The sequence below is a fragment of the Thalassophryne amazonica genome, chromosome 3 (genome assembly GCF_902500255.1).
Source record: "Thalassophryne amazonica chromosome 3, fThaAma1.1, whole genome shotgun sequence".
In the NCBI taxonomy this organism is placed as follows: domain Eukaryota; kingdom Metazoa; phylum Chordata; class Actinopteri; order Batrachoidiformes; family Batrachoididae; genus Thalassophryne; species Thalassophryne amazonica.
Window position 1 is genome coordinate 112,594,460 of NC_047105.1, and position 55,798 is coordinate 112,650,257.

General features: G+C 40.5%; 2 protein-coding genes and 1 gene segment (V, D, J or C); 1 reads left to right on the top strand and 2 right to left on the bottom strand.

Annotated features, from left to right (window-relative positions):
* The window catches only part of LOC117507818, a 34,375-nt gene extending 25,038 nt beyond the window's left edge, over positions 1-9,337 (bottom strand). Inside the window, 2 exon segments of the C gene segment in view lie at positions 8,862-9,203; positions 9,274-9,337. Of these exon segments, the coding sequence occupies positions 8,862-9,203; positions 9,274-9,337 (406 nt within the window).
* A 6,540-nt stretch (positions 9,338-15,877) lies between these two features.
* On the bottom strand, positions 15,878-23,324 carry tp53rk (TP53 regulating kinase). Its single transcript, XM_034167326.1, has 2 exons — positions 23,081-23,324; positions 15,878-16,438 (listed from the first exon to the last, which is right to left on the bottom strand). Exons 1-2 carry the CDS (start codon positions 23,283-23,285, stop codon positions 15,954-15,956), a joined length of 690 nt encoding a protein of 229 aa, XP_034023217.1. The 5' UTR covers positions 23,286-23,324; the 3' UTR covers positions 15,878-15,953.
* Positions 23,325-25,900: 2,576 nt separating this feature from the next.
* On the top strand, positions 25,901-51,976 carry slc2a10 (solute carrier family 2 member 10). Of its 2 annotated transcripts, none has more exons than XM_034167318.1 (6): positions 25,901-26,149; positions 40,429-40,504; positions 43,227-44,504; positions 50,547-50,669; positions 51,642-51,777; positions 51,864-51,976. In XM_034167318.1, exons 2-6 carry the CDS (start codon positions 40,501-40,503, stop codon positions 51,952-51,954), a joined length of 1,632 nt encoding a protein of 543 aa, XP_034023209.1. In that variant the 5' UTR covers positions 25,901-26,149; positions 40,429-40,500; the 3' UTR covers positions 51,955-51,976. The 2 variants fall into 2 exon arrangements, with proteins under 2 accessions (XP_034023209.1, XP_034023210.1); XM_034167319.1 differs by having other exon boundaries at positions 40,432-40,504.
* The last annotated feature ends 3,822 nt before the right edge of the window (positions 51,977-55,798 follow it).

Here is a 55,798-nt window from a genome sequence, read left to right on the forward strand (position 1 = left end):
GTGTATGTATATATATATATATATATGTATGTGTGTGTGTGTGTAAAATAGCCATATAATAAATAAATTATTAACCTCGGAGACAGACATTTGTTGATCGGAAAATACACAAATTTGATTTGAAAGACAATTTAAAGCCATATTAAAGCCATATTACATTTGGAGGCAACCCAGATTGACTGTGTACTGGAGTAAATCACGAACAGGTCATACACACAACTGTGTGTGAGACCTTAAGACAGCTACAACCCCTGGCAAAAATTATGGAATCACCGGCCTCGGAGGATGTTCATTCAGTTGTTTTTAATTTTGTAGAAAAAAAAGCAGATCACAGACATGACACAAAACTAAAGTCATTTCAAATGGCAACTTTCTGGCTTTAAGAAACACTATAAGAAATCAGGAAAAAAATTGTGTCAGTCAGTAACACTTACTTTTTTAGACCAAGCAGAGGGAAAAAATATGGAATCACTCAATTCTGAGAAAAAAAATTATGGAATCATGAAAAACAAAAGAACGCTCCTGTTGTGGGCTGGGGTGTTTGGCTGGTTTGGTTTTTGTTTTCTGTTTCTCCCACCAGGTGGTATGCATTCAGGACTGAGTGGCTGAGCATCAGGACCTCACCCTGAACACCTGAGGCTTGTTTTCACGTGCAGGTCATCAGGACTCACAGCTGTGGTGTATTTTGTCTTAATCAGAGATTGCTGCATTTAAACCTTGAATGCACAGTGTGTGATTGCCAGAGACTCGACCTTGTGAGCAGACGTGTGAGATCGACGTCAGGAGAACAATCTCACCATCACGGACGCAGAGACCGCTCCAGGTTTGACGCCACAGTCTGTGAAGGAGGATTGGGTGAGGTCTCACGCTCTTCAGCACACTTCCTGAGGTAATTTGGTTTTGGTGACTTTTATGAAGTAATGACAGTGGATTTGGTGTCCCTCACACCTTGTGTTAGAGAGCTGTCACGTTATGCTAATTGTCTAATCAGCTTCTGCTGCAGTGGAGATTTGAACTGAGTTGTTCCGTGCCTGCAGGGTGAGAAGCTGATGTATAGATTTAAGCCAGGAAGTGTTTGCTGATTGCGTGCACCTTTGAGTTGTGTCTCTCTGTGTGGAGTTGGACTCACCTCATGTTTTCTTTCTTCACAGACTCGGTTTGTCGCGGCCACCTGGGGGGTGTCGGCGGGGTCCCTGGGTCCGAACTGCTGTGGCTCCGGACCGTTTGCGCTGTTAAGAGCGCGCCGTGTTTCCACCTCACCAGACCGCAGACGTTTTAGTTGTTTAGCACTACTACACTGTTATGTTTATTAAATTCTGTTATCCTTTGAACCGTGCTCTGCTTATTTTATGCTGGCTCCTTTCAAACGCTGGGTCGGGGCTCCGACCGCGTCCGAAACATAACAGCTCCAACACATCACTAGTATTTTGTTGCACCACCTTTGGCTTTTATAACAGTTTGCAGTCTCTGAGGCATGGACTTAATGAGTGACAAACAGTACTCTTCATCAATCTGGCTCCAACTTTCTCTGATTGCTGTTGCCAGATCAGCTTTGCAGGTTGGAGCCTTGTCATGGACCATTTTCTTCAACTTCCACCAAAGATTTTCAATTGGATTGAGATCCGGACTATTTGCAGGCCATGACATTGACCCTATGTCTTTTTGCAAGGAATGTTTTCACAGTTTTTGCTCTATGACAAGATGCATTATCATCTTGAAAAATGATTTCATCATCCCCAAACATCCTTTCAATTGATGGGATAAGAAAAGTGTCCAAAATATCAACGTAAACTTGTGCATTTATTGATGATGTAATGACAGCCATCTCCCCAGTGCCTTTACCTGACATGCAGCCCCATATCATCAATGACTGTGGAAATTTACATGTTCTCTTCAGGCAGTCATCTTTATAAATCTCATTGGAATGGCACCAAACAAAAGTTCCAGCATCATCACCTTGCCCAATGGAGATTCGAGATTCATCACTGAATATGACTTTCATCCAGTCATCCACAGCCCATGATTGCTTTTCCTTAGCCCATTGTAATCTTGTTTTTTTCTGTTTAGGTGTTAATGATGGCTTTCGTTTAGCTTTTCTGTATGTAAATCCCATTTCCTTTAGGCGGTTTCTTACAGTTCGGTCACAGACGTTGACTCCAGTTTCCTCCCATTGGTTCCTCATTTGTTTTGTTGTGCATTTTCGATTTCTGAGACATATTGCTTTAAGTTTTCTGTCTTGACGCTTTGATGTCTTCCTTGGTCTACCAGTATGTTTGCCTTTAACAACCTTCCCATGTTGTTTGTATTTGGTCCAGAGTTTAGACACAGCTGACTGTGAACAACCAACATCTTTTGCAACACTGCGTGATGATTTACGCTTTGATGTCTTCCTAGTCAGCACCTCAGGTTACGTCAATTTTACAGCTAAAAATTGCTCTGAATCTGTATTTTTCTGACGCTGTATGGCTAATTTCATTTTTATCAGCTACATCAGGACTCACACAAGTTAAGGAGTTGAAAGTAATGATTCATAATCTGGTATATCATTTTTTAACAGATAGTGTTGACTGGAGTGAGATATGTCTTTTAAAGCCATTTCAAGAAACATCACTGCAGTTACACAAACGTATGTGATGGACAGCCAATAGTCTTCAGACTTCAGGTAACTTTAAGGCAAGTCAGGTCACCGCATCCACCACACTACAGAACTGTCTTGGATCCTGGATGGAAATCAACTTAGGGTCCCTTTATTGAGAGAGTAGCGTCAAGTGAGAACATGGCGCCATTTTGGGGACCAACTGTGCTGAACTGCTGAATGAACCTTTATGTTTTCAACATTTTATTTTTTTATTTTTTAGCATTTAAGAACATACAGCAACACATTCAGACACAGATACTATTAAAATAAATATATCAAAAAGTTAAGCTATCACATTTACATAAATTTACCATTAACAATTATTTATTTAATTAATTTAAAGCCTGATTTACGTTCCTGCAGCTCTGTAACTGTGTGACTGATTTAAAATTCTCCATTGCTGGATTATGCTTGGATTATAGGTTAGTTGACCTATCCTTGCCAACAAAAGTACCTAAGCCACTGGTTTCCCCAATATATAATATATATTCCAAAGAAACACTACCAATATTCAAACTTGCATCAAGATGTAGACTTCTCAGGTGTAAAGTCAGACGTCTCTGTTCACTGAGCAACAAATAACTGGGACTGAGTCCTGTTGAACGTAATCCTTGCAAGCACCTTTCCCAAAACAGAGAGCATTGTAATACACTGTAATTTTTGCACTCCAGGCAATCACCTTTTCCTTTCCAGTGGGACAACAATCTCTGAGACATTTCAGGCAGGTGTGAATAAAACCCTACAGACAGCCACCTTAGGTTTTCGAATTCATTATCAGTGAATTGGGGTCACACAGGTGCAAATATGGCTGACCTGTTACAGAATGTACTGGAGGTAAATTCTTTATCTAGCCATGCAAATACTTTGCTTTGAGAAATACCAAGTAATTACACAGTGGGGGGAAACAAATCCTGTATAGAAAAATGATGCATTAAGATATATCGATAATCATATATTTCAATCAAATTGTAGCCCTCTGGCTCATCATTGAATCAAACTGTCAGATTCCCATCCCTTGATAATATGCATATGTCGCGGACATGAACAAGGGAAGCTTGTCAGCATATCACCATGTCATTTTGTCCTTCAAACTTTATTTTGAGTAAATACTTCAGGGGAGCATTGGCATGGCAAAAACCTTTTGCCCCTTATTTTGCATTTCAGCTTCTGGAGGGGTCTGCCTCCCCATACCCCCCACCTTTTTAAGCATTTTTTTTTTTTTTTTTTTTTTTTTGCCTTTCAGCTGACCCCTGCCACTTTAATCTTTTTTTTTTTTTATGTAGAAGTACATCAATATTCAAAGTTTTCAGGTAGTTGACAGTAGGGCTGTACAATATGGCCAAATTATCGCATCTCAATATTGTCATATCAATATGATATATGATATGACTATGATTTGACACAAAGTGCAGCAACAGTGAAAATTAAGCATTCTTAAACAAAACAGTAATAATACCACACTCATTTTGCACTCATCATAAGGTTAGGATACTGTGCCCTCCAAAAGTATTGGAACACTTGGAATTTCACACATTTTAATTTGTTTATGCCATTTTAAATACAAGAAATACAAAAAATAAAGAATAAAATTTCTGAAATTATCTTCCTCAAACTCAACTGAAAGCAAATCTCTAAAACTTGATAAAACCTGTAAATAATTATCTGTTTTATTTCCAGTTTTCTTCAGACAAGTCAGGGGATGGAAACATGAACATTTCCAAGTCACTGAATATGTCTTGGACTTTATTTATATAAATTATGAAGAAATAGAAAAGTTTCTTTCACACCAAAACATTAAATCTAGGCTTTCATCTCAAATGTACTTTCTGGCAAATTGTAGCTGAACTTTCAGGTCTTCTTTTTAAGAAAATCCTCCTCTACACCACTTCATCAGGAAGCTGTATTTTATATTTTTAATTAATTTATATCAAGTTGTAGAGATTTGCTTTCAGATTGAGTTAAGGAAGATAATTTTGGGGAAAAAAATTTATTTGAAATGGAATAAACTAAAATGTGTGAAATATCAAGTGTTCCAATACTTTTGAGGGCAACTGAGAAACACTGAGGAGCAGCATCTTACATCTCATATAGTGCAGCAGATAAGAGAATATTTAGAGTGGAATCCTGCAAATGGAGATACAAACACCAAATTTGGCACAAATAACCCATAGACATGAACTCTTTTGAAAAAACTGATTGGCCACTTGAATTTTCAATAGGCAGCCAGGTAGGGGTCAACTGAAGAATTACACAGGGGTCAAAATTAAAATATGCTCCAAACATATAGAAAACTACACCACATTATTTGCCTGATCATAAAGATTCCAAAAAGGTCTAGTTTGGACAATCTGTGACTGAATTCTATGGAGTTATGAGGTAAAAACAGTGAGAATTGTGACAAAGGTCAGTTTCAGTTTGTACAGGGGTCAAAAGTTAAAGTTGCTCCAATTTTGGTAAAAAATGATGCAAATTATTGGTTGAGTTCATCCGGTTTTAAAAAGTAACAGTTTGCATCATGTGTTGCACTTAGTTCATGTTACAGGGTAACATATGTCACAGAATCCAGTTTACATTGACCTTGTTTGACCCTTACTTTGGAGACCAAGCATTCAGCACTGTCAAACTACCCCATTTATTAATCCTATTAACTCAATAACCAATAATTTGCATCACTTTTTACCAAAATTAGAGAAACTCTTTACCTTTTGACTGCTGTACAAACTGAAATTGACCTTTGTCACCATTCTTCTTGCCATTTTTACCCCAAAACTCCATAATATTCAGTCATAGATAGCCCAAACTATACCATTTTAGAATCTTTCTAATCAGACAAGTAATGTGATGTACTTTTCAATTTGATTGGAGCATTTTTAAATTTTGACCCCTGTGTAATTCTTCAATTGTCCCCTACCTGGCCGCCTATTGAAAATTCAAGTGGCCAGTCCGTTTTTTTTTTGTTGTTGTTTTTATGTAGTGACAAAGCTGTATTTGTGCTGAATTTGATGCTTGTATCACCAGTTGAAGGATTGTTTCAGTTATCTGCTGCACTAATAAGCCAATAGAGCATGAACCAGCTGTTGTCTGTTAGCTTAAACATGTGTATATAAGGCAACCCAAATTAAAGGAGAAATGCTGCATTTAACAGCCTGGACCTCATCTCCGGCATAAAATGCGGTCGTTTACTCACCAATATAAGTTTGGTGTGATTAGACGTCTATAGTTCAAATGTCGTGTTCAGTTCAAATCTGAGGCAAACATTTTTTATTTCTACTAAGGTGGATATGAAGTTTTGTGGTACACAGCACAAACTACTGGACAGGAGGAACCTAGCAGTCAATGTGACTCAGTAATTTCAAAATGCAGCTCTTTCAACTAGACGTGTGGTGCCATGACATGTTAATCATCTGTGTCCAGTCAGATTTCAGGGGAGTCCAGTGAAACCCTGGCCTCTGCTCTAGCTCCACCCATGCCAGGAAGTGCTCAACATTTGACATTTCCTGTTTCACTGTGACTGAAAATTTGGCACTTCCTGTTTGAGTGTGAACTTGCCACTGAGTTCCCTTGAGATTCCATGGAATCTCGTCTGGCAATCCAGGAAGTGTTTTACATTTGAACATTTTCTGTTTTACTGTGGATTCAAATCAAATAAAATCAATTTTATTTATATAGCACCAAATCACAACAAACAGTTGCCCCAAGGCGCTTTATATTGTAAGGCAAAGCCATACAGTAATTATGGAAAAACCCCAACGGTCAAAACGACCCCCTGTGAGAAAGCACTTGGCGACAGTGGGAAGGAAAAACTCCCTTTTAACAGGAAGAAACCTCCAGCAGAACCAGGCTCAGGGAGGGGCAGTCTTCTGCTGGGACTGGTTGGGGCTGAGGGGAGAGAGTCAGGAAAAAGACATGCTGTGGAGGGGAGCAGAGATCAATCACTAATGATTAAATGCAGAGTGGTGCATACAGAGCAAAAAGAGAAAGAAACACTCAGTGCATCATGGGAACCCCCCCCCCCCCCCCCCAGCAGTCTAAGTCTATAGCAGCATAACTAAGGGATGGTTCAGGGTCACCTGATCCAGCCCTAACTATAAGCTTTAGCAAAAAGGAAAGTTTTAAGCCTAATCTTAAAAGTAGAGAGGGTGTCTGTCTTCCTGATCCAAATTGGGAGCTGGTTCCAGAGGAGAGGAGCCTGAAAGCTGAAGGCTCTGCCTCCCATTCTACTCTTACAAACCCTAGGAACTACAAGTAAGCCTGCAGTCTGAGAGCGAAGCTCTCTATTGGGGTGATATGGTACTATGAGGTCCCTAAGATAAGATGGGACCTGATTATTCAAAACCTTATAAGTAAGAAGAAGAATTTTAAATTCTATTCTAGAATTAACAGGAAGCCAATGAAGAGAAGCCAATATGGGTGAGATATGCTCTCTCCTTCTAGTCCCTGTCAGTACTCTAGCTGCAGCATTTTGAATTAACTGAAGGCTTTTCAGGGAACTTTTAGGACAACCTGATAATAATGAATTACAATAGTCCAGCCTAGAGGAAATAAATGCATGAATTAGTTTTTCAGCATCACTCTGAGACAAGACCTTTCTAATTTTAGAGATATTGCGCAAATGTAAAAGCAGTCCTACATATTTGTTTAATATGCGCATTGAATGACATATCCTGATCGAAAATGACTCCAAGATTTCTCACAGTATTACTAGAGGTCAGGGTAATGCCATCCAGAGTAAGGATCTGGTTAGACACCATGTTTCTAAGATTTGTGGGGCCAAGTACAATAGCTTCAGTTTTATCTGAGTTTAAAAGCAGGAAATTAGAGGTCATCCATGTCTTTATGTCTGTAAGACAATCCTGCAGTTTAGCTAATTGGTGTGTGTCCTCTGGCTTCATGGATAAATAAAGCTGGGTATCATCTGCGTAACAATGAAAATTTATGCAATGCTGTCTAATAATACTGCCTAAGGGAAGCATGTATAAAGTGAATAAAATTGGTCCTAGCACAGAACCTTGTGGAACTCCATAATTAACCTTAGTCTGTGAAGAAGATTCCCCATTTACATGAACAAATTGTAATCTATTAGATAAATATGATTCAAACCACCGCAGCGCAGTGCCTTTAATACCTATGGCATGCTCTAATCTCTGTAATAAAATTTTATGGTCAACAGTATCAAAAGCAGCACTGAGGTCTAACAGAACAAGCACAGAGATGACTCCACTGTCTGAGGCCATAAGAAGACCATTTGTAACCTTCACTAATGCTGTTTCTGTACTATGATGAATTCTAAACCCTGACTGAAATTCTTCGAATAGACCATTCTTCTGCAGATGATCAGTTAGCTGTTTTACAACTACCCTTTCAAGAATTTCTGAGAAAAGGAAGGTTGGAGATTGGCCTATAATTAGCTAAGATAGCTGGGTCAAGTGATGGCTTTTTAAGTAATGGTTTAATTACTGCCACCTTAAAACCACTTCAAAATTTGGCACTTCCTGTTTAGGACTCCCTGTACTATGAATGAGCTTCATGCTGCTGCACGACGCTTCACTCATATTATGCATATATATATATATATAGAGAGAGAGAGAGAGAGAGAGAGAGAGGCTAACATTAATTAGTACGTCTTGTTTGTTAGCCTTTTGCTGTGTCACTTGCTATGCATATGCACTTCTTACACATTTTTCAATCCAACTTAAATAGAAAACAGATCTAAACATTCAGACATTAGATATCAAACATAAGATAAAACATAATAGTTGGGGGCTGAAGGGTGTGTTTGCTCAGGGCATCATACAAAGTACACCTGCCTCTGCTCCCGTCTGCCACCTTCGCTGCAGTGAGCCATAAAAAATATAGAAGGTGCATTTGACAAAAACCTTTCACTGCATGGAGATGTGGATCCAGCCTCCCCCCGGCATCCATTTAAGTAAATTATCTAACATGGTTTCCACTGCTGTTATATTAGATGAATAAGAAGCAAGACAAGTAGGGTTTGGGGTTTTTTGGACAATATAATTTGAATTCAATCACAAGTCATCTCAAGGTGTTTCATAAGAGCAATGCCTTGGCTTACCCACCCCTCCCATTCAAACTCAGAGGTAACACTGGTAAGGAAAAAACTCCCTTAGGTGTTTTTGGACAATTACAACTATGGTGCCAGTAAGTGTTCATCTTAATGAGTGTTTTAAATGCTGTGATATTGAAGTGGGACAGAGGGTATTACCCAGCACTTCCAGTGACGTGGTTTCGGTGTAGACCGTAGGTGTTATGATGATCCTACATGTGTACAGGCCTTCATCTGCCACAGTCACATTGCGAAGCTTCAGAGATGCGTTGCTTTGCAGAAGCCCCATTTTATCCACCTCACAACCATCTCTGTTCACATGCGCACGTCCGTCCACAAAAGTATACACGATGCGCTTGACTGAGTGTTTATCCACCATGTTCCACTCTATGGTGAGAGAGCGCCAGTCCGCCGGCGTAGACGTTCTGTCGAAGGAGCAGCTGAGAGTTGCATCTGTGGACACGAGCACGCTCAGCGTGTTTATGGCGTCGCCTGAGGAACCTAAAAACATGACCATGTCAGGTGATAAAGCACACTTAAAACATAAAAAACACATGGCAGTTGGCCTTACCTCCACAGTTCAGAGCCATCAGCAGGATTTTTATCATCACTTTGATATTCCAGCAGAGCTCCATTGGGATTCAAGTTGCGAGCAGTAAGATCATAGTGAAAGCTATTATGGAAACTAACCGAAACACCAAGAACGTAAGCTCAGCTGAAACTGTTTCCTTGGACACATGGTTCCACAGAACAAAGGAGAGGTGTTGCTGGTTGCTTTTGATCTGGCAGCTAACGACCTGCTTATCAGGCGCTTTCCAAAGATGTGCTTGGACTTTGGCTTTCAACTGAACATTCCACATTGCTCAGTTGTGGGCGGTGCTTGGTCATTCTTACAAACGCCAGCACACAAACAGTGGGCACCACTACTGAGGTTTTACCTAGATTTACAGAATTTGATAGTATCTCTCTAGACATGCTGACGAAACTCGTAACGTCAACAAAAAGCACAACCTGTTTATTTGATCCTATACCAATAAAACTGTTTAAGGACCTGTGGCCCACTCTTGGGCCGATTGTGCTGGAAATTATTAATCTTTCTTTAACTTCTGGATCTGTTCCTAAACGTTTCAAATATGCAGTGATTAAACCATTACTTAAGAAACCTAATTTTGACCCTAGTGTATTGAAAAACTATCGGCCGATATCAAATCTATCATTTTGCTCTAAAATTCTGGAAAAAGTGGGGTCACGGCAGCTCATACACTATCTTACTGAGAATAATCTCTTTGAGCCACTGCAGTCTGCTTTTAGAAAATATCATTCCACAGAGACAGCTCTCACTAAAGTGGTGAATTATCTTCCACTTACAATGGATTCGGACACCACTACAGTTCTGCTGCTGTTAGATCTCAGTGCTGCATTTGATACAGTGGATCATCATATTCTACTTGATAGGCTGGAAAATACTTGACCAGTCGTTCTGTGTTTTGTACAGTAACACTACCTCTAACCTTAGTGACATGAAATTTGGGGTTCCTCAGGGGTCTGTCTTAGGCCCCCTGCTTTTCTCCCTTTATATAGCACCCCTTGGGCACATATTGCGGCATTTTGGGATTACCTTTCACTGCTATGCAGATGATACTCAGTTATATATGCCAATAACTGCTGGTAATCTCGTTCACATAAAATTCTTAGAAGATCTCCTTGCAGCAGTGAGAAGTTGGATGTCTAGAAACTTCCAACTTTTAAACTCTGATAAGACTGAAATGATGGTTCTTGGTCCACTGAGACATCGGCATAAATTTGACCAGTTAACACAGCCTAGGTTCGTGTGTCATACATCACCCTGACAAAGTGAGGAACCTTGGGGTAATTTTTTGATCCTTCGTTGTCCTTTGGCCTCTATTAGAAATATTACTAGGACTGCTTTCTTCCACCTGCGAAATATAGTGAAGATTCGTCCCATCCTGTCTATGGCTGATGCTGTGACAATGATCCATGCGTTCATCTCTTCTAGATTGGACTACCGCAATGTTCTATTTTCTGGTTTACCGCAGTCTAGCATTAGGGCTCTCCAATTGGTTCAGAATGCTGCAGCCAGACTTTTGACACAAAGCAGAAAGTTTGACCACATTACACCCATTTTGGCATCTCTTCACTGGCTTCCTGTCCCAGTGAGATCAGATTTTAAGGTTCTGCTACTAACCTATAAAATTATTCATGGACTGGCACCTCCATGCCTAGCTGACCTAATTAAATCTTACGTACCGGCCTGGGCTTTACGTTCTCAGGGTGCAAGACTACTTTGTGTCCCTAAGGTGAATAAGAAGTCTGCAGGTCATAGAGCTTTCTCTTATCGTGCCCCTGTTCTGTGGAATGGTCTCCCTGCGTCAATAAAACAATCAGATTCTGTGGAGACTTTCAAGTCCAGACTTAAGACGCACTTATTTTGCCTTTCATATGGCTAGCATACTGGTACAGTTTTGTTTTACGCTTTTTTCTCTTTTAATTCATGTTATTAGTAATTGGAGCGTGCCGCGGCCTCAATTTCACCTAAATTCTGGGTCTTTTAGTGAAGCTTAGGGCTAGCGGCAGGCGATCACCTTAGTATTTCTTCTGTTTTTCTTGTTGTTTAATGCTGGCAAATTATACAGTATTTTTTTGTCTTTCTGATGCCTGATTCTGTTTTTTCTCTGTTTAAGGTGCAGCTCCATCCAGAGATGGGAGTTGTGTTTGTGTTGGCGACCCTCCTGTCCTGTGCACCAACAGCAGTTCTTATATATTCGTCCGTGAATTGTTCTGTGAATTATTTCTGTAATTTATGTTTGTAGCATGGCCCAAGCAGAGGGTCACCCCTTTGAGTCTGGTCTGCTTGAGGTTTCTTCCTCAGAGGGAGTTTTTCCTTACCACTGTTGCTCTGGGGGTTGGTAAGGTTAGACCTTACCTGTGTGAAGAGCCTTGAGGCAACTCTGTTGTGATTTGGCGCTATTAAAAAAAAAAGTACTTCTGTTCATCCACGTCAGTTCATCCTCCACATGCACTGCAGCAAAATAGATTTTATATCATGAGATTTCTGCAGTCAGGTGGATTTAGTGCAGCAGATAACAGAATATTTACAGAGGAATCCTTCAAATCTGGAAAGAAGCACAAATACTCCTTAGACATTACTTAGACAAACTGAGTAGCCACTTGAATTTTCAGTAGGCGGCCAGGTAGGGGTCAATTGAAGAATTACACAGGGGTCAAAATTTAAAAACGTTTCAATCATATTGAAAGCTATACCACATTATTTGTCTGATCACAACGATACCAAAAAGGTATAGTTTGGACTATCTATGACTGAATGTTATGGAGTTATGGGGTAAAAACAGCAAGAATGGTAACAAAGGTCAGCATTAGTTTGTACTGGGGTCAGATGTTAAAGTTGCTCTAAATATTGTAAAATGTGATGCAAATTATTGGTTGAGTTAATAGGGTTTTAAAAAGGAATAGTTTGCACTATGTGGCATGCTTAGTTATCATGTTACAGGGTAACATATGTCACGTCATAGAATCCAATGGATGTCGACATTGCTCTACCTTTACCTTGCAGACCAAACATTCAACACAGTCAAAACTATTTCATTTATTAATCCTATTAGTTCAACCAATAACTTGCATGTTTTACCAAAATTGGAGCAACTTTTAACTTCTAACCCCTGTACAAACTGAAATTGACCTTTGTCACCATTCTTGTTGTTTTTACCCCATAACTCCATAACATTCAGTCATAGATAGTCCAAACTATACCTTTTTGGTATCATTGTGATCAGACAAATAATGTGGTATAGCTTTCAACATGACTGGAGCATTTTTAAATTTTGACTCCTGTGTAATTCTTCAGTTGACCCCTACCTGGCTGCCTACTGAAAATTCAAGTGGCTACTCAAGTTTTTTCAAGAGTAATGTCTAAGGAGTATTTGTGCCAACTTTGGTGCTTCTTTCCAGAAATGAACAATTGTTAGTTATCTGCTCCACTAATTAGAGGGTAAGGAGGTTGACAGAGTAGCAACCTCTGGTTTGTTACTTTTATGACAATATTAATCAAAACTAATAAATAATATAAATTCTTCAGTCAAAAATTTTACTGTTTTGGGGGGACTTTTTTTTTCCTCAAGTAAAGCAGGTCTCCTTAGACCAGACAGTCTGCATTGTCTCAGTCCACCCAGCTGTAAGAATAAGTACCAGCCTTTGCTGGGGAAGTAACCTGTGTCGGACTGGTGTCTCCTCTCGGGGTAACGTGACCTCTGTCAACCCAGGCTGTGAACTTACTGGACATGCTTCAGTTTTCTCTTGCTTTAGTCACATCTGAGCATCAGTGTGACCTTCAGTCATGCAAGGTCATCAAAGGTCATGTAACAGTGACATACGGATGAGGACAAAATTATTAGCCCTCCTATGAAATTTAACATTTTCTTCAAAATTTTCTTAAGTACTTTTAACAGAGCAAAGAATTTTTTAACAAACATTTCTAAACATCTTCATTTTTGAAATTATTTTAATTTGAAACCCCAACCCTGCCCATTTCTCCATGTAATATGGAGCTGTGTCAGGAAGGTCATCCGGTGTAAAACTTGCACCAAATCAACATGCAGGTCCACCTTGGATCTGCTGTGGTGATCCAATGTGAAAAAAAGGCAGCAGCCGAAGGGACTTATGCATTATTAAAGCGCCTTGGGGCAACTGTTTGTTGTGATTTGGCGCTATATAAAAAAATTGATTGATTGATTGATTATTGTACTTTGCACACAAACAAATTTCACAAAAACTACCAGGAGCAAATTATCCCCCTGAAGAACGGTCCGTTTTGTTGAGCTACAGCACTGTTGTTAATTGATGTGCTTTAACTATGTAATGCTCAAAGCTTGTAAAATCAAGTTAAACTGACGGTTTTCTTCCAAAGTACACAAAGTACAAAAACTTCTGTAAGGGTTTGAGCTGTCACTTCAGAAAGCATCAAAAGATATCAGTTTAGACTTGAGAAAAATACAGTGGCTTGCAAAAGTATTCAGCCCCTTGGTATTTCACACATTTTATTGTTTAAAATGTAATTTGCAATTGCTAATGCTCACACAGTAGGAGAATATACAAAGTCATCACAGCGTGTGAGAAGTACCATCAAGAAATTCATAGAGCCACACAGTACAGAAGAAGCCTGGCAAAGGAAGGAAGTGAAATGAAAGATTTCAGGCTCTGAATAGAAAACTAGTGAGATGTGTTGTTGAAAGACCCCAGAACTGCCAAGACACTATGACCACATTTACCTGCTCAAGTCACACCTGATTTTTTTTTTTATCGTTTTCCAGCTCGATTGGCTGTGCACACCTGACAGAATTAACTACCTGGGAGTAGAACAGGTTGAGTTAGAAAACATGCAGGGCAGGCACTCTCCAGGAACAGGGTTGCAGACACCTGCTCTAGAATAACAGTGTGCTTCCACCACACTCACACAGCCTGTCACTCCCTATCTTAAAGTGCCGACACAGTACACACACGAGCTGTGTGCAGCAGCTTCTCTGCATTGTTTGACTTCTCCCACTCAGGATGCAAACTTAACGATCTGTGGTATGGGAGGTGAATGCTCTGACCAGGCGGCTAAAACCCGGCTCAGACCTGAGTGGCCAGAGTATCCTTTAGCTGTCGGGAGAGTGAGGCCTATTGACTGTCACATGCAACTCTTGCTGGCCTACGTCACACATCCAACTACAAAAATGTAAATCGTGAATTCTGCATAGGTGAATTGGAAACTTGAAATTGTCAGTGGGTGTGCATGCAGGTGTGAATGTGTCTGTCTGTCTACACTCACAGAAATATTTGCCCTAGCTTTTAAGATTTATGTAATTTTATTACATGACTGACTCCCATTTACTTTTTTAGATAATTTTAATACAAACCTACCGAATAAACCTTACATGATGCATATTCATTAATCCTATTTATTTGAAATGCATAATCCTCAGATTTATGTATTTAGTATTAATAAAATATAATTAATCAATAATAATGACAGTATTTATTTAAAATACAAAAAATATATTGTCTGAATTGCATAATAATTATATTACCTATGCATAGGTAACATAATTATGATACAATTCAGACAATATACCAATTCAGAATATATACATGTGGCCCTGTGACAGACCAACCATTTTCAACATTGCACAGAACTTCATACGTTCTCAAGAAATGTTGGTTTCTCGGAATGCAAAAGATTTTTGTGGGTGGGCTCCAAATTTCTCAATCACACCTCACAACGCAAGCCTCAAAATTAATACCGTAAAATACAGTCTCCTCATGTTCATGACATTTTTGATATTTGTTATCACAGTAACATCAGGGCAGAATATTTACAAGAGAGCGTATTTAACAGATGATTTGCTGTCCTTTGTTTTGCCTAACATGTGCACCTTTACAGGCTGTAAAAGAAAACAGAAAGCAGCCAAAGCTCTGATTTTATTTACACTTATTTGTTCTGATTGAAACAGCTGTCTGAGTACATGTATCTGCCTCTCTTATTTATTACTGGCTGCATAAGCAACACTTCAGCTGGGATCACTGAATAAGTTTTATTTTGTGAACTTGTACACCGATTTCACCAACAGCAGTGGGTTTGACAATACTCAACTCGATAAAACTGCACAAACATGTTGCATTTCGACAAATATTTCTTGAGTTTTTGATATGTTTAAAACAGAAAAAAGAAAGACCTATATTCCGACTCAAAAACCAATACTACCAAACTTAATGTAATTTAATCAATAAGCTTGTAAATAGGATGTATTTCAGGTTTTAAAAAAGACATTTTTAAAATATGACCCCTTTTTTTATATATATATAAAAGATGCATTTTCATGATTGTATTTATAACACAAACTAGCAACACACAATGTGGTTGCCAGCCAATGTACCAAATGTGGCATGTCGAGAAACCAATCAGATCACTTGACTGGTACAAAAAAAAAAAAAAAAGTGTAGTAAAAGTAAAGTGTGTTGTAAGAATGATTTTAATGGAGGTGATTATAAAGTAGTTGTACAGCCAGTCATTTCCTACCATCACAAACCCACTGACTACAGTGTAGAAACTGGTTTTAAATTACATTTCTCCAAATATCTGCATCATATATTGCTTTTAAAAAAGCCTATGTTGACAATCGTATTTTTTAACAACATAAACAAAGAGGACTGTCCCTGTGAAGATTCCTGTTGTTCTCATCCCACCATGGATCGTTTCCTCCCTCTCAGCCGAACCTCATCGAGCTTCTTAATGACTGCTGCGGACTTCTTGGAGGACGCCGTGTAGCTCTTCAGCAGCTTCTCAAACAACGCCTCTGTGTTGGGATGGGTACTGAGGAAAGCCTTCTCTAGCACATACAGGTCCACCCCTTTGTCTTCAGGAAGAGCAGAAATGTAACTCAGGCCAAAGTCAATCAGCACCAGATCAAACTCTCCACCCACGGCATGCCTCAGCAGCATGTTGGATGTTGTCAGATCCCCGTGGATGACGTCCTCATCGTGCATTTTAGCCAAAATCTGGCCCACCCTCTCAGCCAGTAGGTTCAGTTCCTGGTTGGGAGAGTGCTGAGACTGCTGAACAGAAGCGATATGGTCACGGACAGTTGAGGATCCCAGGATTTCTTCTAAAAAAATGCAGTGGGAGCTGTAGTCCACGAAGTAAACGACAGGGACAGAGATACCTGAGGAGGGGGGAAAAATTATAATAATAATAATATTAAGACAGGAGGAACATTTTAACAGGGTTTTAAAAGTTCAGAGCACTGAAGGCATCTGCAGACTCTTATCCTGTACTGCCCTCTAGCGGCCACAGAGCTGAAAAGATTTGATTAACAAAAATATTTTTTTTGTGCAGTGATGGAAGCAAGAGTTCATTTACTTAAGTACAGTACAAATTTAAAGTGTAGGTGACACTAAAAATGTCACTAAATAATCACTAAATAATAATAAATAATCACTAAAAATGATGAAAAATGTTGATATGTAAAAAAAATCCTGAACAATAAAAGTCGGTAAGTGTGCGGGTGAAGGATAAACAACAGCTGTCTGAAGCCTGCACTCCATTTCAACCGCGGCCATACTGTTGCTACGTCATCACGAGAATGGGACCTGCTGATTCAAGCCAAAATCAACTGTAAACACGGTGGAGGTCGAGCTGTTTACAGACTATTTTTTTCTAACGTGGAGCTTTTTTATTTTTTTTTTTTAAGTCCAGTCTGAAGGTGTTTCTGAAGAAGCTGTGGGGACGCAGCCTTATGGTTTTGAGCCTTATTTAGACCACAATGAGGGAGACGAAACCTTGGAGTAAAACCTTCAGTCTGACAACAGTGATGAGGTTGGCAGAGTTCAGAACACAGAATCATGATTATAAAATAAATAAATAAATAATGCAGATGATTTCGGCATGTGGGTGGAGATGATAAACTTTTTTTTTTTGCCAGCTCTTTGGTCATAATAAAAAGGTTTCTTTTACCATCTGCAACATCAGAAAAAAGTGATGAAGTGTGGATTTTTTTTAATGTTTTTTGTCTATCTTCTTAGAAATGGATACATACATTTCAAATCTGAAAAATGAAAAGAGGGACAGCTATTTTTTAAAATAAATCATTTTTCCTTCTTGATACAGTTAGTGTATTGTACGTTAGTAACGTAACATGTTATTATTAAATATTAAAACCATTCACACAAGGAGTTAATATAAAGTCTTGCCTGTCCGGTTCAGTGAGGTCATCTTCAGTCTGATAAAAACGTAAAGCCTGATTTTGGAAAACGACATCTGAAAATAATTTAGTTCCTTGTTCTAGCTGAAGAAAAGTCCATTTGTCACATCAGCAGTTTGGTGCTAGGTTACAGCATCAGTACATGCGTAATCCGTTAATTGTGTCTGCTGGTTCGTGTCTCTGCTGTGAACGCATTTTGTTTTGTTCTTGCTGCGGAATAAACATTTTGATTAAACAAAATTGTAGAGCCCGACCGATATATCGGCCAATATATGCCCTTTTCAAAGTACTCACTATCGGCCGAAATTCTGCCAATAGAATGCTGATCATTTCTCATAAACAGAACAGTTACTGAAATAATGTTTGTCGGCAATGTAAAATGTCCTTGCACCGTTTGTCCAGTAGCTGGAGCTCTGACTCCATTCGACTGAGAGCTGCTTACACCCCTGCTTAAATATGTTCATCACCGGCCACCGTAGTTTGCCGTCACACTGCACTGTTTGACTGACAAAGGCATACAAGTAAGTTTATAAGGATGTTGTTTGTAATAACTTTGTGATTACATTCACCCCACATTTCTCCCGTTTCAGTTCAACTCAGTTTGATTAACTCAGTTTATGTAGTAATGTCAAATGTGCTTCATTGCATCGATCACACTTTTTATTAAGCCCACGTTGTGTAGACCTTATTTCTAGCATGTAAAACTTTCGTTTACTCCTAAGAGGTTGAAACATTCAGATTCACTGGTCTTCCGGGTTCTGGGAATTACTGCTGTTCGCCATTAACCCTCTGGGGCCAATGCCGTCGGATACGACGGCTGGGACCAAGTTTTACTAAATTGTAAATAACTTTTTAATGATATGAGATAGAAACTTACTTTTTTTTTTTTTGCTGAAAAGTTAACTCCGGACTTTCGATCCACTGTCGGCCTTGGTACTCCTCATAGAAGATGTGTGATGACGTGCGCAATGTGAGTGTCCAATCGGAATTGGTTCTCAGTCACATGGTTTTCCAAAATCCAATCGTCGGGCAGATTTACCTCACGTGATATGGCAAACATCATTTTCAGGAGTGATATCTTTTTAGCTGGCCCATTTGAATAGCCCCATAGCTGCTCCAATTGCATTTTTTGAACTTGAAAATTCTTCTCTGTTCTAAAGTTAATCAATATGAGGACAAAGCTTCAGCTTTTACCTTTTTTCAGATCATACCTTTTTTGTTAAAGAACATTTTATTCATTAAAAAAAAAAAATTATCGGCTGATTTATCAGCTATCGGCAAATCCAATTTATCGATTATCGGCATTTTTTTCATCCAAATATCGTTATCGGCCTCAAAAAAAATCCATAGCGGTCAGGCTCTACAAAAGTTCTTTATTTGCATTTATCTCCGACTATACGTTAAAATGTGGTCATAAGATCACACTGAATGCCGCATGACGGTAAAGAGATGCTCAGCTGCTGCCAGGACCTTACAAGGTCCACTCGTGTCCTCTCAGAAACCGCCATGATCGCAATGGTCATGGTGAAGTATGAAGCTGCACCTGATATTCGCAGAAGAGTCGCCAAACCCAGAAAATGCACAAATACCACACAGGCCACACAAAAAACCTCACAGAGCACCCCATGACCATCCAACAGGCGCACAATGACCGTAGCGGGTTTTTTTTAAACCACAGCAACAGCAGATCATCCACAGAGTGACGCGAGTTTGGATGTGTACTCAGGAAAAAAAAAAAAACAGAGCGATATCATTTCAATATCACAGCCAACAGGCACACAATGACCGGGGCTGTGTGTCATGATTTTTATGAATAAACTTCATTTTATAAAGCGCTAAATGAGTTCTTTGTCAGTTGATGTCCGCCGAGTTCGTCAGAAACTTTTGTGCGTGTTCAAATCTGAACAGATCAGGAGGAGAGATCTGTCTTATACCCTCCTGTGGCTGATGTTTTATTCTGGGTTTATGAAAGCTCCGGTGCCAATTCAGCACAAGCAGACATGCAGCTCGAGTGTCACCGAAAGTGCCCCATCACATCAGGCAAATAATCTGTGCCCAGATTAGTTATGACAACCTGCAGCATTAACTAACTAAAAACTTGTCATCATGGAACACCAAACCAGCTAAATATTAAATGAATCCTTTTTCTACTTTTCTGCATGTGCACATTCAATTTGGATTGTGTGTGCATGTGTGTTTTTTCCACTGCCGTGCACCTGACAGCACCTGCCTGAAACACCCTGCATGGAACATTTAATAAATACGTAGGTATATTAAGTTCAATGTGGACTCGCCACAGTTTTGTCCTTTTTCCCCATCAATTGTATAATCCAGAGTTTGACTCACAGAGCGCTGTGTGGAGCTCCAGTCAAAAGAAGATGAAAAAGTGAGTTTTCTGAAGAGGACAACAGTCATGTGACTTTTTTCAGTCCCTGCAATGTTTTTTTTGTTTTGTTTTTTTTAAATCAGTGCTGATCTGTAAGCTGCCGACCAGGTCAGCCTCGCCGGCCTCCTGCAGAGCATCACAGCGGAGCTCTGAAAGTGGTGATCGGTCTTGAAGTCCTGAGCGATTTCTCTCACCAGGAGCTGGAAGGGCAGCTTGCGGATCAGCAACTCAGTGGATTTCTGGTAGCGATGGATCTCTCTCAACGGCATGGTGCCGCGCCTGTAAAGGTGAGGCTTCCTCACACCAACGGTAGCCAGAGTGCTCTTCCGGGCGGCTTTGGATTTACGGATGGTCTGCTTGGATCTGGCCATATTAAAGCTTCCTTCAGATCTTCTGAGCTAGGTCTCTCTGTATCGCTTGGAAAGCTCGTAACACTCCACTGCTTGATCCACAATAACTGTTGGTAGCCTGTAAAATGAGCGACCTACCTCATTTTTATCACCTCTGTTTGAACAACCAACGACATCACAAAAGTTGACCATTGTTGAAGCTTCTGCAATTGTTTGCCAAATGCACGTAGCGTATCACAGAGGCCACCGCGTCGTAATCCAGAATGGCCGCAAAATGACGTGACCGATACGTCACATGAAAACCCTCTATACAGCTTTCTATACTCTGTGTTAGTACGTGCCTGCAGCCGACGTGCTTGATGAATTCCTGCACAAAGCGTAGTGCCCAAACAATGCTGTATTTGTGATGACTAGGGATGGGTATCGAGAACCGGTTCCTTTCGGGTATCGTTAAGAAATGATTCAATCCACCGACATCAATAAGCTTTGTGCTTAACTATTCTGTTATCGGTCCTTCAGAGTGGCCGTTGTTTTGGGGTGTGTTTGTCAGGAAAATGATCATTTCTCTACATTGATTACAGACCCTGCAGCGGGTCCGTAATCAACTTTTCTGCAGCGCGGCTTTGCTTTGAACCTTGAACCAATCGAAGCAGTGGTTCGCAGATTGAAGCAATGCTAAACGGACCTGTTATGGTCTTCTGAAACAGTTGATAGATGTATTTTATAACTTAAAAACTGGAGTGATGCTAACGCGTTAGCATGTCTATGGCATTTTCAATGTTAAAAGTTAGCATTAAGCAGTTGCAGCTCTCATCACGTTCGGGTGCATTTGTTTTCAAATTGTAATATTTCTTAAATTTATTTTTGTTTATATATTAATAATCTAATGATTATTATATACAATTTTAGAGAAAGAGACAAAAAGAACCTGAATAGAAACACAACAGAAAATATAAAAGCAACTAACAATGAACATACATAAATAATAAATACATACATACAGAAATAAATAAGTGTTTCCTGTGAACACCTAGTGATTCTTACACCTCCATTTCATCCCTGTCTTATTTAAGTTTAATGACAGTTTGTTTCGGTCAAACCATATTTTCAGTGTGTTAATTTCTTCAGTGATTTCCTCCAGAACTATCTGCCAAACTAGAAAACTGCTGCATCCTAGTAAGAGTAGAATACTACTGGAATGAATTTGAATAAGGAAAGTTGTTTTTTTTTTCTCACCTAAATGGATGCTGCACTCACTCCACTTTATCGTCTGGAATAGTCCCAGATTGCATTTCAGGGCTTCTAGAATTCAAACATTTTCGTGTGGGTGGTGTTGGGGGGTAATTTGGGGTTTCATCTTTTTTTGTTTTTCACCACTTTCATCCCTAAATATGTCAATCATGAGTCACTTTTGTGCAGATTAAAGTTACTAACTGGGACTCCTGTCTTGTTGCGAGAAAGAAACAAGAATTGTCCTCCGTTCTGTTCACACAGCTCCAAACGTTGCGTGGCTCTCTGACGAGTCAAGTTAGAACGATAGAATCCAGTCTAAATTAATAACTTCAAAGCGAAACACCATTTTGTTTATTTTTATTTATGTCCAGAGATCAAGGATACAGTGACCAATTTCATATTTATTTACTTTAAGACTCAATGAAATACATAGAAAACCTGTAAAGCCTACTTTTAGTACAAAATTCACGACGTATCGATAAGGAATCAGATCGATAAGCAGAATCGATAATGGCATTGATAGATAAAATCTTATCAATACCCATCCCTAGTGATGACAGCACGTTTTTGTGGGTAACAAAAACATAAGGGGATGATTCTTAGACTACGGGCACTTATTATGTCCTTTGATCATATTGTATGAAAAACAGAAAAAAGGGGAAATTTCACACTTTTATAGTTATCTTTACAATGAAAGTGTGTTAAGAAATTTGTTCTAGTAGTCTATGATGACTTTTTCACCTTTTTTCAGCATCATTATATGCAAATATTGCCGTTTTGTGCTTGTCCCACACCCAGACTTTTGATCTTCAATGATAAAAATGAATGGTAAAGAAACGTTTTTTTCTAATGTTTTAAAATATCTCTGAATAAAATATCAGTAAAATAATCAAAACATAATTGGGGTATTCAATGTCATACAACTGTTGTGATTTTTTTTAAACAAAATGTAGTTGTCCCACACTATTGCCGTAATTTCCACCACAACACTGTAATGTCCCTAAACAGTTTGTATGAAAGATTGTTTGGGTAGTTTCTATGGAGATAAACAGTGACATCAGAGCACATGTATATAGCGCCAAATCACAACAAACAGTTGCCCCAAGGCGCTTTATATTGTAAGGCAATGGTGTGGTGGAAATTACATTTACAAGGCCAATAGTGCCCGTAGTTAAAGAATCACCCAAGGAGTATATTTGGCACAAGAACTTGTGTATCCCGTGTGTTTTTACACTTAAATGATCGTAATCAATATACTCGCACTCATCCAGCAGCATCTTCTCATGTCAGCAAATTCAGTGCTGGGTCAGGCCAAAGTAGTCCGGCAAGTTATCCCACAATGCCAAAATAGAAGAGATGTGCTTCAACGAGAGGAGCACTCTGAGCAGGTGTTTTCATACAATAAAGTGTTGTCAATATACAGAGAATATAAAGGAAGAATTATAAAACAAAAAGAAGAAAGAAAATGCAAGGACTACCTAGAAAGGATCATTCAAATAAGCAAGAAACGAGACCTATCTCCACAGATCTTTCTAGTTATTTTGTGCAGAAGTGTAAAAAAAAATCTCAAAGGTACTAATGCAACTTTTTCCACTTATAAAAAAAAATATATGCGCATAAACGGGTTGCACTCGCCTGCTCTCCTGCAGCGCAGCACGGATCGAACCTCCTGCACTGTCCTCCGGTGGGTCAACTTCTCGTCTAACGCCGGGTGTCTGTAGCGCTTCGGAAACCTCTCCTTCACCACTGTGGGCTTTCCTAAAAACTGTGCCCGGTACACCCGAGCCTCTGCTCCCTGTTTAAGTAACTCTGCCTCAGCCAGAAACTTCACAGCAGCCATGATCTTCTTCCTCTTCTTCTACTGGATTTATTGGCGGTTGTTAAACTCACTGCTACATTACTGCCACCAATGTGTGGGAGGGTGGAAGAGCAGGCTGACAAAAAAAAAGAAGAAAAAAAGAGCATTTTTAGGGGATGGTATGGAACCCTGAAAGGGTCAGATGCGGAAAAAAATACAAATCTGTACCCAAAATTTAGAAATCGAAGGCCAAACGTTTATAAACTGTTACCTCAGATTTCTAACCTGTGCCCTCGGATTTGTAAGCTGTGCACACTTTCTGTAAACTATACCCACAGTCTGAAGAAAAAAAAAAAAATCAGATTTGCCGTTGCAAAATAAGAGTCAAATCAATACACTTATGACACCAGTATGTAATGTATGACTGATGGACAGAAAAGCAGACAGTCATTTACCCATAGATTAGTAATATAGTGATGTGGAAAATTTGCAGTCTTGATCAGATGGCATGCAAACTATCCTTGACTGTTACGGATTATCATCCCCCTCTTCTGTAAACCCTAGGGTATCTATGAAAATGGATTAACTCCTCATTAGGGTTTGGGCTACCTGGTCCTCTGTAATTTAGGATATTACCATTTGCCCTATGGAACAAGTGGCCAAAAACCACAAAAAGCACATTAGACAAAGAACGTAATGTGGCCAACACAGAGACACATTAGACATTAGATTTGGTGGGGTTAGAATTAGAGCAAAAAAATAAATAAAAAAAAAAAATCAACATCTGAAAATGTCTTGGCGAATCCAATGCTATTGTGCAGCTATTCACAGGTGAGGATTGGTGATGTAATAGGGTCCAGACCAATATACATAAACTGTATATTCAAAGTTATTCCACATACTAGCTGATTAATACCATATTATGAAATGTCCTGGTTGGTGCTGATTTTGGTTACAGCAGATCAGTCAGTCAGCTGGATGTCAGCTGTCAACTATCAGTGCCATATGATTGCAGCTAGCATTGTGATGTTTTGGGGAATTATTTTCTTCTATGATACTTCCTCTATCTGTAATTAAGAAGTTATGGTGAACACATATGAAACACTACATAAATATTCACATATCATACTTAGTGAATGGAGATTAACCATTTTAAATTCAAGTTGCAGGGTGTCTAGTTTGGTGACTGCAGAATTACATCTCTGCTATTTGCAGATGATGTGGTTCTGTTGGCTTCATGTGACAGTGACCTCTGATGGGCATTGGGCAGGTTTGAGTAGAAGTGTGACATGAGTGGGATGAGGATCAGCACCTCCAAATCTCAGACCATGGTCCTCTGTTGGAAAAAGGTGGACTGTCTCCTTTGACTCAGGAGAAAGTTATTGCTCCAAGTAGAGGAGTTCAAGTATGTCAGAGTCTTGTTCACCAGTGGGGGTAAAATGGAGCATGAGATTGGCAGATGGATTTGAGCTGTGTCTGATGTCCTGTGGACACTGTACCAGTGCAGAAAGAGCTGAGTCAAAAGATTCCTCTGTCAGGTTGGCTGTCTGGGCTTCAACCCAGGAACAGCGTGAGATGGTCAAATATCCAGGAAGGACTCGAAGTAGAGCCACTGCTTATTTGCGCCGAAAGGAGTCAGCTAAGGAGGTTTGGACAGCTGGAGAGGATGCCCCTTGTTTGTCTTCCAGGCACGTCCAAATAGGAGGAAGCCCTGGAGAAGACCCATGACACACTAGAGGGATCATATTCCCAGCTGAATTGGGAATGCCTCAACATCCACCAGTGAAGAGTTAGAGGACGTGGTGAGGATCGGGAAAAGTGTGCACTATATCCCAGACACAGATAATCGGCAGAAAATTAATGAAGGAATGAAATACAAATTCAAATCTAAATTCATTCAAATCGAGACTAAAACATACCTCTTTCATAGTACGTATGTATGAGTAGCTGATATCTAGATGTCCTGATCTGAATTCAGTATGCGGTATGCGTTCCTGAGCCATTGTCTTTGCAATTATATTTCATATCTTATTTGTATTTTATTTAGTTTGTGTCCATTTCATAATGGACAGACATCTTGCTAATAATGTTGTTGATTTAATTTTAAATTTCTTCTTGCTGTGATGTTTCATGTACAATACCAGTCAACTGCTACTTTATTTTTCTATGCTTTTAATTTTTCTTTTTCGTTTCGTTTCTTTCTTTAATGTTTTTGAAAAACGCCATAAAATAATAATAACTATGATTATGATTATGATTATTATTATTATTATTATTATTATTATTATTATTATTATACGCAAAGCTCATTGTTATTGTCAAGCACAATTATGTAAACGCTGCTTTTTAAAGCTATGTGAATTTCTCCTCTGTGAGATCAATAAAGTTTTATTTTATCTACTTTAAAAATATTTTTATTTCCTTCCTCGACCCCAAAAATGAAAATCGGCCCACACGTTATAGAGTAATCCTGGTGACAAAAACTAACTAACTAACTAACTAACTAACTAACTAACTAACTAACTAACTAACTAACTAACTAACTAACAGCATCACCTCCTGATCCGGTGATTTTGAGTCTTATTTTGATGTTTGGCAGTAGGGGGCGCTGCGGGGCGCCCTTCCAGAGAAAGTTTCTTTTTTTTTTTTTCTTCATTGTCTGTCCTCCAGTTTGTCTTCTTGCAAAGTTTCTCCTCCTGTAACTTGACACGGCGCTGCCACGTTTCCAGAAGTGTCTCGGTTTATAATAACGGTGTGTTTTTATAATATTGTAGTGTGTTGTCTGTCGCTGTGTGGACTCTTTTTCACGCAGTCTGACCTCGAGTCTGCCAAAGAAACAAGAGCGGAACTTTTCCTCTACAAACTTGATTTTAACTGCAAAAAGGATCAGAAGATGAATCGATCAGGTAAATGAGCTTTGTTTGGTGTATTTTATATTTCTTATGTCAGTGAGATAAATCAGCTTTCTCTTTGCGTTACGGCCTTTACCTTCTATACATGAGCATTATTATGGATTATATCAGTACATTGACTGTTTTTTTAATTAATCGATTTATAAATGTCAGAAAATAAGGAAAATTGGCGTAATTGTCCAGTATGTGTTATATCTATTTATGCTTTTCTCCCCACTCAACAGGCCCCCAAAAATTCTAATATATTTTGTTACATTTCTCACGACCTGAAACACAACCCTTACCAAAAAGTAGTACATGCAAGTATGTTTCAAGTATACTTCCAGTTTACTTTTTATATACTTATCAGTACTATTTTTTGGTAAGGGAAACTGGGATTTTTATTGAATAATTAAACAGTTTATTGTCATAACTGTGGCTAAGTAATTGAGTAGTTTTCTTATCTGACAATTACCTAATGATAAATCACTGCACCTTTAGGCTAAATTATTTTAAAAGCACTTTTCAAGTCCAACAAGTTAAAAAAGGGACAAAAATCAACACTGTGTTGCACTTAAAATTTATCCAATGATAAATACAGAATAATTAATGCAAAATTTAAAACTGACTGAAAGTTTTAAAAGGAAAATAAATCATTTAAGTCTTACAATGAACCAGCACATTCTTGTTTAATTTATGTTTACCCACCTTTTAAAAAAAGGCAGTGGGTATCTGCTTGCGGCCATATTGTGAAATTCTATTCATACATAGCATCTCATTGGTCAATATAGGTCATGTGATTATGAGGCTACGTATTTGCTCTTGATACGTAGATTCTTATACATTACGGAAGCAGTTACGTATCCTTAACTACAATTCATATAACAAGGCTGCGCTACGATTGAATAGAATTTTGAATTATTAATATGGCTACTAAGTATGGACAGCCACTTTGAAAAAACAAAAGCAAGCAACATGTCTTTTTATTTTAACCCTGTCTGCATATACAGTGGATGGTATATGCCAAAACTGGCAGAACCGTTTTGTTTGTTTGTTTTTTTTGGTATATATACGCAATTTGATCTTGAAAAACAGATAACATATAGTGCGTGGGTGAACGTGGTGTGCACGTGTACCCTTCTCCTGCCCTTCTTGATCACCCTATAATGTTTTATTTAAAGCTAACAGACAATTTCTATCAAGAAGTGCTGAAAACCAAAACAACATACAGACAAGAACAAAAGACGAGTGGTGACAGTAATCACAGTGAGGTGATGTAATAGTGAAACACCAAAGAGGTGGAACCCCCCTGATACAACATACCAGGACAAACAGCCACACATAAACAAGCAGTGACAGTAACAGTCTGTTGTCTAATTAGTGAAGATCCATACACCTATTCCAGAACACTGGAGTCTTGATCCGTTTGGGAACACTCAAAACTGAACTGTGGGGACGGCCACGAACACTGGCCCATCAACATAAGGAGATCCAAATCATAGCTGAATAGGCAATGTCTACTGTGGCTGGTGTGTTGGACCAAGACCCAAGTACAGAACTTTAACATATGACACGGACCACTCCAGCATGAGGACAGCATGAGGGGCAGAGAGGGCACCCACCAAGGCCACCGAAGCAGCCCGAGAAACCACCGGGGGAGCAGCACGGATGCACAGGAAACACCCTCCCACACAAGGGGAAGTGCGCAGGGCCCCTGTAGCGGCCCACAGGGAGGCACCCCGTCTCCACACTACATGGGCCATGACCCCACAGGGGAGGAGCAAGCAGCGGGGAGGATGAGGCCGAGGAGTTGGCACACCCACTCCCCAAGCTTGGGCAGGGACCGCCAACCCAACAAGGGCGAGACCCGACCCCGCAGATGAGGGTCAGAGCCAAGAGAAATGTTGTAGAAAAACAACACTAGTTTCCAACCTCAGGAAGGTAGACAACGAGCGACAACCTTATTTTTATCCATATGAGCCGTCCTCTGAGCTGGAAAAATAATTCAGAGAAAAGATCTCATAATTACGAGATCAGTCTGCTGCATGCCAGTCTGGGTGCCCCGCACATCGCTGGAGGACTTTCATTCATTCATGAACATTTTAGGGGAAAATCCACACTTTGTGTAAGTATAGAAGTGGTGCAGTGTCGGAGGTTACAAATTGGCTGATTTTTTTATTATGACTCACGCTTGTATTTACTGAGGTACTGGAAGTACGGAAGCCCATTGTACGGAAGGGATTACAAAAAAAAAGAAAAACTTATCTCGTAATTAGAAAAAGATATTTTCTTTTAATTATGAGATCTTTTCTCGTAATTACGAGATCTGCGGTGTAATTATTATTATTATTATTTTTTTTTTTTTAATCCAGTGAATGCAATACGCTTCCGAATGTTAGAGATCTACTTGGTTGAAATAACTTTTATTTGCCCCTTTACAAATTGTTATATTTATTAGCACTTATCAAATTTCTTTGAGACTGACTAAAAGTTTGAGGAACACTGCATCAGATGCCAAAAGTTCCTCTGTTTAAGAATGTGGTCAGACGACATTCAACATGCATTTGGCTTTTCCCACATGGAGTTACTAGACCTGTTTAAAGGCTCCAGATAGTGTTTGTTGTGCTCAGTGCAGAGAGGTGAGAAGTGGCCATGAGTGGAAACTTTGTTTTGGTTCGGAATGCAGAACTTGTGTAACATCTAGTGGCAGAACAAAGTAATTTTAGGGGAAGATTCTTTAATTTCTTTTTTTAAAAATCACATCTATGTTGAATTGAGTTGGTGGTATCAGTAGGCTAAAACAGATGAGTTACATTGACCAGTACATTAGTGCAGTGCACTTACCTCTCATACAGGATATCACTGGTTCAAGGCGGGCTGTGTCCCGTTCTACTTGTACAGCTGGAGTTGATTTAATAAAATTTCAATTTTTTCAATTTATTTTCATTTATATAGTGCTAAATCACAGAGTTGCCTCAAGGCTCTTCACACAAACAAGGTCTAACCTTACTAACCCTCAGAGCAAACAGTGGTAAGGAAAAACACCCTCTGAGGAAGAAACCTCAAGCAGACCAGACTCAAAGGGGTGACCCTCTGCTTGGGCCATGCTACAGACATAAATTACAGAACAATTCACAAAACGAATATACAGGAAATGCTGTTGGTGCACAGGACAAAAGGGTCACCAGCACAAATACAACTCCCATCTCTGGATGGAGCTGCACATTAAACAGAGAGAAAAAACAGAATCAGTCATCAGAAAAACAAGAAATACAGTATAATTTGCATTAGCATTAAACAACAAGAAAAACAGAAGAAATACTAAGGTGATCGCCGGCCACGAGTCCCAAGCTTCACTTAAAGACCCAGAATTTAGGTGAAGTTTGAGGCCATGGCACACTCTGTTTCCTAATAAAATGAATTAAAGAGTAAAAAGGCAGGGACGGATCCAACCTTTTTCCAGCTCAAGCCCAGCCCCCTGCTGGTTCTCTGTGAGACACCACAAGCACCTCCTTGGAAATCAGTAAAGTACCCACTTGTGTGGCATCCTGTACCAGTTTCTTACATATCAGCCCTTAGCGGCACACACAGCCTATGTACTCTATATCACAGTGCTTGCACAAAACATTTTGAAAAACATGGTTGTTAGAGTCATGCATTATAAAAAAAAACCTGGGCCTGGTTTCATAAAACGGTCTAATCTTGTTTAGTGGACTAAACTCACTTAGTTGACTCATCTTTTGATGTTAGTTGTTGCACAAAGCTCTTAGTCGGTTAAAGTTTTGTGTTTTTAGCCTGGTACAGAGCAGGCTAATCTTATTTTAGTCGACAAAGCTTTAGTGTCTTACCTAAAAGAAGACGGATTTCATGTACCACCACTTGATGGAGGAGGAAGGAAGGAGAGACTTCTGCCGGGAGTGGGTGTTTCGGGACCGGAATAATCCATTGGAGATGTTACGGATGCCGAGGTCGGGAGCGCTTCTCCTCTGCTGCAGCGGACTCAGCCACATGTGTAGCTGGCTGTAAATACCAGAGCATGAGGTGCTTTTTTGTTGAGGAAATGTTTACTGACCTTGAATTCTAGGACAATGTTGTGATGTTTGTGGAGTCAATGGATACTCTAATTGCAACACTTGAGAAGCTGAGTAAGGAATTGGAGTGTCTGGGTTTGTGATTGTTCTGGATCAAGACGAAAATCCAGGCTTTTAATGATTTCCTGGACTGAGCCTTGAGAAACCTTAACCCTAAGCACAAAATAATATGAAAGCACAGATTCAGAACATTATAGGAACAGTGAATGTACTGTTTAAATGTAACACAATCATGTTACTGGTCATGAATCGTTTGTCACGGTAAAAAAAGAAAACGCTGCAGTTTCTAATATTTCCTTCCTGTTATAAAGAGCAGACAATACAAGTATCATCCTCACGTTCCCCTGTGTTGCACTTAAATTTATCCAATGATAAATTCAGAATAATTAATGCAAAAATTAAAACTGACTGAAAGTTTTAAAAGGAAAATAAATCATTTAAGTCTTACAATGAACCAGCACATTCTTGTTTAATTTATGTTTACCCACCTTTTAAAAAAAGGCAGTGGGTATCTGCTTGCGGCCATATTGTGAAATTCTATTCATACATAGCATCTCATTGGTCAATATAGGTCACGGGATTATGAGGCTACGTATTTGCTCTTGATACGTAGATTCTTATACATTACGGAAGCAGTTACGTATCCTTAACCACAATTCCTATAACAAGGCTGCGCTACATTGAATAGAATTTTGAATTATTAATATGGCTACTAAGTATGGACAGCCAGTTTGAAAAACAAAAACAAGCAACATGTCTTTTTATTTTAACCCTGTCTGCATATACAGTGGATGGTATATGCCAAAACTGGCAGAACCGTTTTGTTTGTTTGTTTTTTTGGTATATATACGCAATTTGATCTTGAAAAACAGATAACATATAGTGCGTGGGTGAACGTGGTGTGCACGTGTACCCTTCACCTGCCCTTCTTGATCAACCTATAATGTTTTATTTAAAGCTAACAGACCATTTCTATCAAGAAGGGCTGAAAACCAAAACAACATACAGACAGACAAGAACAAAAGACGAGTGGTGACAGTAATCACAGTGAGGTGATGTAATAGTGAAACACCAAAGAGGTGGAACCCCCCTGATACAACATACCAGGACAAACAGCCACACATAAACAAGCAGTGACAGTAACAGTCTGTTGTCTAATTAGTGAAGATCCATACACCTATTCCAGAACACTGGAGTCTTGATCCGTTTGGGAACACTCAGAACTGAATTGTGGGGACGGCCACGAACACTGGCCCATCAACATAAGGAGATCCAAATCATAGCTGAATAGGCAATGTCTACTGTGGCTGGTGTGTTGGACCAAGACCCAAGTACAGAACTTTAACATATGACATGGACCACTCCAGCATGACAGGAGCCATACGGCGGGTGCACATACCTTGACAGAAAGGGACCCAGGATGCAGAGCCCCAGGTGAAACCAGGAAAACCAGGACAGCATAAGGGGCAGGGAGGGCACCCACCAAGGCCACCGAAGCAGCCCGAGAAACCACCGGGGGAGCAGCTAATAGACTGACATGAATGAAGCCATGCATTCATATCGTGGACACATCAGCCGGCATCGTGTGTCCAAGGTGTCCAGCAAGCGGCGCACTGAAGGACACTGCATTATGTGGCCCATAACTCACATGGCGGACGTGACAGTCGGATTGCCAGCTGAGTGTTCACATGATCAGACAGATCTTTTCACATGGGGCAACCTGCCTGATGATGTGCACGCTGATGCGCTTGCCGCTGCCCACGTTGAGAAGGCAATGCATGCGCCTCACGTTGGAGTGTTGTGATATGATATCCTGCACGGTACAATATGTGTTCTCCAGCTGTGACTTGTGAGGACACAGGTCTCAAAAGCAGCTGCTCGCAGTGACACGCCCACCTCTGCTGACCAACTCACAGCTCACGGAAAAAAGTCTCACTCTGTTCCTTTGTTCTGTGATTATTTATTTTATGTATTCGTTATGAAAATATGTATGTAGTTGTTGTATTTATTTATTTGTCCTGCATCTGTCTGATCTCTGTGTTTTAATTTAACACGTCATGTGCACTGTCAGTTCCAGCTGACAGTGAGTCACGGCCCGGAGATCAGCTGAAACGCTACGTGTGTCCACAGCGCTATGAGCAAAGTGATGATACATGAATGATCTTTCCCCTTATGTTATGTTTTTACTTGTTTTCCACTCTTTCTGTGTGTCATGTGTAGTACATTTTACATGGTGGAAGTGACAGTCGGCTGGCCGGCTGACTCATAACAAAGTTCACACAGTGCCATGCGTGCTCAGACCTGGCTTGCCGGTCCCCATGTGATCTTGTCTGTACGTAATTATTAGCATGTCATAAGAGCATGAGAGCCTGCCCACACATGTGCATTGCGTGGAGTGTTGTTTATGGCAAGATATGTGTTCTCCAGCTGAGTTGTGAGTACACAGCAGTCAGCTGTTCCAGCTGGACATGACAGCTGTCCAGATGCACACTGGACAGTGATCGCACTCCGGCCACCTCAGCTGGACCTGACAATGTTGGATCATGGTATGTGTGTGTGTGGGGGGGACACTCCTCATGCCATGTGTGTGTCATGCACACTTGTATGACATGCATTGCTTGGTAATGGTACACGCGTGGGGCACTTAGAAAATATGGGGCTATTCGCACATCCAGCTCAAATGTGGTCGCCTGCACTTTACTCTCCTGCCAGCTGCGCAAATAGCCCCACCTTTTCTAAGTGCCCTGCGAGTGGTGTTGGATGTCTGTAGGTGGCACCTGGACTTTGGCCAACTCTGGCCGAGAGTGGGTTGAATGCCTCTGATGTAAAGGCTGCCTCGATCGCACCATTCGGCCATGTCATGATTTTGTTCAGCTCCTTGGCCGCGGCAAGATATATCCGACCTGTGTACGACATGCCGTGCGAATGCTGTGAACATGATCAGATGGCAGTGCGACCTCAACTTGCCCACTGTTTGAATGGGTTTCTGCCGCAAGCGGCATGCGAATATAGAGTGTATGTGCTGTGCCCGAATGGTTGTTGTGACTGCTGTACGAGGCGTTCGGAGTGGCTCAGATTTTTCACGTGTGGCATACGATTCCTCCTTCGTGCGCCAGCTTCAGTCTTGTTACAGTAGTGTTCAGAATAATAGTAGTGCTATGTGACTAAAAAGATTCATCCAGGTTTTGAGTATATTTCTTATTGTTACATGGGAAACAAGGTACCGGTAGATTCTCACAAATCCAACAAGACCAAGCATTCATAATATGCACACTCTTAAGGCTATGAAATTGGGCTATTAGTAAAAAAAAAAAGTAGAAAAGGGGGTGTTCACAATAGTAGTGTAGCATTCAGTCAGTGAGTTCGTCAATTTTGTGGAACAAACAGGTGTGAATCAGGTGTCCCCTATTTAAGGATGAAGCCAGCAACTGTTGAACATGCTTTTCTCTTTGAAAGCCTGAGGAAAATGGGACGTTCAAGACATTGTTCAGAATAACAGCGTAGCTTGATTAAAAAGTTGATTGGAGAGGGGAAAACATATACACAGGTGCAAAAAATTATAGGCTGTTCATCTACAATGATCTCCAATGCTTTAAAATGGACAAAAAAAAACAGAGACCCGTGGAAGAAAACAGAAAACAACCATCAAAATGGATAGAAGAATAACCAGAATGGCAAAGGCTCACCCATTGATCAGCTCCAGGATGATCAAAGACAGTCTGGAGTTACCTGTAAGTGCTGTGACAGTTAGAAGACGCCTGTGTGAAGCTAATTTATTTGCAAGAATCCCCCGCAAAGTCCCTCTGTTAAATAAAAGATGTGCAGATAGGGCTGTCACAATTATTACAGTATTCATGAATCGCGATTATTTTTCATATTCGCGATTACCGTGAATTATTTATTTTATCCACAAAGCATAAAACGACTCAGAATCTGACGTCATTGTGCTGCAGCCTCGCTCTCGTCTTAAGGCGGGACAATAACAAGGATGCTGACGACCGATTAAAACAGTGCCGTCTTCTTCAAAAGCCGTCTAAAATGCGGAGCTGTCGGTGTGTGTGTCTGTGCCTGTGTGTGTGTGTGCGTGCGCGCGGAGTTAACAGGCTGCAGACTGCGAGGGAGGGGGTGGGTGAGGGAGATTCCTGAATGCAGGCTCGACACGTTCAGTGCGCAGTGAGCGCGGAGCAGAGAGGATTTTAACCTGAGTGAACATGTTAACAAAACGAAAACGTGAAGCTGCCTTTACTTCTCTCTGAACTTTCTCTAAAGGTGTGATTCTGCCGTTACTGTCCTGTTCACACCATGTGCGCATCGTATGCTGAATTTATGAGATCATGAGATGAAATAAACGGTCAAATAGCTTTAAAAACATATTTAAAAAATGAGAATATATGAATGAACTGAGCCACACAAAAAAAAACCCTGACATGGAGAAGCTGTGGTGATGTTCAGATGCACAGATCACAAAAAGCAGGTGAGAACTCTGAACTTTACAGCTGTTACTTTCCAAAGGTATTTATTTGTTCAATATGGGCTTAATGCAGTGTTTAAGCACAAAACGTGACTGATGAGGAGAAACAATTTCAGAAATGCAACAGAAACAACCACAATTCAGAAAAAGTTGGGACTGTATGTAAAATGAAGATAAAAATAAAAATGTTGCACCATTCCCAGTTTCTCCACTCACAGAAGCCAAACGTTCTTCCAGAGTTGTGTAATTATACTACAATAGTAGAATATAAAGAAGGGAAAAAAAATAGAGAATATATTCGTCAATCGCAATTATTTGTCTGACAATTAATCGTCTCCAGAAATTCCTAATCGTGACAGCCCTATGTGCAGAAGAGGTTACAATTTGCCAAAGAACACATCAACTGGCCTAAAGAGAAATGGAGGAATATTTTGTGGACTGCTGAGAGTAAAATTGTTCTTTTTGGGTCCAAGGGCTGCAGACAGTTTCTGAGATGACCCCCAAACTCTGAATTCAAGCTACAGTTCACAGTGAAGACAGTGAAGCATGGTGGTGCAAATATCATGATATGGGCATGTTTCTCCTACTATGGTGTTGGGCCTATATATCGCATACCAGGTATCATGGATCAGTTTGGATATGTCAGAATACTTGAAGAGGTCATGTTGCCTTATGCTGAAGAGGACATGCCCTTGAAATGGGTGTTTCAACAAGACAATGACCCCAAGCACACTAGTAAACGAGCAAAATCTTGGTTCCAAACCAACAAAATTAATGTCTCGCAGATGTGAAGAAATCATGAAAAACTGTGGTTATACAACTAAATACTAGTTTAGTGATTCACAGGATTGCTAAAAAAGCAGTTTGAACATAACAGTTTTGAGTTTGTAGCGTCAACAGCAGATGCTGCTATTATTGTGAACGCCCCCTTTTCTACTTTTTTTTTTACTAATAGCCCAATTTCATAGCCTTAAGAGTGTGCATATCATGAATGCTTGGTCTTGTTGGATTTGTGAGAATCTACTGAATCTACTGGTGCCTTGTTTCCCATGTAACAATAAGAAATTTACTCAAAACCTGGATTCATCTTTTTAGTCACATACCACTACTATTATTCTGAATACTACTGTATGTGTGAAGGGGCCCTAACCCAGGCCAAATGAGAAGAGGTTTCAAAATGGATCATCATGATTTTATACAATGCAAGATGTTGCCCCACACCCATCTATATATGAAATCCCCAAATTATCTGTTGAATTATCTGTTTATCTTACTTAGGCCATGTGTTTGCTCCATTCTAGTTTATCTGAGCCTTTATTTCGGTTGTTGATTTCTTTTCAGTACTTGCATTTGTTCTCTGGTTAATTTGTTGTTTTTTCATGTTAGGTCTTTATTTTATTTGTACTTGGGTTTTGTTCATTAGTGGTTTTGACATTTTGTTTAGATCATGGTGGTTTTAGGTTCACCTTTGAGGTGGGCCCAATTCACTTTGCTTTTGTCTTACTGCACTCTCTTATCTGGTGTTCAAGGTTTGGTGTGGGTGTGTCCCATCCCTTCTGTTTGCCACACTCCCCTTCCAAGTTGTTCTCCAGCACCTGTGTCTTGTTCCCTAATTACCACTGGTTCTATTTAAGTCCTTTGTGTTTGCCACATCACTGCCAGTTTGTTGAATTTCCACATTCACTTACCAGCCTTCCAGGAAGCAGGGGTGGTGCCAAAGTGGTTAGTATGCTTGGTTTCAGTGCGGAAGGTTCCCGGTTCAAATCCCACCCCTGCCACATTTCTCCATGTAATGTGGAGTTGCGTCAGGAAGGGCATCCGGCGTAAAACTTGTGCCAATTCAACATGCAGATCCACCTTGGATTTGCTGTGGTGACCCCGAGTGCAAACAAGGGAGCATCCGAAGGGTCTTAATTTACTTACCAGCCTTCCAGGAGTCTTGTTCTTTTGTCTACCCATGTATCGACCTTGCCTTGTTTTTTACCTCGCACTCGTCTCAGCCTCTGTATCCTGCCTTGCCGTGTTAGTGAAACCTGCTTGTTTTTGACGACGACCTTGCCTACTCCTTCCAGTTTTGTTTGCTTGGCTGTTTGACCACCAGCGTACCGAACCTTTGCTTGTTTTCTCCGATAAAGTCTTTTTACTCCTAAGTCACAGTATGAGTCTTGTATTTGTGTCCAATCCTGTTTGTGCCCCGCCTCAGCCTTTGCCTGACACATCTTTAGAATATAGCAACACTGATATTTACATTTTAAACTAGTAAATCCAATATCTTTTATTTTTAATTAAAAATATTCTCTTTTACAACTAATTGTTTCTGGAGAATTTAAATGCAGTTTTCCTTTTTGTACATTGAATCCCATTCAATGACATTTTGTTGCATTGCTCTGATTTTGACCAGGGCTACCAAAGCTCTTTGGAATGGGATCTATATGTTGATTTGGCTTTTCTAACACAACTCCAGCTGTTTAAGGGGAATGGGGCCTGGGCAGCCGTGAGTGCCCATTCGATCCCTATTGTGGCAGGTGTCGGCGAAATTCTGGTTGACACAGACAAACATCCAACACTGCTCACTGGACACTTAGAAAATGTGTGACCATTTGCACTGTTACCACAAAAATAGTGAGCAGATGACCACTGTCGATCTGGATGTCAAATTTGTCTAAGTGCCCCCACAACTGTGGCATTGCAAAGCAACACACATGTGGTGTGTGTGTTTCGCGCCCTCCCACCCTCCACAACACATGTGGAGTGCTGGGGGTGATGCTAATATGTATGTACAGATGGGGACTGGCCAGCCACGTCAGAGCGCACACAGCACGGCGAGCTGCCCCCAGCTGATTGCCAGCCAGAAACTCACTGACAACTGCAAATGATGGCTCAGTGCACACGACGTGTCACATTAAAAACACAGAGACCACCTGCATGGCAGATATATAGATAAGTACTACATTAACTACATATACAATTTCATAACAAAATAACTAAAAAAAAAAAGATCACATAACACAGAAACAGAGAGTGATACATTGGTCTTGGCTCTGAACGGACAGTGGGGCATGGCCGCAGGCAGCAGCTGTTGAGATCTCTGGTTCTGGACGTCATGGTTGAGCAACACATACCATGCACACCAGTTGTGTCCAGACTATTCCAGAAAGGGCCGAGAGGGTGCAGGTTTTCTTTGCAGCCACTGACTTCAGCAGGTGATTTCACTAATTAACATCTCTTTGAGCAAAAGGGATGAGTTCATCAGTGAAATCACCTGCTGGAGTCAGTGGCTGCAAAGAAAACCTGCACCCTCTCGGCCCTTTCTGGAATAGTTTGGACACCACTGGTGTACACTGTCCACTGTGACATGCGTGTGTCTGCTTGCTGTTCTCACATGGAATACATAAAAACATATTTCAACTTTCAGCTTGGGACTCCGGCAAGGACGGTCGCATTCCTCCCCTCTCCTCCTATCTCTGCTCTGACCTTCAAAGTTCCAGCTTCACCAGACTGTGAATTCTTCAAATTAAGATTTAGATTAACCAGGGAATTGATCAACTGGTCTCTCAGCGCTATTGACACCATTTTTTTTCAACAAGGAAAACAGGGCTGGGGGACCCTGCATGCCCTGATGGAACCTACCCAGTGGGCTGTGTTCTCGATGCCTGAGAGAAATGGAGTGTGGCATGCTTGGCTCCACTCTCTGTGGAAGACGTTGAGGATTCATTTCTATTTGCTTTTATGGTTGGAGGTTTGGCCCTGATTGGTTTGTGCGCTGCCCTGACTCACAGGAATATTAGCAAGATGGCTGCTACTAGAATCTCATCCCCTCATCTGTCCATCATGATTAATGAGTTTGGCAATGCCATGGAGTCTCAGACTGCATGAACTCTTGAACTCAAACACAAAATAGATACCATCTTAGAGCATATCGCTGCGTTGCCAAGGAATGTGCTGCTGAGGACCGGAGAATATTCTTCATAAATTTGGACTCTAGATGGTCAGAGGTGCAGTAAATGGAATTCTGTATCTCTCCATCTAACATGAACATGGCAGCCTTATCGGCTCCTGAAGGTCAAATGCCCTGCTCATCCCCCAGAAGGCTCTATGGCCTTGGTGAAGGAATTTGGCTCCCCCTTCTCATCTATCTACCCCCCTCCCAGCCTGCTGTTGCCTAGCAACGTCAGAATTTACGCACACACGGACAGAAACTGACAGAAAGTTAACTCATCTGCACATGACGTATGTCTCCCTCCCTCCATCCCTATTACCCTCCCCTTGTGTCTCTCCACTCCCCTTACCCTGGCTTCCTCCGTGCCACCTCGAAGGCAGCGCGGTTTTTACTGCTGCAGCCTTCGACTTCCCAAGCTGGTCGGCACGGGCCCCTCCTGCTGCAGCCTTCACCCACTTTGCCTCAATTCGGATGACAGACTGCTTCAAGTTTAGGGCACATAAACAATGTCAAATGTATATGTGTTGTCTTTGATTCTGATGTGTGCCATTATTACGGTAAACTAGTAATAACTGTGGATTAATTGCTGTATTTTGTCTGAGGTAATTGGAGTGTAAACATAATTTTGTTGTTATTGCACTCGTGTAATGTCAATGACAATAAATCTCATCTCTCATATTTCATTTTCGACGGCCTGCAGTGAGTGACTGCACGGTACACACATTGACAGGCTGTCCCAGGTGAAACAGACCGTCAGATCATGTGGTCACGCAGCAAGCCGTCTGAATGTCAGGTCTGTCTTACAGGACATGCGTGTCAGGCTGGACACGCGTGTCCTGTGAGCGGCTCGCCGCAGCACTACAAGTCAAGAGTGCGACAACTACACTACTTTCAGTCACGTATTACCAAAAATATGCCGTAACAAATGCCATTTTGTCAGTTATTACGGGGGGGTTTTCGATGTAACTGAAGATGACAAAAACTTCCTCTTCGTGTACATCGTCTAATTTTTCTTTTTTAAAAATACATTTATCTCCTTGTTGATTTTAGGCGTTTTACACTCTTGTTATAAGAGAGTGATGGTAGCGCAGTAGTAAAGTTTCCGTCTGATAATCAGAGTTTTTATAAAGTGCAGATTTAAATCCCACGAGTGGCATGCATTTTTTATTTTTTGCTTCTCCACAGCAGTGCGTGATGTGGTTCCACACATTCAAGCTGTTTTTTATTTTTATTTTTTTCTCAACATCAGCGGCGTGATATGGTTGCACATGTTCCAGCTGGTTTTTATTTTTATTTTTTTTCCACAGCAGCCACCCAGTGTGCTCCTGCTGCTCACACTATGTTCCTGCTGCGACAGTTTCGTGTACGCTCGCATTTGCGCTGTGTGTGAAGGAGTCCTTAGTCAGTAGTCATCTGTCTGATGTTGTATTTTGGGGAAGCAGTTCTTTGAATTTGTAAGACAGTCATCAGGCTTTAAAGTGACCAGGAATGGGAAATTTTTGTCTGTACTTTCTTTGTCAAGGTTTGACACATTTGTGTGCTGCAGAACAAGCATAAATAAATAACCAAACAGTAGCAGGACAGCTGTTGACGGCTGTGCTTTTTGTTGAGTTCATATCAAGTGGAGACCCTAATTAAATTAATCATAACAGGCCATAACAGGATTGTCATGGTGACAGGTCACTAACAGGCCTTTGTGGCTTCCCTCGTCTTCTTTATAAGCAGGACTCGACATTTGCTGTGTGAGACAAACCGGGATCATATTTTGATATGCTGTTCTTTTGTTTTGCAGCAGATGTGCTCTAAGAAACCACATCGGATGTGCAAGGCCAAACTGAAATGTGCTGATAACAGGACATAAGCAATGGGTAAGTGTGGCTACATCAGTGTGGCTATATTATAAAGATGTTAAATGTGGGATTTTATATTGCACAGTATATATGGAGTTTTATTTTTTTAACTGTTTTTTGTGTGGAATCAAAATGCATTTGATTCATTCGGTGGGTGAAAGCAGAAAGTGTTAAAAGTGACAATAGATGGCATTTTGTGCTTTATTCTCTGAAACTCCACATTCAGATGGTATTAAAACACACACAAAAATATAAGGATGAAGTTGTTTGTTTTTTTACACATATTTAAAAAAAAAACACTAGTAATCATAATATACATACAACCTCACAAAGGTTGAATTTTGCTCTGCCTCATTTGCATTTTTGTCAACAGATCACACACATCAAAGACTCGCAGCTTTATTTGAAGAGCAGCTGCACAAAAGCCACAGTGAAGAATACATTGTTTATGCAGCTCTAAGGATATTTATGAGCCACAATAATACAATAAATACAGTATGATGATGTAAAATATTGAGGAAATGAGATGTAGTTTGCATTAAAGTTAGCCAGTATTGAAATGTTAAAAAAAGTATTTGCATTGGGTTGGCTAATATACATATAATGAATGTTTGAGTTCAATGGTACGAATATTTCTTGAGGTGAAAGATGGAATGTTCCATCCACCATATTTAATTTGTTGAAAGATACGTAGAATGTTCCATCTTTCACTGAATTAAACATTCATTCCATTGAAAGAATGTAAAAGCATTCATCATTTTTTTGTATAACTTTGAAAATAGATGCTTGTCATTTGATATTTTATTAATTTATAAACAACAGAAAAGGGACTTACATTTTGGTGTTCGTCACTGGTGCTTAATGGTCCAACACAAATTTTAAATAGGAGTCCAAAATTGTTCTCAGTAGTTCATATACAGACTGCCATCAGAAGGAGAGGCAGACTTCATGTACAGGCCGCCGTCTGCTTTCCTCAGTGCAGTGAAAAAAATCATGTCAGAAATTTGTCCAGCTTTTCATCCTAACTTCATCCTCTTCATGCTAACAGCTCTACATGCCTCCAGATGGTTTATGGAGTACGTAGTGGATTTGTTTTTTTATGTTAGAAGAATTAGCACCGTCAATTAGCTCCTTGAAATCATCATCCGCTAAACAAACTCCATCATGTTTAGCTAAACGCCACCCCCAGTAGTGTGAGCATGCGCGGTGGTTGGGACATGCAATAGCACATTTCATACAGCACCAAAATTGCACGCTAAAAAATAAATATTGCGTGGTCAATGACACACAACAGCAAGTGGTATGACTAAGGGCCCCTTCACACATAGTGCGAATTTGGTCGAATTGCGCATGATGTGCACATGAAGCAGGAATCGTATGGAATACATGTAAAATCATAGCTGCCTCTAACACCTCATACACCTGTTGCAACAAATATTTGCGCACACTAGTGGCTGAAAGACAGAGTGTGCGCTGTGAGAGCCCGTCGAACCTTCTCGCAGCAGGTGTCGGCCAAATTCCAGGTGACACATACAAACATCTAACACCGCTCGCTTGGCACTTAGAAAATGCATGATCATTCGTACTATATTAACACAACAGCAGTCAGCAGACGAACACCGTCGAGCTGGATGTGAAATTTGTCTAAGTGCCCCACGAGTGTGCCTTTGCAAACACACACAGTGACACATTGGTGTGTGTGGTGAACTGACAGTGGGTGTGGCCACCGACAGGAGTGGCTGCGGAGATCTGTGGTTCTGGACGTCAGAGCTGGGGAACACGTACTGTGTTTGGACGGGCATGAACTAACAATTGTCCACTATGACGCGCATGTGTCTGCTTGCTGTCATCACGTAGACATACATAAAAACATATGTCGCTGTTGCAATGGGCTGCAGCAAGCGCGCGCACACCGCGGACATTGACAGGCTACCCCAGGTGATCCAACCTTCAGATCATAACATGCAGTGGGAATCTGAATGTCACGCCACCCACGTGATCTCTGTTTCACAAGACACGTGTAGGGCTGGCTGGACACGCCACCAGCAGATGTGGACATGATAAGAGAAAAAAGAAATACTAAGGTGATCGCCAACCACTAGCCATAAGGTTCACTAAAAGACCCGGACCCATTATTATACGTGGCACATGCAGGTCATATCGGTAGGCTTTGCTGTACCAGATCCATCTTGAGGTTCCCTTGTATGCGCTCAAATTGCTTTGGATCCCGTTTTGCCCCCATCAGAATATGTACATTGTGGTCAGATGCTCCTCAGGTAACACATGGACCGCCGTCGGATAGGTGTCCCATCTCGACCGTGCCCGGAATGTTTTTAACATGTGCGTCACACTCAGGGCCGTCAGCCAATTTTGACCAACTGTGTCAACTTCCGCAGATGGCTGTGAGAACGTTTTCGGACTGAAGTCCGACACTTTTCAGATGTGCACCAATTCATAAGTTCGACGCCACTCTGCGTGATTCCGGCTATGTGTGACGGGGGTATAAGAATTATAATGAAATATCAACCAAATGTCTCAAAGAAGCAGATTGAAAAGTCACTCATTATGACCTTCTACTTACAGATGATGGTGGGTTTGACAGGTTCACAGCAAAATTTAAACCAAATATTTCTGATGTACAAGTTCATGTAAAGGTTTTTAAATCCTACACACAGCTTGTGTCACAGAACCATGTTGTATTTTGTGAAGAAACCATATGAATGTTTTTTTTTCCTTCTAGGTTCCACCATCTTACTCTTGGCCAGTGCAGTGTCCAGTCTGGGTGGCCTGATCTTTGGCTATGAGCTAGGAGTCATCTCAGGTGCGCTGCTGCAGCTCAGGGTTGAGTTCAGGCTGTCATGTGTCCAGCAGGAGGGTCTGGTCAGCTCCTTGCTGATTGGAGCTCTGGTGGCTTCCTTCGTGGGAGGCTTTCTGATTGACAGACACGGCCCCAGGAACTCCATCCTTTTGAGCAATGTCCTGATCCTGACTGGCAGTCTCATCCTGATTAGCACTTCCTTCATGGCACTGGTTGTGGGTAGGATCACAGTGGGCTTCGCCATGTGCATATCATCCATGTCATGCTGCATCTTTGTGTCTGAAATGGTCACCCCTGACCGCAGAGGCTTCTTGGTAACACTGTATGAAGTTGGGATCACTGTAGGCATCCTGACAGCCTACGGCATGAACTACATTCTGTCTGAGTACAACAGAGGGTGGAAGTGGATGTTTGGATTAGCCATAATACCGACTTTGGTTCAGCTGCTCTCCATATGGTTTCTCACATGGAAAACGAAACATTCTTTAATCCAGAGGGACTGCTCGCAAACTGAATGTGACCTCATGACTTCCACTGAAAACCATGAAGAAGACTTAGAAGTCACCTCAAGCAGGAAAAAGGAGAAGATTCAATACAGCATTATGTATCTTTTCCAGCATAAAGACAACATGAGGAAACGGACTCTGATTGGACTGGCTTTAGTGATCTTTCAGCAGTTCACAGGTCAGCCCAATATTCTCTTCTATTCCTCCACCATCTTTCATTCCGTGGGGTTCCAGAGCAACACCTCTGCAGTGTTGGCATCCGTGGGCTTAGGTGTGGTGAAAGTGATTGCTACTCTGATCTCCATGGTATTTTCTGACAGGGTGGGAAGGAGACCCTTGCTCATCAGTGGCTGTACTGTTATGGCACTGTGTCTGATCACCATCGGACTTCTTAGTGGACATTCTTTGACAAATGCCAAGAGGCCTTGTAATTCTGAGTACAACATCAACAACAAGACGATCATACCTCATTTAACTCTTAATAATCAAACAGTTCCTGGTGTGCCAGGTAAAGACAGCCAGAACCTCTTCAATATCACTCAACATGGAGATGTGGTATTTGACAAAGTTAAACAAGGTCCACTGGAAAGTGCTGCAGCATCTTCTCAAGGAACCAGTGGAACGGTTGGGAACTGGATCGTTGTCCTTTGTTTGATGGCTGTTGTCAGTGCGTACTCTATTGGATTTGGACCAAGTATGTATGTTTATTCAAAATCGGTTATTCTACAGAACTACAAATTTTCTTAATCAAAAAAGTGTTAAAAGTAAGGGGGTGAACCCACCTACGACACATGCCGACAGCTTTTTCCATGATGCCCCCTGATATATTTGTCTAATAGACGTGTGCCTTAATTAGGTGGCGTTGTGTCAAAAGTTTTAAAAGAGCACACCACGATATGACATGAGTTCACGATAGAGGGAACTACAGTGCCCTAAGAGTGGGTTCTTATCTCTCTCTCTCCCCCCCCCCCCCTTATTCTTATTCTCATTCTCTCGCTGTAAAATTGCCAGCAGTAGACTGATCGTTTTGGGTGAGTTCACACACACTATGTAATCTGATCAGCACCTGCTTTTGTTAGCTAGTGTGCACACTCTGGACCGTGCCAGCCTGCTGCCACAGCTAGGGCCATGACTCGGGTTGCCACCCGTCACTTAAAATACAGAATTGTCTTTTATTTGACAATTAATTGTTGCGTCCTGTATTGTTCTGTATTTTCATAAATGTCCCCCACACACACTCATCAAAATGGATTAATAAACAAAATAAAAGTAGCGAGGACCCGATGCGAGGTACAGCGGATAGACCTCAGACTTCTACGTCTGCATCTCTGTGTGCCCACCTTTCTGGTCCTGTCACGGGTTGCCTGGCGTGTCTACACCCGAAACTCCACTGCATCCAAAGAAGCAAAAAGTTTGCAAAAGTACACACGTGAGTGGGAAGAACCCCTGACTTGACAGCATTAGTGGCAATGGGTACAAGGCAAAGTGTAGGCGAACAAGTATTTTTATTTTTTATTTCCTCTTCTTAAAGTAAAACTGTCCTCACTTTAAATGCTAAAATTATCAATCTGTTTTCCTTAATATTTACGTTTATTATTGCACACTTCAATGACTGCACAGTTTATCATTAACAGTTTCATGTGAGGCACGTAAAGCTTTAAGTATGACTAAATGCTTTTTTCAAAATTAAGTATACCACTAGTGGGTGGTGGTAGTGGCCCTGAGGAGCCGTGGTGGGCATCCTTTAGTTTCATTTCTGAAAGGTGGCTACCCTAGCCATGACCCAAACTAAATGAAATACTGAAGAATCCATTGTTACGTCTGCAAGGACGTAATAAAATCATCAGTGTTTATTTATTTTTCTGTCTGTTAACAGGATTATGTCAAAACTATTGCACGGATTTTGACAAAAGTTTCACCGCAGATTGATATTAGGGCATGGAAGACTCCAGTAAATTTTGGAGGTGATCCAGATCTGGATTTTGGATCAAGATTTCGTTTTGAAGGATTACGTAAAAGAAAAAACCTACTTCAGGGATTCCCACCAAATTTGTACCACAGGTAGATATTAGTGCATGGAAGACTCCACTGAATTTTGGAGGTGATCCAGCTCCGGATTGGCGGAGGTCAGAAATCTTGGATTGCTCTTATTTTACTGTGGAGTGACTGTTCACTTGAAAGGGTTTTATTATTATTATTATTATTATTATTATTATTATTACTGCTTGGATAATACAGTCGTCAATCATTAAAACTGGGTCTGATTTCCAGTGGTGGGCACAGCTAACCAGAAAGTTTGCTTCGATAACTGCTAATCAGCTAACTGAAAAGTTATTGCTAAACCGTTAAACTGCCCAAAAATTTAGCAGAACAGTGTCATATAACTGGGCGCAAGTACATGGCAGCGTTCTATGCATTTTGACCCCAGTTATATCAGACGGTTGTCGACCTGAATCACAACTTAACAGGCTTTTCTGTTTTGCAAATGCCCTTTTTTAACAAATGAAAAAAATGACATATTTCACAAAAGCACATTTATTTGTAAACACCAACACACGTTATATTCACTTGTGTTGGTTTATACATAGAATCAATTAGTCAACCAATCAGTATGGATGGAGCAGCTCTCATTTCTAGAAATCTGAAATCTGGCCAATTTTCTTAAATCCTCCAAACCGTGACTATCCAGGGTTGGGACCAGGAAGCAGAGTTGTAGTCTTACACACCTCTCTGCAGCTTCTCTCCCCCTGCCATCCCCTCATTACCCCATCCCCGTAGAGACGGTGCCTGCTCCCAGACCACTAATAATTAGCAAAAATCTATTTAAGCATAAAAATTCAAAAAGATTACAGTAGAAGTCTTTCAGAAAGCGCTGTAACTAGGTTTAAGGATATGATTCCTTCTTTATGTTCTCCAATGCCATATATCAACACAGGGCAGAGTAGCTACCTAAACTCTGTGAGTGAGATAGATTATCTCCTCAATAGTTTTATATCCTCATTGAGGACAACTTTGGATGCTGTAGCTCCTCTGAAAAAGAGAGCCTTAAATCATAAGTGCCTGACTCCGTGGTATAACTCACAAACTCGCAGCTTAAAGCAGATAACCCGTAAGTTGGAGAGGAAATGGCATCTCACTAATTTAGAAGATCTTCACTTAGCCTGGAAAAAGAGTCTGTTGCTCTATAAAAAAAAGCCCTCCGTAAAGCTAGGACATCTTACTACTCATCACTAATTGAAGAAAATAAGAACAACCCCAGGTTTCTTTTCAGCACTGTAGCCAGGCTGACAAAGAGTCAGAGCTCTATTGAGCCGAGTATTCCTTTAACTTTAACTAGTAATGACGTCATGACTTTCTTTGCTAATAAAATTTTAACTATTAGAGAAAAAATTACTCATAACCATCCCAAAGACATATCGTTCTCTTTGGCTGCTTTCAGTGATGCCGGTATTTGGTTAGACTCTTTCTCTCCAATTGTTCTGCGTTATTTTCATTAGTTACTTCCTCCAAACCATCAACATGTCTATTAGACCCCATTCCTACCAGGCTGCTCAAGGAAGCCCTACCATTAATTAATGCTTCGATCTTAAATATGATCAATCTGTCTTTATTAGTTGGCTATGTACCACAGGCTTTTAAGGTGGCAGTAATTAAACCATTACTTAAAAAGCCATCACTTGACCCAGCTATCTTAGCTAATTATAGGCCAATCTCCAACCTTCCTTTTCTCTCAAAAATTCTTGAAAGGGTAGTTGTAAAACAGCTAACTGATCATCTGCAGAGGAATGGTCTATTTGAAGAGTTTCAGTCAGGGTTTAGAATTCATCATAGTACAGGAACAGCATTAGTGAAGGTTACAAATGATCTTCTTATGGCCTCAGACAGTGGACTCATCTCTGTGCTTGTTCTGTTAGACCTCAGTGCTGCTTTTGATACTGTTGACCATAAAATTTTATTACAGAGATTAGAGCATGCCATAGGTATTAAAGGCACTGCGCTGCGGTGGTTTGAATCATATTTATCTAATAGATTACAATTTGTTCATGTAAATGGGGAATCTTCTTCACAGACTAAGGTTAATTATGGAGTTCCACAAGGTTCTGTGCTAGGACCAATTTTATTCACTTTATACATGCTTCCCTTAGGCAGTATTATTAGACAGCATTGCTTAAATTTTCATTGTTACGCAGATGATACTCAGCTTTATCTATCCATGAAGCCAGAGGACACACACCAATTAGCTAAACTGCAGGATTGTCTTACAGACATAAAGACATGGATGACCTCTAATTTCCTGCTTTTAAACTCAGATAAAACTGAAGTTATTGTACTTGGCCCCACAAATCGTAGAAACATGGTGTCTAACCAGATCCTTACTCTGGATGGCATTACCCTGACCTCTAGTAATACTGTGAGAAATCTTGGAGTCATTTTTCATCAGGATATGTCATTCAATGCGCATATTAAGCTTTTTTGCATTTGTGCAATATCTCTAAAATTAGAAAGGTCTTGTCTCAGAGTGATGCTGAAAAACTAATTCATGCATTTATTTCCTCTAGGCTGGACTATTGTAATTCATTATTATCAGGTTGTCCTAAAAGTTCCCTGAAAAGCCTTCAGTTAATTCAAAATGCTGCAGCTAGAGTGACAGGGACTAGAAGGAGAGAGCATATCTCACCCATATTGGCCTCTCTTCATTGGCTTCCTGTTAATTCTAGAATAGAATTTAAAATTCTTCTTCTTACTTATAAGGTTTTGAATAATCAGGTCCCGTCTTATCTTAGGGACCTCATAGTACCATATCACCACAATAGAGCACTTCGCTCTCAGACTGCAGGCTTACTTGTAGTTCCTAGGGTTTGTAAGAGTAGAATGGGAGGCAGAGCCTTCAGCTTTCAGGCTCCTCTCCTCTGGAACCAGCTCCCAATTCGGATCAGGGAGACAGACACCCTCTCTACTTTCAAGATTAGGCTTAAAACTTTCCTTTTTGCTAAAGCTTATAGTTAGGGCTGGATCAGGTGACCCTGAACCATCCCTTAGTTATGCTGCTATAGACTTAGACTGCTGGGGGGTTCCTATGATGCACTGAGTGTTTCTTTCTCTTTTTGCTCTGTATGCACCACTCTGCATTTAATCATTAGTGACTGATCTCTGCTCCCCTCCACAGCATGTCTTTTTCCTGGTTCTCTCCCTCAGCCCCAACCAGTCCCAGCAGAAGACTGCCCCTCCCTGAGCCTGGTTCTGCTGGAGGTTTCTTCCTGTTAAAAGGGAGTTTTTCCTTCCCACTGTCGCCAAGTGCTTGCTCACAGGGGGTCGTTTTGACAGTTGGGGTTTTTCCATAATTATTGTATGGCTTTGCCTTACAATATGAAGCGCCTTGGGGCAACTGTTTGTTGTGATTTGGCGCTATATAAATGAAACTGATTTGATTTAAGTATACCCATAATCCCTTTAGGCATCTGTGTGTTAATGTGCAAATCTTCAGAATTAGTGCATTATTTTAGAATTAACAGATATGTGTTATATATTCACTTTGTACATTTTAACACTTTACATTAATGTAGTTATTCTATCTGGATTAATTTGATTTATGAATCAAAACCATAAGTCAGACCTGCTTTCCTTTTCAAGACGTCTGCCTCACGGCTGGACCACTGTATGCTGTCAAGGGTAATGACTTTTGTTTTTTGTGGCATTCTGATGGCTAGGTCGCTTTTGCTGGGGTAGAGTTGAGCTCAGCTACCTCACTGCTGCAAAGTACATAGCAGACAGGAGCCAACAGGGGTAATAAATGTTTTTCACCGTTATTAATTATATAGAACAACCAAAAAAAAAAACATTAACATCGCAACATAAAACTATTTTTATATTGTGCCTATTCTCTCATGATTATATTCTCTGGGATTATAGACGTGGTTATTGCGTTTGTTTTATGTAAACATGCAATAATCACAGGCTGTCTCTCCGTTATTTTCAATGGGCACTGCTGTGAGCTACGCTCACTTCCTGATCATGTCGTTCTGGGGGAAAGTGAAGTTTGCTCTTTTAACATCTTGATTATTGTTATTTACAACACTGTTTGTCCTCTTTGTTCCAGACTAATATATATATGTCTGAAATTAGGTTTGCGTTCATTAAATTCCACACAGATTAAACGTAACAGACATGGATTATTTGTTAGAATTGTTTTAGCAAGTTTCCAGGGTATCATGCATGCAGTCTCTTATTAACGTGATGAAAGCATAAAAAATTATATTTTTGTAGTATAAAATTCATTTACAGTTGTCATCATGTGGATTCTCTGTTGTTTGACTGCAGCGACTCTGGCGCGCAAGGGATTATGGGATATGTCAATAGGGTAAATTGGAACTAAATTTATCGGAAGCTAATTGGTTTGCTGATGGTTTTTGAAGTTAGATGAAAAGCTAATCCGCTAACAAAAAAGTTAGCTTTGCTAATTAGCGGTTAGCGGAACTGTGCCCACCACTGCTGATTTCGCTCCTTATTAATGAGCTTGAATCATGATCATTGTGCAAAGCTGCAAAATTTTCATGCTGCCTCCATGAATACTTTGTGTGTAGCATGATTGATTGATAAATCCCTCATTTATTCAAGCAGGACATATTTTATATGGTTTTATAAGGCTTTGTATGGGGATCATGTGGACCAGTAACTCTTAATGTATCATAACTAGCTTAATCAAGCTGAGATCTATTAAGGTTATTTCTTTGTCCAGTGACGTGGCTTCTCCTGAGTGAGATATTTCCAGCTGCTGTCAGAGGAAGGGCATTCGCATTCACCAGCTGCTTCAACTGGGCCGCCCACCTGTTGGTCTCCTGTACTTTTTTGAATATTATCGGTGAGTTAATACTTAAAATAAATAATAATTTTGTGTTAAAATTTTTAGAATCAGTTACTCCATGTGTACCAGTCCCTCTTGAGTGTCTCAGCTCTGCATATTTTCCACCTTAAGTACTTTCCATACCTAACAAGGCAATCCAAGTTTGTTAGCTATTTTTTTTCTCAATCCAAGTGGCCCAATTTCGGGCCCGCGGACCACGTTTGGCCTGCTGTCCCTTTTCATTTGGGCTGTTGCATTGCTCAGCATGTTGTTTACAGCAAAAGAGGTATTCTGCCCAAACAGTTTTCTAAAAGGAGTACTGCACTTCTATATCTGTGCTCAATTTTACATATTGAAACTGTGGGGTGCTGCAGTGTTTCTTTGATGGTCTTGGGGCAACTGTTGTTGTGATTTGGCACTACATAAATAAAATTGATTTGATTTGATGGTCAGCCTGTGTTTGAGTGGACTCTGCCATCTAAAGGGCTCAGAACCCACCACCACAAGATTTTTAATGTTTTTTTTTTTATTTTTAATGCCATCATTACATGATTGAAAAACATTATGCAAAGACTGTTGGACATTGAAATCACACATTTAAATTACACATCACGTATTGTAAACATATTATCCAGTACCACGTCAGCAAGGCGTCTATCCTTTGAAAACTGTTTAGCAAAAAGAAACATCGATATTTTATTTATTTATTTTTTTTATTACGTGCCATGCACAGGAGGAGATTGCATATATACTGGTTAATTTTGTGCAAAAAAAAAAAAAAAAAAAAAAAAAAAAAACTTTGACAAAACATTAAAATCTATTTTTGGCCTGTGGCTTTCTGCTCAGATTCATTTTTGGCCCGTCACAGGAAAGAATTTTAACACCCCTGCTCTAGATCTAGACCCAGCCTTTCAGCAAAAACCTGCGAGTTCAAAGCACGTTGTTTATTACAAGGTTACTACAGAGTGAACTGTGTGCTTTAATCGACAGATGCGATTGGTCTGTCAGGGATGTTCCTGTTGTACGGGGTGATCGCTGTAGCAGCTGGAGTTTTTTTCTGCTTCATGCTACCAGAGACAAAAGGGAAGACGCTGGAACAAATAGACAAAGAGCTGCGTTCAAACAGGTCAGAGATTCAATCTGCTGCCATTCCTCTTCCACATAACAGCCACAGTTCGGGTATGTCACCGTGTCTGTGCTGTTATTTTGTAGGTTGTACTACAGTGAGGACTGCTGCAGCATCATCAGCCGGAGGACGTCAACACGATACCAGAGAGTGGCTCGTCAGCTCAGCACCACATAACGCTCACATCGCATTCTATTTTTACAAAATGCACACACTGAGTATGTTCTAATAAAATGAACCAAATCACTTCTGACTTCATAATCTTGACAGCAAATTTTACTCTTCTGCATGTTTCCGAGGCCGTTGTTAAAACCTCTCCATGTATTGTGTAAATGCATTCCCTCTGGCTTCTCACAATAACTGACAGCACTTTATATTAAGGGTACGTTTGACAGTTAATACAATAATCATAAACTAACTATTAAGGGGGAATAGTGGCTTAGTGGTTGAACCCACTAAGCCAATATGCCAAATGTTAAATATGCCTCACTGATCCAAATTTTGTGCTAATTGTACTCTGCTGCACCAAAAAGCACAGTTGTGAACACAAGAATAAACAACCTTCCTGTGTCTTCTGTTCCACTCAGCCAGGCTGTTTAACAGACAAAAGTTGCATTATGCAGCTTCTTCAATCAGACACAGAAGCCTGTAACACCTTCAGTCATCATGGGTTTCTTGGTGGCTTCCCTCATTCATCTCCTTGCAGTCGTTTTGTTTTTGGGAACTGCCTGTTCCAAACAGCTTTATCACACAGTACCACGCTGTATTTCTTAATGACTGTTGTAAATGAAGTCCAAAGTCATATTTAGTGACCTCTCAAAATAAAAATAGCTGTAAAAGAGATTCTATTAAAAATATTCCATATACTCTGTCCACATACTTAAGGACTATGAAAAGAGAGGGACTATATAAAACTAGCTGCATGTCAAATGTTTTGTGCAACAGTTTTGGTAAAGTCCTTGAAATAAAGCTTACAGTGGACACTACAAGCACACCTTGATGGTTTCATTTCATCTTCAATGTCATGTTTTTGTTGTCTATATGTGGCCCTGTGACAGACAGGTATCCTGTCCAGGGTGCGCCCCACCTCCTACTCCATGATTGCTGGGATAGGTTCCAGCTCCGTGACCCTTAATTGGAGTAAGCGATTAAAGATGAGTGTGTGGGAGAGAGATGTTTTAAAGGCAAAAAGCACGCGCGCACACACACAAAAAGTTGCAGTCCAAATACTTATGGGCCTGACTATTTGCAGTGCTGTCAGCCGCGGTCAGGACTGTTACTGGCTTTGATTTTTTTTTTGGGGGGGGGTGTTAAGGATTTTATATATATATATATATATATATATATATATAAAATCCTTAACATTTCCCACCTGTTTATCACCTGTTAAACGTATAGCAGGCATCACCCAGCTTAGTTAGTTAGTTTATTAACTTAGTTTATTCTGTCCACGTTTTTATTAATTGAACACCACCAACAGATGGAAGATTTGAATCCAGCTGCTATTTGATCAACCAGTTTATACTCGTCAGGCACTCCTCTGGGGACTCCTATTGCGTCAATATATGTTGGATTTCCTACTCCTTTCCAATCTCTTTTTACTCTGTCTGGCTATGCCTTTCTGCCAATCCTCAGGAATAAGAGGCTGCATATGTCGTAACGTCTTCAGGGGTCATGGGTAACAATAATGATATTAATGCACAATAACCTGACACATTTCGTGGCAGTCTATCAAAGATTCTGTTATCACCACACCACCACCATACATCACTCCTACCGACTGGTATAAATGAACCGTTTTTCTGTATTATTCGACTACACCACTTGTCTTATTACTTTTTCAGCTAAAGCTTCATAGGCTAAGAGTGTGTTAACTCATCACGTCAACAGTTCAAGCTTGAACTGGAGTTGTGAGCTTTTCAATATCATCATAATTCTCAGTACAGTCATTACAGTTTTCTCCACTAAGGTCTGACTGTTTCAATGCTTGATATTTTGGCATAGTTTGTTGGAAGGCCAGATTACGCTGTACAAATGTATTTGACACCATTTTCAATAGTAACTGCCAACATGGTCCTGAAGTCAACCAGGACCAGGGATTCCACCGGTTCACGGCTAGGGTGTCTTTATGCATTGCATCACGAAGTTCATTCAGCTCCTCCAATGCGTCCTGCATATCCACTGAATGAATGGAGTCTGGGATGAAAGTACAGCATGTTGTGTTCAGCAGAACACAAACTCCTCCCTGTGAACCAGTAAGCAAGTCTAAAACCATGCGATTTTGCATCACCATGGTACGTAAAGCATCTATTTCAGTGTTTTGAGCTGCTACTATTTTTTTTGTTACATTCATGAACAGACCCAATCAATAATTCAGAGTTTCAATCATTAATGAATTTTTTCCCACTCCTATCCAGGGGAACAATGAATGTGCTATTTTATCTCCTACAGACCACAATTTTTTGGTCCTTTAGTACATCCGAGCCCCACATGTGATTATGTGGTAACACATCTGGGTATATCAATCTCCTCCGTCTGGTGCTGCCATTCTTCTCTGTGGAGGTCTTACCACATATGTATGGTCAGTCACCTGGGTAGGTGCACACACACCACCCCAATTTGGTGGGAGACTCATGTACAGTCTGGAACCATAAAGCCAATAGATGTCATCATACACCGGAGTACCATTTACAGGTGGTAGCAAAACTTACTAACATAAGCACATGATTCATCCGTTCCCCATGGACAGGAGCCTGTATAATTACATCCCCGTCCAATGTGATGAAGATAAGTACCATCCACATATTATGTTTTGGTTAGGCTTAAATTATTTGATAAAACATACGTTTGGGTACACAGACGTTTCTTAATTTTACCTACATTTTTATTCCCTGTCCCGTAAAAGCAAATTGGGAATGGCCGTTGTGATGACAATTTAACGTGATGATATTTTTGCGTTTCCCTTCAGTCTAGTCAATGGAGCAGCACTTGGGCACGCTTGTACGTCCTCTGTTGAAATCCCTATCATATAAGTGGTTGCACTGAGGCAAGTGGTGTTACATCTTATCAGATTTGCTGAGAACTGCTGCCCCCGAAATACAGTTTGATTATGCATCCGTATGATAAGACATTCTGTCACCCTAGCAGGGTACGGTTTAGCCGTCAGAGCTGGGTGTGTTGAGGATATAGGTATTTGCGAACAAACATAATAATTAGTAACGTAATTCCATAGCCAATAAATGAACATATCTGTACCACATATTAGTATGGTATATATGAGGGTGTCCATCTGTCTCGTTCACATTATGAATAAACCTCTTCTGATGTTGCTTGCGTTGTTCTCTGGCTCGGTCCACAGTGAGCTGCAATTCTTGGGTCAACCACCAGGCCAGGAATCCGAGGAGCACGAAACACACTAAGATCACAACACAACCGGCTGCCCTACCAACAGTCCGGCAGCGGCGGCGCTGAGCACGCCGCTCCGGGGTCTGCTGTAGTTCAGTCATGATTGCTAGGATACAGTGTTGTTAACCACCTCACCTAATAGTGCAAGGATCTCCCTGCTTCACTGGCATTGAGACAATCTATTGCTAATTAAATAGACTCCCTTTGTAGCCAGACTTCCCCTTACACTGTGGAGGCCGCCAACACACGCTGTATCTTACAGTGATGTATCCACGTTGATCTCTCCGCTATCTTTACTGCAGTTGGTGTTGTTAACAGCACTCGGTATAGACCTTCCCAACGAGGACTGGACCAGTTCTTCCTCTTAATCACTCTGATGAACACCCAGTCTCCTGGCTAGACTACTGGAAGGCCGTCCTGTGGAAGATCAAAATTATTCGGCAGTAAATGTGTTTAAGTTATCTCTTTCTGTGTTAATGTCTTTTTCATAAAATTTGCTAATGTTTGTTCCTCATCTGCTGTTTTAGTATCCATGTCAAAATTGGTAGACGATATGGTCGTCCATAAAGTATCTCAAATGGTGTTAACCCTGATGGTGTTGGTGTTATTCTCATAT

Excerpts from the sequence above, each read along its gene's own strand:
- tp53rk (XM_034167326.1), bottom strand. The coding sequence starts at position 23,285 with ATGGCTGCTGTGAAGTTTCTGGCTGAGGCAGAGTTACTTAAACAGGGA. Across the intron at positions 16,439-23,080 it reads GCTGCGCTGCAGGAGAGCAG|GTATCTCTGTCCCTGTCGTT; the intron begins GCGAGTGCAACC and ends CCCCCTCCTCAG.
- slc2a10 (XM_034167318.1), top strand. Across the intron at positions 44,505-50,546 it reads CTCTATTGGATTTGGACCAA|TGACGTGGCTTCTCCTGAGT; the intron begins GTATGTATGTTT and ends TTCTTTGTCCAG. Across the intron at positions 51,778-51,863 it reads AAAGAGCTGCGTTCAAACAG|GTTGTACTACAGTGAGGACT; the intron begins GTCAGAGATTCA and ends GTTATTTTGTAG.